At 32.9% G+C, this 72,089-nt stretch overlaps 3 protein-coding genes across 3 annotated transcripts; 1 reads left to right on the top strand and 2 right to left on the bottom strand.

Moving 5' to 3' along the window:
* Positions 1-44,009: 44,009 nt before the first annotated feature.
* LOC134686231 (uncharacterized) lies at positions 44,010-47,377 on the bottom strand. Its single transcript, XM_063545910.1, has 3 exons — positions 46,972-47,377; positions 44,805-44,958; positions 44,010-44,087 (listed from the first exon to the last, which is right to left on the bottom strand). Exons 1-3 carry the CDS (start codon positions 47,274-47,276, stop codon positions 44,061-44,063), a joined length of 486 nt encoding a protein of 161 aa, XP_063401980.1. The 5' UTR covers positions 47,277-47,377; the 3' UTR covers positions 44,010-44,060.
* Positions 47,378-48,278: 901 nt separating this feature from the next.
* On the bottom strand, positions 48,279-50,798 carry LOC134687895 (homeobox protein cut-like 2). Its single transcript, XM_063548353.1, has 3 exons — positions 50,591-50,798; positions 50,097-50,525; positions 48,279-48,550 (listed from the first exon to the last, which is right to left on the bottom strand). The coding sequence occupies exons 1-3, from the start codon at positions 50,796-50,798 to the stop codon at positions 48,279-48,281; spliced, it is 909 nt and encodes a 302-aa protein (XP_063404423.1).
* Positions 50,799-54,978: 4,180 nt separating this feature from the next.
* On the top strand, positions 54,979-56,118 carry LOC134686230 (uncharacterized). Its single transcript, XM_063545909.1, has 2 exons — positions 54,979-55,603; positions 56,015-56,118. The coding sequence occupies exons 1-2, from the start codon at positions 55,180-55,182 to the stop codon at positions 56,116-56,118; spliced, it is 528 nt and encodes a 175-aa protein (XP_063401979.1). The 5' UTR covers positions 54,979-55,179.
* The last annotated feature ends 15,971 nt before the right edge of the window (positions 56,119-72,089 follow it).

The following is a 72,089-nucleotide window of genomic DNA, read 5'->3' as shown; positions in this document are numbered from 1 at the left end:
ACAAGCTCAGTCAACACACTGATCACGATGATTGGGCTATTCATCCTGATATATTTGATGAAATCAATAGCTTATGGGGTCCATATACAAAAGACAGATTCGCCACACACTATAATACACAGTGTGGACGATTTAACTCTAAAATATGGTATCCCGGTACGGAAACAGTTGACACATTTAGTCAAAACTGGAACACAGAAACAAATTGGTTAGTTCCACCACCATCACTCATTTCCATGGTCGTACGCAAAATAGAAAACGACAAAGCCAACAGCACGCTTGTTATACCGGAATGGAAATCAGCTCCATATTGGCCGTTGCTATTCGCATCGAACAATATCACCAAATTTATTAAAGGCACAAAGTTTTATCAAAACAGCACTCAATCATTAAAGGTTGTGGTAAAAATGGCGTATTTGGTGAACGTATTCTGAGATTTCATATGTTAGCAATCAAACTAGAATTTTAATGTGATCAATATTATTTGCAGGTTTAAGATTGAAACAAAACGTTCAGGCTGCCATAGACAACAGTGGTATATCCCCGGACAACAAACTTAGGAATTTAGCCAACAAGATGTCCAGCTTTATTGTGGAATCCAAAGCCGAAAAAAACAGTAAAAAGTACTTATATGGTTTCAAACGATGGAAAACTTTTATTAATTAAGACAATTGTCAGAAATACCTGCTAACCCAGTTCGTGCCGCGCTTTATTTGACATATCTTATTGACAAACATTGTTCTCCCAGTGTAATAGACTCCGCTGTATATTCTATCAAATGGGCCCATGAGCTAAATAGCTTCAATGATCCTACTAACAATTCGTATGTTAAATCACTGACCGAATCTGTTAAACGTTTGAACGGTAGACCAGTAGTCAAAAAGGATCCAATTAACAATACTATTCTTATTGATTTATGTCCATTGTACGAAAGTTCAGAAGATTTATTGATAGTTCTTGATTTGACCATGATTTTGATAGGTTATTCGGGGTTTTTGCGTTACGATGAACTTAGTTCTTTAAAATGTAAAGATATCACAGTTTTCGATGATTATTTAGAGATACACATTTCACGTAGTAAAACTGATCAATACCGACAGGGTAATACAATTTTGATTTCAATAGGTAGAAATTTAGCTTTTCCTTTCAAAATGTACAATACATATATTAAGTTAGCTAGTCTAGATGAGAAATCTGATTTATTTGTTTTCAGACCTATATTTAGATCTAAGGGTATAGCAAAATTGATACATAAGAATAAGAAGATGAGTTACACATCAGCTTAAGAGAATATTGTAAAAAAAATCAGAATTGTCGCCCCTAATCTTAATCTAGGTTTACATTCTCTTCGTTCAGGCGGTGCTACTGCTGCTGCCCAGTCTGATGTGAACGAAAGGTGCATTAAGAGACACGGGAGGTGGAAGTCCGACACGAGTAAGGACGGGTACATAGATGATACATTTGAAAAGAGAATGTCAGTTTCACAAACACTTCGAGTAGTAAACTGAACTGTGCCCGCCCTTTCTTTGTGTTTCTAGTATTGCTGGGCTATCGGCTATAGTTAGTATTTTAGTATTTATTGATATGCCTAGAAATGGTATTTAGTAAAGTTGATACTTATTATTTCCAACGTTTCGATAGTATAGTGGGAAATTATTGTAATAACGGTACTAGTGAATACTATTGATACGGGTACTTATGTACACGTATATACATACATGTATCACGTGATACTGATATTTAGCGGAAATATTTTCCCTTGTTGGTCACTTCTAGCCAAGCATCAGACTGAAATAAATTTCATGTTCAATTGAATTGTTATTCTAATTTGTATTTAGCAGGGATTTTTATTTTACTATAAAATAATTTGATTTATTATTCATATAGTATATTTGATCATATGTGACCAGCCATGAGATTTTCAGGCTTATGGAGGTATTAGAACCAAAATGAGTTTTTTTTGCATTTTTATGAAGTACACATAGATTCAAAACACACAGAAAAAGTTTTTGGTCGAATTATCAAAATTATATGAATTATGGTCATTTTTGTGAGATGCCCTTTTTTTTTTAAATAGTACCACTACTTTGTAATATTTCTAAGGTTTTTCTAATTTAGTTCTCCTTGCAAGTTGACATATCGTTGTGTGTTTGGTTTGTTTTAGTCTTTAAAATTATCAAAATGTAACTAAAGTGAACTAAATTTATTGATAAGTGAATTTGAGTTAAACTAAGCAACCATTCGGTTTCCATAGCAACCATGGATCTACTTTTTAAATAAAATCACTCAAAATTTTTTTTGTGCTTTTTAAGTAGAATTGAAATTCGTTTGTCACTCAAATTATGTGAAGGTAGATACTGACACAGAGATTGCAAAACTAGTCATTTTGAGCATCTCAATACTTGTATTTCTGTGTATGGAACGAAAGAAATGGGTCATGTCAAAAATTAAATACACCGGGTTTGTCATTGTTGTTTACTACACAATCACCCGGTTTCGTCTATACAATGTATATATCATTTTTTTTTTTTTTAAACCAACAATATATGAAAATCAACGTTAACACGGATGTGAACATTGTCTTTCGAAAGAATTGATATATATTTTTTATTGTAAAGTAACTTGGCGTGTTTAAATTTATTTTAAACGGGCACTTTTGGACGTAGGTAATTATATTTATACACATTTTCCTAATGAAAGGCGTATCCGGTATTTCACTGATCTTCAAACTAATTTTAAAAGGCATATAAATACTGAATAGCAAACACTGATATCTAATTATTTCATAACATTATGATATTTTTTATATAGGTTTTGAGATACATCGCAATATGTGACCCCCCTTTTTTTTTTTTTTTTTACAAAAAAACAACTTAATAACGCTTAATAAACAAAATTTAAAACATCACCAAAAAGTATGCAGAAGTTAAGATTTATATTACTCAAAAGTGTGTAAAGTTTGATGCAATAATGATAAATCGTTTTTGACATATGGCGCGACATGTAAAAAAAACCACACTCTTGTTTTACTTACCAAGTCCTGTAACTCAAAAAGATTTGATTTGATTTTCACTAAAAGGTTTGCAGATCGTTTGACCATTACAAGCAATAACTTTGTTAAGTTTCATGAAAACTGGATAAGCTGTTCTCAAGTTACGGTGCGACATGTTTACGCTGGACAGAAGGATAGACAGATAGATAGACAGACGGACGGACGGACAGAATGACTAATAGATGGAGGAACGGACGGATGGAAGGAAGGACAGACGGATGTATACAAGCATACGTCCTGCTAAAATTGTGACGGGCGTGTAAAAACGCAGTGAAATAAAAAAAATGACCTCTTAATTAAAGGTAAATCAGTTTTATAAGGATATTGGCCAAGTCGATTTATTTGTATATCTTGACTTCCTAAGTCATTTTTCCTATATGACTTTTATATGTTTGAAAACAATAGATCGAAATTGATATAAAGAACTTCAAAATCGTTATTTAAGGGCCATGCAATAACTCCTTTAAGAACATATGTGATAAATTTATAGTAAATGGACAAATGGTAGAGCTCATCATTTTGAAGATAATCATCTAGCCCTTTTCGAATTTTCTATGTCACCGGCTGTTTTTAAATAATTTACATCATGCACTTGCATGCCCCCCCCCCCTTATTTATTTCTTAGCCATGACTGCCATCTTGGTTGACAAGCGGGGTCACAGTAAACTTTTTAAAACTAGATACCCTAATTATAATTAAAAAAAACACATGATTTTAGATAAGGTTTGTTAAATGCAGCCTAGTAATTTTAGATGTGAAAATGTATGTAAAAAATTGTATTGAAAGATAATGAACGACGGTCGACCGGTGCCAAGTGATAAAAAAAAAGTTTACCTGTTGGGTTAGGTGAGCTAAAACAACCAAGAATTCCAAACAAAATTACACCGTTCTTCAATTAAAAAAATGTGTAACAACTGACGATGTCAAATTTCCCAAACGAGATAATTTGGACATAGCAAGCAACTTCACTGGCGTTTTTTTTTTCCTTCAATAAAACGAGGCCAATAGGAAAAAATCGATAGATCTGTGTTCCATACTTGTATATGCTGCTTTGAATTCGAATCACTTAGTCTCGCTTGTTTAAAAATATCAATGAGAATGTTTTTAATAAACATAATCAAACTCGCTGACCTATTTCTTTCGTTCCATACTCAGAAAAATACAAGTATCGAGATGCTCAAAAAGACAAATTTTGTAATCTCCGTGTCACTATCTATCTTCCCGTACCTCTCTTTCTGTACAATGTGAACAATTTAACGAGAAATTAAACAATTTCGAGCAAAGGTTCACTGAATTCGTCATTTTGACATGCATTTTTATTTATTTCTCCGTTAAATATTAATATAAACCAGGTATAGAAAATATTGCATATCTCAAAAGAAAATGTTTGTATATGTATATATATTCTTTGATATCATAAAAAAAATAAGAAAATAAGAAGAAACCTATCTTTCTTCTGTCTAATATTGTTCTGTCATTCATCATTTTCATCATCAAAGTATGTACATGTGTACAAAATATATTTTGTCTTCTGTGTTTACATTTTCGTTTGTTGTCTAAATAATTGTTTAAAGATAAGATAAGACAAGACAAATTTTTTTATTAACCAATCATGGGCCAGTAGTCCCCCTTGATGAAAACCTGGAGCTCAAAACTAATACGGGACAGACAATTAATTTACGCATTTTATAGTCCTTCGCTACTATTTAAATTTTACGATTTATCTGCAATGCTACTATAATTTATAGATAACAACCAAAGCCAGTGGAGGATCTAGAAATTTTTATAGGTGGGGGCCCACTGACTGACCTAAGAGGGGGCCCGCTCCAGTGATTCCCTATATAAGCATTCAATTTTTTTTTCCAAAATCCGCCTCTGAAAGCCCATTCAATGATTAAGAACAAAGTTCAAAACATCAAAGCTACAAGTTGCGTAAATAAATCATTTCGCAAATCCATACACGGGAATTATAAATTCTATTTTATCCCGCATGATTAAATATTGTTCGTAAAAAATCATCTGTTTACATATTCGAAATTATATTCAAGTTCTTAAAGAGAAAAAAAGGCAATTTTAAATAAGTTTATGAGTTAAACAAATTGAACATTCAATAACAGGTTTTTACGTAACTTTACATCGACGTTTTCGCATTATGACGTTTACCTCTATAAGCCTGGAAATGTCATGGCGGGTCACATATTTAGTCAGTGATATACAGTCCATGTGAACCTCTCGAGACGGTCTTCCGAGCATTTGGGTTTGGACAAAGGTTTCCAAAATTTTCCACTTTAGTCAAAATGTAGTTTTTTGACTGCAGTTTAAATGGAGTTTGAACCGAGGTAATTCGTTTTTGTTGGATTTTTCTGGCCGGTGGGATCTTTGAGGACAGAGCCCATATTTTTTAACACAATTTACTAGTTTTTCTAAAGAATTCCGTATGATAGTTTATTTATAGTGCATTGATACTTATGCTTCATGTATATTGTGTATATATATCATATTTATATTAATAAAATATGGGGTCCACCAGTATTACTGGGCTATCGGCTATATATATTATTTTTGGTATTTATTGATATGCCTAAAAATAGTATTTAGTAAAGTTGATACTATGCAGTGATACATAAATAACAAATTTTCACCTACTGAGTCAGTTATTGTATAGGTGATGTGAATTTAATTTAATTAGCAAGTTAGCTTATACTTGTACCATATTTTATTTAGCTAACTTGCTAATTAAATACCAATTGTAGTTTTCAATCAACTTGTATGTTTGGGTTATTTATAATGGGTTTCCAAGCTGCAATGTATTTTAGAAAGTTTTTTGTTTATTTTTTTCATGTTGTTTGTTAAACTTGATTTGATGTGTCTATCAAAGTAGATCTATCTTAGTGGAAGATTTAAGCAAGCAAAATCAAGGGAATTGTGCAAATGATGATACAAACATGAAAAATAGCACGAAGCATCACTGTTTTATACTTTTAAAATAAAAACTGCTAGCATTAAGAAAATATATTTTTTTTCAAGATGGCCACCTCCTTTTCTAAAATGGCTAGGTTTTTTTCAGAATGAAATACTTATTTTTCTGAAAACGTTTTCTTTGACCTTCTTTGTTGTTTGTAATGTTATACTGCTGTATCAGATTTAGGGTGAATGTTGCCGCCTGTTAAAACGTTCACACCCGATGCATATATTATATGTGTGACAGGGTATTTTCTGGGGAAATACAACGCAAACATATAATAACAAATAATAAATGTTTACACAAGACAGTACATGTATTATACGGGCAAAGGGGAATTACTTTTATTCATAGTTATTCCTTTAAATATCTACATACTCGAATAAGTCATTTAAACACACAAATTTAACTCTTTAGTTAACTTTCCAATACAATATTTATACGTATCTCATAATAATAAATAATTATATACATCTCAAAATCTATTAGTGAGTTGTCCATTTTATAAATAAGATTTGTTTAAGTAAACAAATGCTGACCAACATAAATATATTACATAAACTACACTTCACATTATTACAAATAGACAACACAGAACACTATGCTTATAATGTATGTGGTATACATAGGACAGTGTAATAGTTGGAAAAAGGAACATCCTTTCACATTAAAGTATTAAAATGACAAACTATTAATGTGTTAATTAGAAATAGGGTTGATCAACTGAACTGAATATAAGAATATTGAAAATCCAAGAAGTATAATATAAATATCATGAATATCAGAGTTGAATATATCAATATCAAGCAAGTAATTTCCACTGCATTCCAATAAGACTCCAATATAAATATACCAGAAACAATGAAAACCTACAGTGAAGACTTTGGCCTAAAAATATACCAATCAAAAGGTTCGAATTTTCTCTTCAAAATAACATGAAAGGAAAGAGCTTTATTCTTATTTCTCTGAACATATGAGATCATATAATTCAATAAACTCAACATTGAAAGATATGGCAATCTTGAGCTTCATTTTACAAATAATAAAATTCATGCGCTTCGATCGTCGATAACAATAAGATGTATTAACTTAACTTTTTCTATAAAACTTATAGTCCAGCAGAGAGGTGCAATTGTGCACTTCGTGTAAAAAGCATCACATTTTCCTTAAACATACGTATATCTTTACGCTTCAATTTAAGATATGAAGGCACGCCGGAAATATAGTTTACTTCCGGTAAAATCCAAAATGGCGGATGCATGTTGAAATTTCAACTTTTTTAATTCTCTTTATTATATTTTAGTTTAAACTTCAAGAACTGATGTATGAATTTGATCGGATTTGCATAAGATGATTTTCAGAGTTGTTTATGAAGTTGAAGCAGCATTTTTGTGACGTTTGATCCACTTTAAAGCGAAATTTCGGGTTAAAATTCAAAATATGTATCGATTTTTAATTGGCCAAAAGTGAGAAGAAGGAAAGTATAGAATCATGTATTTAAAATTCATTTATGGTGAATATAATCGTTTCATTACTATTATTGAATGCAGATAGACTTACACTTAATAAATCATGAGTCTAATAATAATTCAGAGACACGCTCTTAAAGAGTTAAATTATTGAGACATCAGATGATCAATGACCAGGAAGATCTTCCTCAAATGTTGAAAAAGGTTCAGTGGACTTTATTTTAGTTCTTTAATATGTTTTGGGAGTTAAGTGTGAGGTTCAGTATCACAGAACTAGTACACAATTGTATATAGGGACCAGCTGGGGATCATATCCGGTGCGGGAATTGCTCTCTCCATTGGTCGCCAATTTGTGGCCTTCGGCAGGTGTCTGCTCTTTGGTCGGGTTGTTGTCTCTTTGGCATATTCCTTTATTCCATTCTCAATTTTAAATGTATAATTTGTCAGTATGAACTGCTGCAATGCCGTTCATCGACAAAGTGTATTTATATTTGGTGCTTGATATGCGACTTTGGAGGAAAATCTCGTAAAATATAAGGAACTTCCATGTTTACCGTCTTAGACCAATCTGAATACACAATATGATGGCAGTGGTCTTCCGCGTGCTTTATACAAAAACAATGCCACCTGCTATCTCAAGTTCAATTCAGCAGAACTAAAGAGACATATAAAGACACCAAAACGTTAGATAATTTGTAGGAAAAAAACATGCAATCTGAGCTGACTCAGCAAACCATATAAAAAAGCAACTAAAGGATATGTATGTTTATTTTGTGGTTTTAATATACCAGATGAAAACCTCCACAAAGTAACAACAAGTAATGTTGATATCCCTACTCTCGTCAATGTGTACGAAAGCTTTAGGATATAACATTGAGGATATTAGAAAAGCTCAATGCTGGGAACCTTATCATGCTTATTGTACAAGAAAAGAAATATCATGTCAAATGTCTTGTTTATCTTTATCGAAAGGCATCAAGAGTTTCTAGTGAAGATCAGACTAAATAGGAAGAGACGCACGAACAAGCCTTGAAATACATTAGTGAAATTCGTCAAATTCATTTAAGATTCCATAACCGATGAAGATTTAGCACCAAAATTCAAGATGTCGGGTTTATTCGAGGCGAATAAGAAATCTAGGTGTTGACATTGAAGACAGAGTTCATAATACAATAACGAAGACTAAACTTTTTATATTTACAATTATGGGTTGTTTGCCTGTGAGAGAGCTTTCACATGGTTAACTTGGATGGAGAGTTGTCTCAATGGCACTCAAATTACATCAACTTCTCATATTTAATGCTTGTTCATTTACCTGATTTTCGAGAATAAAGAGAGAGAGAGAGAATTAACTTGCTTTCAATGATGATATAAGTCCTACCTCCAGAAAGCATGTGACGATGACTTTGACTCAAACTAAATGCAGATTTATAAAGCAGTAAATATCATTCGCAGCGACAAGTTTATTGTTGCATTTTGGTTTTGCGGTAGTTTTCCAGGGTATTGCCCGGAAAATTCGGTTCCAAGATCTCTATTAACTCTTGTTAGTATGTTGTTGTATTGACCAGACATCATAACTGACTCTTATTCTTATGATACACTAACGATTGCTCAGATCAAAATATTAAACCGCTACAAACGAATCTGTAACTCTCCCAGGCATCTGATGGAAGCCCCTTGCAAATGCACCTAGGGATAATGGTTAACTGTCAGACGATAAAACATGGAAATTAATAAAGGAATACATTTTTCATTTACTAAGTAAGTGAGTGTTCTCGTATGATCTTACCTATCTGCTTTGCTAGCAATATCAAGAAGATCAAAAGTTTGTAATTCATAAGTAAAAAAAAACGTTTTCTGTAATAATTATTGGCCATGCACATGAACACAACAAATATGTTGCTAAGTCAGATGGAGGCACTGTTGAATTAACAGAAAACCAATTAGCCATGTGAAGCTTGACCAGAAATGGCAAGAGTTGTTAAAAAGTTTAAGAGGCGCGAAAGATACCAGAGGGACAGTCATAGATCGATTTTGTTCGATGAAGAGAACATTCTCACAATTGGCAGAAACTAAATCTTCAAATGTCGGTTATCAATGAGGTAGCCTCTTTGGTAGAATAGTTATGAAATCTATATTAATCATTTTTAGCCATGTCGTTGTCAGTTTATTTTCAATTTATGAGTTTGACTGTCCCTCTGGTATCTTCGTCCCTCTTTTGAAGACACTATAAAGATTGACGGTGCAAGGAGACGTGTTCAATGGCAAACATGCTTACCACGATACTGGTAGAGCTTTTCACGTGTAACAAAACAGAGCTCTTTCATTTCCTGTCGCATTAACTGATGGAGGAACTCAATTTCGGGAAATTAATTGTTGCTACAGTAGATACCGATGTAGTAGTACTTGTTGTGTCCTGCTTTAATGTGATAAATGCAGCTGATATATGGATTGCTTTAGAACTGAAAAACACTTCAAATACAATTCAATTCATCAGCTGGCTTACTTTTTAGGACAAAAAAAAGCTTATGCATTGCCTCTTTTTATGCCTGTTTTCCATGCATTCACTGGATTCGACACATACATCGACCGTTGATTGAGGGGGGAAACAGCATAGTATACATGATGGCATTGCATGGTGTCACAAGGGCATTAATCGTTATGAGCTCCAGAGACCACGCATTATCATCAAATATAAAAAATGAACACGAATGCGGCCACTTTCATTTAAGACGAAAACTGTCGAAAATACAACTAAAATGCTAAAATTGTGAAGATTTCAGTACTTTAGCATGACTCAACGATGCCAGTACCCTATAGATGTGCAATTCATTGTCAAACACAGCCCAGATTTATTTAGCAGAAGCATTCTACTGTCCCATAAATAATTAAAAGTCTACAGTTTAACAATTTTGTATTTTGGGGCCAAAAAGGGGTCTTAATGAACCAACTCCTTTTATGGGTTTAACACAAAATAAACGAACAAATACACAATTATAACGTTAAGTTCAATATAATTATGAATTTTGCCGTGTAATTTGAAATAACGGTGTACATGTAACGTTCCATGCCACAGCCAAGTAGTCAGCACTTGTGTGTTGACTTGAGTTATCATTGATATGTTAATTATAATAAATTCACAGTTAACAAAACTTTGAACTTTTGAAATACTAAGGCTTTTCTACCTCACGAATAGATTACTTTAGCTGTATTTGACCAAACTTTTAGGAAATTTTGGTCATCAATGCTCTTCAACTTCGAACTCTAATTGGCCTTTTTAAACATTTTCTGATTCGAGCGAAACTGCTGAGTCTTTGGTAGACGAAACGCGCGTCTGGCGTTTATATGTAATCCTGTTATCTACAATGTATGATGATTTTATCTGTGAATGGGTGTCCTCTTCGCGGTTCGAGTTTGTGATGTTAAATTTAATATTATTGAATAATCTATAATTATCTTCGGATGCATATCAAATTATCAGACGAATAAAAAAAATGTCGTTAATAGCAGACTTAGGTTTAATTGCATTGGAATGTAATTAATTATATAATACATTACATTGCAAAAATTATCAATTACATAGTTTTGGAAATGTTATAAATTGAATTAAAATGTAATAAATTAAATTAAAATGTACTAAATTAAATTAAAATGTAATAAATTAAATTAAAATGTAATAAATTAAATTAAAATGTAATAAATTAAATACAAATTACTTTACTAAATTAATTAATTAAATAACACATTACATTTCATCATTTCTTTTTTAAAACAATATACATGTATAACATGTACACTTTCAACATATTTTTAGCATTGTATTTGATCATCATTAGTATTTTAAAAGTTTTTTCATTTAGTCTGCATCTCTCTGGTCTAAACTCTTTGGTTAGACAAAATCTGATGTGGCAGGTATTTCTAGATCATAAGGTGTTTTGACAGTAGATGGAATGTGTTCCTATTAACTTGCCAGTACATTGAGGGGTATTTTAACAACTCAGAAATGATGCCATTAAATTAAAACATAATATGAATAAATAATTTATAAATTAATTAAAAATTTGACTATGATTTTTGCTTTACAATTATTCAATAGTATGCTTGTCACTGCATTGAAAATAAATTTTGGTTCAAACAATGTATCTATAATACTAAATTTCCATGTAATTACTTTCTATCTACAAATAGAGTGAACCATGAAACCTTGTGAAGGGAAATTAAGCAATTTGATCTTCTTCGTCATGAATTGATCATTGATTGCTTAATGTCCAGTGACAGATATTTCATGCATGTACATTATCTACTAGACTACCTATGGGTACATGCAAGGGACAGGTCCATCCATTTTAAAAGGGGAGGGTCCAACTATATGTTCTTATTCAAAGCATTGGTCATCCAAAAAATTAAGCATTTTCCACCACTCTCATTTTTGATCTGCCACTATAAACTATCTATGTGTTTTAAAATCAATCAAATAAAAAAGAAGATGTGGTATGATTGCCAATGAGACAATTATCCACAAAAGACCAAAATGACACAAACATTAACAATTATAGGTCACCGTACGGCCTTCAACAATGAGCACAGCCCATACCGCATATAGCCACCTAGCAAGAGCCCCGATAAGACAATGTAGAACAATTCAAGCGAAAAAACTAACGGCCTTATTTATGTGAACCAAAAAAAATATGTGACACATAAACAAACGACAACCACTGAATTACAGGCTCCCGACTTGGGACAGGCACATACATAAATAGTGTGGCGGGGTTAAACATGTTAGCGGGATCCCAACCCCCCTCCTTACCTGGGACAGTGGTATTACAGTACAACGTAAGAACAAAAAAATAAAAATCAGTTGAAAAAGGCTAAACTCATCAGATAGACAAAAAATAAAAGTGGACGTGGCCGGGTACTTATACATTCCGACACAAAAAGACACAATAAACAGATCTGAGAGTACTCGCAGTTATCTGACAGTACAGTTAAACACAGCTTTATATCAATAAACATACTTACACCAGCAACGACAATCTTTTCATTCTGGAGTCAATATCTAACAATGATACTAGTGACGCATTTAGCACATATTAACAACTTCCCGTCCAATCAAATTGCCTGAGTTTGTCTTTTAAGTTTCATAGTACATAATTTTCCCGTGTACTTAGTAACTACTAGAACACACCCGTGACATCGCGGGTCCGTGACTGAATTAAAGTATATAACTATGCGCAAGCCTTACTTTAGTATTAGTATTGTCATCTGATAAAATCATGCCGATTTTAAGAAACACAGTTTTCTCTGCTTTCAATTTTTTCTGTTTGAACCCGTCGAACTGGAACTTATCAATTATTGGTCATGATAAATACTAATTATTTGGAAAACAAAAGGAGTATTTTTTAATCACCAGCATTGTCCTATATTAGTTATAAGTTGAATTCTTTGATTCGCTGTTTTACGTCACACGCCCGCTAACAAATTGAAAACTGTACCTATACGCCTTATTTTAGTCCAGATTTTTAGTATTCGTACCCTGTGATTATGACCCGTGTATATAGCATATTAATCCTACATACACTGTTTGGTGGTGCCCCTGTCAGATGCGGAACGTACAGGTAAGCTAATAAGTAACAGGTGGTTATACTATTGGTATCGAACTCGACCCGGAACTTCTAATTATTGGCAATATTAATTACGTGGAAAACAAAAGGGCCTGGAGTGGTGTAATTTTTAATCTACACCTTTGTACTATATAAGTTGTATATAAAGTTGAATTCTTTGATTCGTCGTTTTCACGTGATGACGGCTGACAAATTGGACCTCGTAATTTTAGTATTATAGATACTTGAGTGACCACGATAGAGATGCTTGAGTGACCACGATAGCCAGATTATATTGTATTGTAATTAAGGAATTGTTTGTAAAACATTAACAGCCGAGGGCATTTTGGAAGGAATTTCTGTATAGAGTTGTGCATACATGTATATGTCAATATATATCTCTGTCCAATGTTGAAAAAGAGGAGATAAGGCCACACCAATTTAATTTCTTGTTCTACGGATTTTTGGACTCCAAAAATTGGGGCGAGCGAGCGATTTGAAAATTTTAATAAAAAAATATTTAATTTGCAAATTTTTGAGGCGAAGCTTAAAAAGTAAAGGCGAGCGATTATAATTTTGTTTTTGTAAACATAAAATAGTAGGTTTTGACTATATTAAAACTTGATTTATCACTTGTACCTTGACATTTCTTTAATTTATCAAGTTTTTTTTCCCTGTTCAAAAAGAAATAATTGAATAATTAAATCTGGTCTATGTATGTGTGACTGACAATGAGACAATTCTCCATCCAAGTCATAATCAGGTTCAGAACAACCCCTTAATGTTATGAATTTCCCTTTTATGAGGGGTCAAAATAAGTTATAATATATTTTTTTTGTAAAAACACTTTAAGTACAAAAGGGCTAATATTTTCCCAAAGAACTATAATATTTGGTATTAAATTGTCAAAACATGTCCAAGAATTTTGTAATATTCCTGGACTTTACATCCCTCCTTTAGAAAGTTGTTTAAAATATAATGTATTTCTCCTCTTTTTGAGTAAAAAATTCTAAGTTGTCAAAGGTTTTGTATAGTAGCACTGTACAAATCCTTAGTTTTTCTATTTTCTTTTCTACAACAGTAAACATGGTAAAATGACCCCTTCAAGGCCCTTGTCTGAGGAAGGGTTTGTCCCAACCTGATAATAACAAACATGGGTCAAAGTACGGCCTTTTACACAGAGCTTTGATCAAGGCCAACCATCAAGCTATAAGGGACAACAACTTAGTATTGTACACAATTCGAACAGGAAAACCAACGATCTAAATTATATTTCCAAACGGGAAAATACCAATGAACCACATCAACAAACGATAACTGCTGAACGACAGGTCCGTGAATCAACAATGACAGGTGCACAAACCTGCAGCGGGTATGACCGTAACCATACATTATAATTGCAGTTGAAGGCAAATCCTTCAGAAGTTCTTTGTACCTATTTTAACAACGAACATTTATTTAAAGGGAACCCCCAAGGGTGACTGGGGTATAGAAATATGGTCACTTGGTCTTCTCCCGACCGGCAGTAAAACGCTTGCCGAAGTGGGGCGGGCGTCCGTTTGGATGTGCGGGATGTATCAAGTTCGCAGTCACGTCCGGTCAGAAGGGGGACGTTAAATCCGATGCCTCGTGTAAAGAGAGTGCCACGCTCTTTGCACGTTAAGAACCCTTGCAGCAACTCTTTGAGGGGTCCGTAGCTGGCCTGTTGCAAGGCAAAATTTCTGTTCCTATCCAATATACCCTCATTTTCCAGTGGCAGTCCAAATTTCCCCGACCATCATCCCAGATGGCCTCTATTGTATTAACCTACCTATTGTATTTATTGTTAACTTGTTCTCGTCCTGAATATGCATGAAATATTTGCCACTGGACGTTAAGCAACCAACAATCAATCAATATTTAAAGGGAATATAAGTTAGGGGGAAAGAAACTAACGTTTTGTTCTGTACTGGTATTCTATTTATATCGGAGCACTCCCGCTTGGAATAAATTGGTTTCATGCTGAAACAAATATTCTCGCAGATATTTACAGTGTTGTGGGGTGCTGATAGCTTTAAAATCGTTATATAAAGGCTAGACTGTGATTTTAAAAAACAAATGTTTACATCTTTATACAATATTTACATAAAAACGGTGCGGGAAATGGACATGATTTCATTTCCGGATACGGGAAGCGGGAATATAATAAAAATAAAAAAAATCTGTTTTGAAAAAAATAGGTGCGGGCGGGTCCGTCGAACAAGGAATCAAATTGGTGTGGCCTAATTGACATTTCATTTTTTTTTTAAATTAGTTTTACCTGTAACCACAACTTTTCCTAAACATATTGAGTAAATCAAATAAAACTTTACCTATGCAGTACATCAAAAATCAATTTATCACATAGTGTATAAAATATATTTCTGTATAGATAGATATAGGAAGATGTGGTATGATTGGCAATGAGACAACTCTCCATACAAATAATGTCTCACATTTCATCTTTTGAGGGGATATTTCGGAATATGTTTTCGATATCGTTTTATTTTTTGAAGAATTAAAAGGACACACAAAATGTCAAAAGATGTCACTATGCTGAAATTAAGTTATGAATTTTAATTTCTAAAAGATGAATACAGTGTAATCTTATACTTGCAATGAACAATTCATATGCACAATGAAGCTTAGAATCATGAGTTGTGATAAATATATGAAATGAAATACTATAACAGCGTAAAAGTGCAAATATCTTGCTTAATAACAAAACAATACACCTGTACTACATATGTACTTTATCTTCTTATATTTGTGTATTTATGGAAAAACACCACATAACCGATAACACAATTACAAGATACTACATTTAACGTAAATCTACTACAACTCAAGAGACATGACTTTGCCATTATTGTGGACAATTTTAATGCGTTTCACACTCTTTGGAACGTGTAACACTAGTTCATCATCAGGCGAGTCGCGTTTTTCAGCAGTGTTTTCAGGAGCTATATGTACTTTCATATTGGCACAGTGTTACTCGTTTTCCTTATTTTATTCCAAGTTTCACTGCGCGGTAATGGTGGTTGCAAAGATTTGCTTATCCTCTCATTCATTTCTACACTCTGCCTTTTGTAAGTGTCGACAGCATTGCTTTTGTGGCCACTTCTTGATGTTACGGCGGCATTGTCAAAACCATTGTCATACAAATTTGTTACACAAATAACCTTCCCAGAGTGGTTTGAGATGTTAGTCAGAGTGGTCTATACTTGCTAAATCAAACATTGTTTTTTATGTATGTTGGAAGTTTGTTTACACCAACTTTTGCAGAGATTTTTGGTTTTCCTGAGGTGTTTAATCCTAGTTTTCCAATAGGTCTTCTGTAGAATGGGCCCGTTTTCGGGATAAGAGAGATATGTAGAAAACAAATTTACAATATCCCGCGGATTATGTTTGTCTTCCCACTGTTTTACTTTTTTCGGTTCTATCTTTCTATGAAAAAATCCACCCTCATTATTTTTACTGATACGGCCATAAAATGTAAGGCATTTTTTTTTTTAACAGAATCCGTTACTACTTCAAATTGTGTCGCCTCAAGGTCACGGTGCTCATCCATGCCACGAAACCAAACAGTTTACAGTTAAAGTAAAATACGCCATAGCTTAAGCCCTCTGCAAAATCTAAACTTACTACTCCTTTACACCATAAAGTGTCTTCATCCTGTGGTGAAACGGCATCTGCTCTTTTTTATGTGAAAACCTGTATGAAACAAAAGTGTTTATGCCCGCGTCACACTGTCCCGATTTTTATACACGATGGACACCCGAATGCGAAAATTGTAAGTTCGTACGAAGTTGATCCCGATCTCGTTAAAATACCAAAAAATGACCAAAGCAAGTACGATGAATAGCGAAGTCTATACGATGGTGCCGAAATTATATACGATAGCAAAAGATGGACATACGAAAGTTTACCGAAGACGGGTATTTAAGCTTCATATCTCAGCCGAAGCCTACACGGTGGATCACGAAGGCTACACGATGGATTACGATGATGGCGCGATGGCCATACGATGTCTAAAAGATGTCGTGTACAGCTTACGATACATTTAAATTATATGCGGAAGGCATCATGCGTTTGAAATTGTTTGATCAGTATTGAATATATATTATATTGAACATTTCATTTCTGGTTTAATCAAAGGACGGAAGACCGTGGGCTTAAAGGGTAAAACTTTTTTACGTTCAAGGCCAAAGATCAAGATTATGCAGATGGACTTGTTTTTTCTCCTTGAAATAGCAGAATACACAGGAAATTTGTTGCTCATTTTTTTACCTGCTGGTTCTAAAGACAATATTAAAGGTATCTCCAGTTACTGAATGTTTTGCTTGATTTCTAAAAAAAAAGTTTATGTATCAAATATGCATATTCAATTAACCATTTTCTGCATGTGTCATAAACAAATATATTGTCCCCAATATGTTACATACGAGGGGATGCCACGCTCTGCATTGCCTTATTTGAACTGTAAAATGTGTGCACTAGTCTGAATAATCACCCATAATTATGCCCATGTTTACTGGTCTATCTTAAAGGTAAGGTAATCGTTGATCCCTTTTATTCAGAAAAGCTCTTTCCAGGAGAATATCATAATAATATAGACAAAAGGAAGGATGTGGGGAAAGCAACAACTGCGGCAAAATATGACATATAGAAAACAAAATGGTTATGGAGTAAACATTCGTGTGACAACAACTCAGACGAAACATAAAAAATCAGAATAATGAAGAACAGTTGATTCCCTATATACGTGTACCTGCAGGCGCGTTTATGATTTTCATTATGTTACTCGATATGAAAAATTGATAAAACTTTTTTTTATTTTAAATGTAAAAGTAAATCTTGAGCGTGTAATAGCTGCTCTTCTTGTTCCATTTGAATTAATAGAAACAACGCTGTCGCCTTTCTTGCAATTGTTCTCATAGAATTATATGATATGAGCTCCATGTTTAGTGATCGTCTTTCTTAACTGTCGTAATAGACTGATCAGTGCATATCGCGCATGGCACTTTAGATGTATTTTAGCGCGAAAATTAGCTTACATTTAGCTGGATTTATTGTCGTCGTAGTTCCATCTTGTCGCCTTCGTACTTTTATTCGATGGCAACACGACGGGATTACGAGGTCTTCACGAAGTCGTGTTGCCATCGTAAGACCTTCGGGTAGCTTCGTGATTCATTCGTGTAGACATCGTTGTCAAAACTGCCGATGGAAAAGATGAAAACACGAATGAAATACGATGTTCAAAAGATGCATTCCCGGTAACATTACGATTGTGAGGATGGTGATACGAACTTAATACGAACCCTCAACATCGGACGCATCTTCGGGGATTTTTTAACATGTTAAAAAAATTAGAACCCTTCCCGAAGTTGTCCCCGAAGGCTAGAAAAAATAGCCGATGGTTAAAGATGGCACTACAAATAGCCCGATCTGGATACGATCAGTCCCCGATTTTGAAAATTTCCATAATCGTGTTGCCATCGGCGTAAAAATCAGGACAGTGTGACGCGGGCATTACAGAGAAGTCGTATAGACGTAAATGAACCAGCAACGACACAAACAAAATTTAAAAAGTCAACTGGGACAGGAAAGGGGTAGGGTGGAGTGTGGGGGGCGGTGTAAAGCAAAATATTGTCCTGTGAAATATTGTACCACAAGACAATATTTCATAACTATGTATCATGAAATATTGTCCTCGTTTATGGAAAAATGTCCAGAGAGGGACACATTTGTATTTTTTGTACTGCTGTCTGATTTCCACTTTAGATAATGGCTTTGTCAATTTCTCTACTAATTTTGAATGTAACTGTGATCTGCCACCTTTCTATCTCTCTAATCAAATCTTTTCTTTCACATAGCTTTATTTTTACTTTGCTTTGCTCCAACACAAAGGTCAAATGCATAATGTATTGTTCAAATATTTTATAATTTCTGTCTTCAATTGTCTGTATTGTTCTAAAATTTCTTCATTTTTTATTAGATGTTTTTAAAAAAACACATTATTAATATCAGATTGAAAACAAAAGCATATAAGTATATTAAACAAAACCAAACAAAAAAAGGATCACTTGCAGTCACAAAAACATTACAGATACATCTATTTAAAAAAATAATTTTACTCAAAATGATCAATATGACCAAGATTATGGAGTACGATAAGATCAGAGATATATTAAATAGAAGAGAATTTATCTCATCTAAGATATATAATGAATCGAACAAGTTCCAGCAGATTGAGAATCACTCCAATTTTATTTTAACAATGCCATTATGATAAGATTAAACAGGACTTGAAGAAGAAAAAGAAATTAAAAAAGAGCAGTTCCGAGCAAAGGATGAGGAAAATGCCTAAGATAAAGAAAGAAAATATATCTGAAATTCATAGCTTTCATTTAAAAATTGAATTACACTGCGGGGGCGTGGTGTGCACATCTACATTGTATGTGGATTTCATTGAACAGTACTGAACATAAACTGTTTGAATTTATAGTACTTAAAATGTAAAAATGATTATTTGTTCCTTTACGCAAAAAACCTGATGTTTTTTAGGGGGCAAAAAGTAGTTCATTTCAGGTAGCATCAGTCGACAGTTCCAGCTTTCACATATTTTATACTATTTATTCTGTATATATTCTTTTTCAAAGAAATCTAAAAGATATTATGTTTATAAAATCTGTTGGTTGAAAATGAAGAAATAGAGGCAGAGACTAGTGGAGGGAGAGAGTATATCCAAAGTACAGCATAATGTTAGAATCTGTTCAGGAAAAAAATAATTAATTTCATTATATATTAATAACAGATTTAACTATCTATTTGCTTTAATTTAAGGTATGAAAGGTATACGGTTGGTGATGATAAAAACTGACTTATGCACATTCTAATTGATTTCATTACTGACTTTGGATACGGACAATCAACCATGATTATTCAATACAAATATACAGATGAAAATGATCTTTTTCATTTGAAAAATTGAAAAAGGATAATATGGGAAAAAAATCAAGCTAACATATTAAAATCGTTTTTATTGACTTTATAAACTATTATTTTGAGACATATCTTTTTTTATGTTTTGTAGACAGCAGAAAAACAGATCTCTCCATTGGCTCAAGCAATTGACAAGGTTAAATATATTAAAGCACTGTGGCCAGCATGATGACAAATATGTCTGACAAACATAAAAAACTTGTAAATGCGGTCTTAAAATATAAAGCATGTTTATGATGTCTGTTTTAGTCCTTGTCCTAATAAGAGTGCATATATTTTTTTACTTATGCTATAATTCATTCTTATTAATTTTTGTAAAGGGCACCAGCAGTTATCCAATAAAGGAACTATTTGAAAAGATTTCAAGAGTATATATAGTTTTTTGTTATCTAAAAATTTGGCCCAAATATTACTACAAATTTTAAAGTTATCATACATATTCTTACATTACTGAAAAACTTATATAAGGAATAAGGATCTTAAGAAAATGTTTTAAAAAATGACATCGAACAAGTGTCCATGGCAACAAATCACAAACTAATTTGCATTTTTGTTAAATGTCGTGATTTTCCGTTTTTTATCTTTTAAGTAGATTTTAGACTAAAAAAGTATGTGCGCACCCCAGAAACAACTGTATATATGGTGAGACATTTTTATGAACATGTGTACATTAGTGAAGGCCTAAGAAATTTGACATACAAACCTATGATATACATCTATAGGTTTGTCTGTATTGAAAACAATAACTAGAAAAAAATTACCAAATATTTTACAATATTTCTTTTACAAAACTATTATATTTGCGTATTGAAAACATATGGGAAATAATCCAATTACATTTACTTAAACCTAGTCTGTTTTACCTTTGCACCGAACCATGTACGGATTTTTATGTACTGATTAATGATGGACGTTTGCGACAATGTTACCTATTTTCCACATGTCGGTTTGGCCTTTTCGTTTCGAACCAGTCGGTTTGACCAATTCGTTTCGGTTCCACTAAAAGCATGGCTACTCCGACCAGAAAATCAAACACTGAACAACTTTTAATCTTTCGAGCCTACACCAAAACCAGATGTAATTGGAATATGGTGTTAAAAGAAGGTGAAGAAGCAGCGTGAAATACTGCTGCAAGCTGCTATGGAGTTGTACGGGTGCACATAAGGTCAAGAAATTGAAAGAACAATGGCGGACCAAGTTAAAAAGCTTCCGAATGATGAGATGACAAATTATAATCCGGAGTTAAAGAGGCTAGTTGAGGAGGGTAGAGCTATGGACAACCGATATTCCCGAAAGTCCGATCCAGCGTCAAAAAGGACAAACTTGAAAAGGATATGTTAACTGAAGTGTGTTCTTTAATTGAATTTATCCTCACATTTTTCAAATTTCAATTCAAATTGCGTGAAAATATAATAACCGTATTTGGAGTGTTTAATTTCTTGCAAATTAAGCCACAATTCAAAATTTAATTATTTACACCAGAATGTCGTAAAATGTAATTGGATACCCTGCATTTGTCATGATTTCCCGCCAACAATGATATCATTGCAATATGAAAGAGTTGAAATAAAAATCAAGCCGAAAGGGAAAGGTAGGGGAATTAAAACGAGAAGGCAAACAGTTCCCAGGATTATAACATGTTCGATACAAACACAAATATTATAAACAGCAACAAAGTCAAACACTGAGTACATGTAATCTGATCATGACAGTGTTAAACTGAACAGCAGTATACTACTTTTGCCTATATATAGCATGTGCCAGAGCATAAATTATGGTGCTAGACAAACATGTTTACCGACTCAAAATTGTCTTTTAAGTTTAGAAACAGACATCACCATAGACATGGTGTCGTCTGATATGGCAGGTGTCCCCTCATCACCAGACATGACAAATATCCCAAACATGACTCATTCAGATCATTGTCCTAGTGACAATAGCAATATGACACATATATTCATGCTCAGTTCTCCATAAAGACATTTCGGTTTTTGATGACTCAGAACAACATTGTCGCATTGTCAAAGGTGATATCAAAGGCTTCAAAACTTGTGAACTTTTAATAACAGATGCTGAATTCACTAGCAATTTAAATAAGAAGTCATATTTTACTAATAGTTACGATGATCTCAATTGTAAATTGATTAATGTCGTTTACGGATTAGAGGTGCAGCCTTTGCGGATTGATATACGTCGGTGAAACGTAAGGAATGCTAAACAAGCGTATGTAGGGTCATAGATCAGACATTAACCTCAATGCTAACGACATTCTTTAGCAGCATTTCAATAAGCCCGAACATTTCATTGTTTCTACGGTAGTACGCATTATCGAAAAAATATACCACGGTTCTAACAATCCAGATCTTGCAACACCTCTCCGTAGACCATAAGAGGACTACTGGATTAGACAATTTGGAACTACGACACTATATGGTTGCAATGCAACAAATTGATGGTATAGGTCTTCTATCTAGTCCTCCGTGTAGCTCGGTGAATGTGTTGAATATTTTCAACTCTACTCCTCGCAGTCATGGTTATCGTCATTAATCATTGCCTACTCTGCATGATGTCTCTTTAAATGACTTGCTGCCATTTATTCAGAAGCCGTTAGGTATTCATCACATTCGCACAAAACTTTACTTATAACCCCTTTCAAAACTTCATTATCGGTTCAACTTTGTGTTTTAAAACAAATTTTACAAACCCTCATTCAAACCAATACAAACTTACAGCTATAATTTCGGATATTGCAAGTCACAGACTTTTCAAGCAAGTCTGCATAGGAAAGAATGAAAAAAAGAAACGATCTTTCCTTTGGCAATAAAGGTCTCGAAGACGCCAAACTAGGCAATATGGCCACGTTATTACCGGTGACCTCAACGTTGTTAATAAACTTCCCAAAGAAATGGGTTACCGAAAAATCTAAAATATCCATCAATTGGAAATACAACTTAAAAATGATGATGGATTCAGTCGAGGATTATGTCAGGAATGAGCTAAGCGCGAGATGGAAGACGAAGACAGTCTTTCCTGAATGGGTCTATCAATACCCCAGCTACGTCAATTTTTTAAGACCCTAATGTTGCAAAACAGTTATCCTACCTTCAGTGTGTAAAACTCATTACATTAACTGCTTGATAAACGGATTAGGTAAACGACACTTACCAAAGAGGAAATCCTGGATAATCCTAGGTCTGTTCAAAAAAGGAGGGACGAAAGACACCAAAGGGACAGTCAAACTCATAAATCTAAAACAAACTGACAACGCCATGGCTAAAAATGAAAAAAAGACAAACAGAAAAACAATAGTACACATGACACAACATAGAAAACTAAAGAATAAACAACACGAACCCCACCAAAAACTAGGAATGATCTCAGGTGCTCCGGAAGGCTAAGCAGATCCTGCTCCACATGTGGCACCCGTCGTGTTGCTTATTTGATTACAAATCCGATAAATAGTCTTAATTCGATAGGTCACATTCATGAAAAGGGAAGGGGATTGTAGTTACGACGTAAGGAACATATCCGATGTCATTTGTGAAACGGTTAATTTATAACGGTCAACCAACTCGTGATGGCGTCCGTAAAATTTACGAAGGGTTGATTTCAACTTCACCATTTGGAACTCTTGGTTTAATAGCTTCAATGTTCCTTTGTAATTTCAACCAAAGATGATGGACTAGATCTTCCTTCACTGTATTAGATATTTAAAAAGTTTCCTTACAAACAACAGTATATTGCTGGGTCTTCCAAGTGCTCGACGAAACCTCTCTCTAAATTAATAGCAGGTATTTTATCAGCAATCAAAGACGGGCTTCAGGGTTATTGCGAAACTGCCTATTCTAGAGGTGGCGTGATTCAGATGTGATTAAAAATTCCAAAGATCTTTCAGAGTACATACAATCCTAACTCTTTTTCATCTTGTAATAGTATTAAAACATTTGACTTTTCTAAACTTTATACAAGTATTCCATATTCCAAACTAATAGACATATTGAAAGAGTTGGTATTGCTTTGATTCATAAAAAAGAATGGTCAACGAAGATACAAGTATATTGTCTTAGGAAGGAATAAATCCTACTTTGTAAAGGACCAATCTGATTCAAAACAAAAAATTCTTTAAAACTGACATTATCAAGATACTTGATTTCTTGATTAACAACATATTTGTTTCGTTCGGAGGACGTGTTTTACAATAGACTTTCGGCATTCCAATGGGAACTAATTGTGCCCCACTCCTTGTCGACTTGTTTCTTTAATATTAGGAGGCTGACATCATACAGGAACTTCTTAGGAAGAAAGTTAAAAAGTAAGCAATATCCTTTAACTCTACTTTCCGCTATATAGATGATGTACTTGCACTAAATAATTCAAAATCTGGTGACTATGTCGAATGCATCTATCCCATTGAACTAAAGATAAAGGAGACAACAGATCAATTAAGTCGCCCTCATATCTTGACTTCCATCTATAAATTGACAATGAGGTCGATTGAAAACAACACTTTACGAAAAAAGATGATTTCAGCTTTCCAAATGTGAACTTTCCATTTCTAAGTAGTAACATTCTAGTAACACCTGCATACGGTGTATATATCTCCCAATTGATACAATATTCCCGTGCTTGCATTTCCTTTCTTGATTTTCTTGATAGTGGGTATTCAAACAAGAGCTCCAAATGGTGAAGTTGAAATCATCTCTTCGTTAATTTTACAGACGCCATCACGAGTTGATTGACTGTTATGGAATAACCGTTTCACAAATGGTATCGGATATGTTCCTTACATCGTAAAAACAGTCCCTTTCATAAATGTGACAACCGAATCAGACTATTTACCGGATTTGTTATCACATGAGCAACACGACGGGTGCCACATTAAATCTCAAAAATAAAAAAGATATGGCGAATTAGAATATTGTAAAAAGAAAAAAAACAAAAATACCGAACTCCGAGGAAAATTCAATCGGAAAGTCCTTAATCACATGGCATAATCAAATGACAAAACACATCAAACATTACATATATGTTTCAATATTGTGTTTGCCTAACACCAATCTCGCGTCATTCTGAATTTAACCTTTATTTCAAAATGAAATGTAACATGCATCACGACACGAACCTCGACAATGACGTGCACAGGGTAAATGAAAGAAAAGCTTGATAGAAATCTTGTTTTCATGAACTTAGCAAAAACGTTATTATAATTTTAGTAATTTTATATGGCTGTACGAATAAGTGTTGACAGTGTTCAAATTTTAAGAATGAAGCGTGTAACATAAAATAATTTATTTTGGTAAATATTTTTTTGTCGTTCCTAAAATATTGTCTCTAGGAGTGGTTGTTGAATAGAATGTATTCGTCTAAATGCCAGTGAGAGCTTTCCTCTAGTAAGGCGTCAGTTTGGCTGTGCAGGAACATCCGGTCAGAATTGGTTGTTAAATCCGATGACTCGTAGAGAGTGTCCCTAAACCTGAATCACTTCCCTTCCATCATTTTTTTCACACAACTTATTACTGATATTTGAAATTAATGCCTTTTAGCTATTATATACACAATTAAGTAGACTAGAATATTATACAAAATTCGATTACACTTGTTTATATTCTAAATAATTTTTGTTATAATCCATACGTCAGAAAACCCATATTGTATAAAATCTAAATAATTGACGGAGTGTTTCAGTTAAAAATCCGCGACGATTAGTCAAGTTCTTTGAATATACTATTTGAGGGAAGTTAGCTTTTGTATCTGCAATATATAAAACGTTTGATGTGACAGAGACATAAATTGAATAAAATGTCTATGGATGAGGTGTATATCAAGTTTTTGAATGAATTTGTGTCATTTGATAGTTGTGAATATGAAGAATTGCAGACAGTTTACCATCGTTCATGCTACGAAAGTAATACTAGTAAACAGAATTGTTTCCCTTTAAGAGTGAGGAAGGCCCTAATTTACACTCATTTAATCGCGACATACAATCATCGCACTGTTGTCCCTCAGTTTCGGATGTTTGTAAGTTGTTGTAACAAATTAAAACACTAATGTCGATATTCCCTGATTACATGTAGTTATTAAAGGTACCAGAATTTCGGTATGAACACAATTACATAAGAGGAATTGCGTAATTTGGTCGGCAATTGTTGAGTAAGTTGATTATGTTACTAAATACAGTCTTACTCCTTCAAATTTAGGATTGATTTTACAAATGTATAAGTTTGGTTCAAGTCACCTTGGTGGAAAATTTAATGGCAAGGGATTGTGTGCTTCGTAATGTGAAGTACGATGCTATCTAACAAGTATTGCAAACCATAAAATTAGGCGAATTTAAGATGGTGAATTCAAACCGTATAATGGTTCCAGGGTTTTAAATTGTGGGGTCTTCATCAAGAAGGTGATGATAACATTGATTTGAATACAGAAACAATAGATGGAAAAACAACTTTCATTCAATGAGATGGGCAGTTTTTCAAGTGAAAAATGAAAAAATATGTGTGCTCAAAAGTATGTGTTTGCCTTGAGCAGATTCTTCCATGTACAGACCTGTGTCCATGCCGGGCAGTTGAAATGTGTAAACATATAAATAAACGTCTTGTAGTATTATTTTGTATACTAAATTTTGTTGCTCTTGTTGAACACAAAGTGCCTGAGTGTTATAATAAACTTGTCTTGTAGTGGGTGATGGTTAGGAAGGTGATTGAGATAAGGATTGTTTTTATAGCTATTTGTACTCATACACACTGTCCCAGGTAGGGGGGTTTGTACCTCTAACGGCGGTTTACTATTTTTGCCTTTATTTAACACGGCACATTCTGTAAAAGATAGCCTCAAGTCATGAGCCTGTAATGCAGTGGTTGACCATATCAATGAAAATATGTCAACATTAATAGATCGACAAGAATAACAGCATCCCATTTTGAACACGTGGTAAATAAATCTTAAAAAAAACAATGATAATGATGATAGAAGATTTCGGTGCTAACCGTTAAGGGTTGAATAAGGAAATAATCACTATAAAATAGTTTGTTGAATCCTAGTTGAACGATAAGTGTACAGAAGTCACTAAGGGAAATAGTGTGGTAATCCATTAAAGTATGTCACATCAGATCAGCTTTAAACGAATGTCGAAATGAATTTAACTGTGTTTTTTTATACAGTAAAGAGGTAAAGAATGACATTCTAGTAAGCTTTTACAGTTGAAAATAAACCCTTTTTTAATGTCAAGGTCTAATAAATATTTGCAATAAACCATGGATAGACTTTGTAATAAGAACCGCATATGCATACAATATTCAAATCGACAGAACATTTTTCACAGCAAATTAATGAACACGGACGTACTGCTTCGAAAATTGACGTCATATTTACCAACAGGAAGAATCCTTTACAATATGTATGTAATTTCTATATACCCAGTGCCATTTTACATGCTATGGATGAACTAGACCATACACCAACGTTGGTTGGGGAATATAAATTACAAGTCTAATGACTGACAGACGCAAGGCGTTCATATGGCTGTATGTAATAAGCAGTGTGCATCCATATTCGTTCAACAAATCGCATTTATAAAGTCAATAACCCCTACAAAGGAAGCAGAAAAAATGTCATCAAGCAGCAAATTACATTGTTGGAAAAATACCAAACATGTCCAAAAGAATCAACACTTGAGACATAAAATAAGATATCAATCAATTTAGATAGAAAAAAAAAGTAGTAACGTTATTGAAAATGAATGGGAAACCAGTGAAAAGGATATAGATGCAAGTCAAGCAAAGCCGTTTGCCAGTGATGCTATGTTAAAAGCATACCAAACAAAAAAAAACGTATTTCTATGCTTGGCCAGTATCTAGAGTCCTAGACGTACCAAGCAAAAGGAAAAATTCATCTCTATTCTAACATTGATTGGTGCAAATAATATTGTGTATATTTATTAAACTTGTCCATTTAAAGCAAGGAACAAGCGACATATGTATTATCCAAATACAGAAAAAGAATTTACCTGTTCTTAAAACTGTTGCTGGTTCAACTTTGTTGATCTAGCTTTATATCCATTCCAAATTTATGAGAAATGTAAGCGAACAATTCAATTACCACCTTTCATATGAGGAGAAATTGAGAAGTGTACTTGGGAGTATTCGAAAGGGAAAATATGTAACTATAAATAATGTCCAGTTAATGTTGAACGACCTGCATATGCTTTAAGGACAGCAAAATAATGCACATGAATTTATTGCTATGGGAATTGACGTCATATTTACCAACAGGACGAATCCTTTACAATATTTAGGTAACTCCTATTGATTATATATATCCAGTACTAAACTTATATATGTAACGAAACAAACATATATTAAAATGGACGATACTATTTTCTTGAATTGAATGTATCTAAAGCAAGCTCAATTTGTATGCATTTGTTTTGTCCATTCGAGTTACTTTGATAAAGAAAAAATGGTCACGTTGATCACATCGGCAGGAAAAACCCTCGCCATCGTTCGACGTCCCTTTGTTCATGGTTGGAAAATATACATCTGATTACTAAAGGTATTTTCCTGACCGACAAAAGTAAGACTTTTGTTTGGGTTGGTGGGATAATCAAATACGCATCCACGTTCAGTTTAAATGAGGACGTTTAATTATATACCTCGTGAAAACACTTGCAACAACTCTTTGAGGGATCCACTTATAACAAAACACATTTCATAAACTTGTCTGGTCAACCCACCGCTACAATACTTTTTAGTGATACAAAGAATGTCGGTTTTGTTTTACTGAATTATAATCATAATTGTATGCAGCCGTCGGGAAGAAAGTGACCCCCCAAAAAGTTGTATGTAAAAATCAACAACAGATTAGACGAACTTGACGAACTTAAGGTTAGACACAACAACCAGGAAGTCACAACATTAGAGTTTGGTGATGCAGCCTTCCACCTTCTTCACATGAATAGATTGTTACACTTTAATAGACTTGTATACAATGATTGTTTAATGTTGGACTTGATTTAGCGCTGTGGTATAATTTGGGTTATATTCTGCTTGCTTGAATCTATAGTTGAACTTATGTTATAAAAGAAATAAAAATAATTCACTTATATTTGCTTTAATTTCTTTCATAAAATTGAGAATGGAAATGGGGAATGTGTCAAAGAGACAACAACCCGACCAAATAAAAAACAACAGCAGAAGGTCACCAACAGGTCTTTAATGTAGCGAGAAATTCCCGCACCCGGAGGCGTCCTTCAGCTGGCCCCTAAACAAATATATACTAGTTCAGTGATAATGAACGCCATACTAATTTCCAAATTGTACACAAGAAACTAATATAAAAATAATACAAGACTAACAAAGGCCAGAGGCTCCTGACTTGGGACAGGCGCAAAAATGCGGCGGGGTTAAACATGTTTGTGAGATCTCAACCCTCCCCCTATACATCTAACCAATGTAGAAAAATAAACGCATAACAATACGCACATTAAAATTCAGTTCTAGAGAAGTCCGAGTCTGATGTCAGAAGATGTAACCAAAGAAACTAAACAAAATGACAATAATACATAAATAACAACAGACTACTAGCAGTTAACTGACATGCCAGCCCCAGACTTCAATTAAACTGACTGAAAGATTATGATTTCATCATATGAACATACCTTGTATTGAAGTCTTATGGAAGCGTTTTCATCACAAGTGACATTCCCGTAGCTTGATTATTTTTTAATTTCAAATCTATAGTACCACAGATCCATGTTATGACAAGTGTTTTTTTTTCTCTAGACCGGCGACAACAATTGTAACTGACGGAGTATTTAATAAAGAACAACATATGAACACGGAAGGTTTGAAGCTTTGATGAGTATCAGCTATAACGTTTATTTAAATGTTAATAAACGGTCATTTTTACTATAATAAAAATCTGTTTTTATTACTGAGACAAGGTGCTCACCATGCAGCTAATTTGTATGAAAATTTAGAAGTGATAAAAAATAAGTATTATGTTCGTCACTAAACAAAGGGTTGCTTGAATGTTCCTGGTGCATATTATAAATAAATCGTCAGGACTAGAACGAGTACTAATTACCATTTTAAATACACTAGTAAGGTCCTGTAATAGAGGGCGTTCGATTAATCGTTTTGGGATTTTAAACTGCCACTGGAAACACGATGGACTAATGATAATTAATTTAATTTGTCTTGAAAACAATAATTAAGCATTGACGTCCCATTCAGACAGGATATGACTGCAAACTTGTACATCCCACATAACCAAACCGACGCCCCACTTGAGACTTCTTCAGACTAGAGATTTGTTGACGGTTGGCAATAAGTCCAGTGATATTTCCAATCACTCAGTCCATTGATGTCACTATGTGAAACTATACAACACATGATCAAACGAATAATACAATAATGAGAAAATAATAATACTTAATTCAAAGACACTATCGAACATCAACTGTTCTCCATTAGAATGAACAATTTAATTGAGATAAAATGGCGTCGTAAGCTATGCTAATGTTTTCCTAAATCTTGAAATTTATACAAATTAAATACGAAACTTCATTTGTAGAAACTAAAATTTGGGATGAATTCAAATCTTGAAAGACTTGCAAATTAGTTGAAGAAAAACAATAGTTTGCTTATCTGTCACTTGATGAAATAAATATATCAGATTAGAGGGAGTAGTCGTCTAACGGATATGACTCATCTAGTAATAATCTATTATAATTTTGTCGAGTTTTCATCATGTTATGTTTGTCTATGTATTTTCCTTAAGTTAATCTAAATTGGTTTTTGTTTGTTTTGCAAATGAAGAATTACAGTATAAATGTTAGATTGTAATAAACTCTATTCGTTGATCCCTTTAGGTGCCAACGTTCTTTAATTCCTAATTCCTAATAATTTCCATATATTTCACTCCTTTCTGGGCCATACAGTTTTGTGGTCAAAGGCTTAACGCCAAAGTCATGGTCACTACATTAGCCATTCATACATTTGTGAAATGGCTGTTCTGTATCGCCGTCATTCTGTTTGCTGCAATATTTATACCGAAGAAAAGTCGGTTGGTTTTCTCATATGAATGGTTTACACTAGTCATGTTTGGGGCCGTGAGACAAGGCTCGGTGTTGGGGACCGTACTTTGGTCTATATTAAAGGTTAATGTTTTACAAAAAGTGACTTGAATGGATTTGTCATTGGCACTCATACCACATCTCTGTGTATCTACGCACTGTTATACTTTTACAACTAACATTACAAGTTTATGATGCATGTCGTATTAGTCTAGAGACTGTTGAAAGTGTACAATGTATGTGTTTAATATTGCTTGCAAGTCAGATATCGTTTGTTCCTTCACCTCCTACAGCTGATTAACAAAATCTTTTCTAGTGGTATTCTTTATATCACCAGATGTTATATAGAAGCTTCAGTTTAATATAAAAAGTATACAATTTATGTAATGGACGAAAAAAAATATACTCCAACATATAAGAGCTTCATTAGTAGGTAGCCGGTGGGAAACTACATCATCACTGCTCTTTATTTTGATTCTTCGTGAGCCTTTCCATGCTGCGTTAATGATAAACAAGAGCATGTTTCATATGTTGTAGTCTTTCGCACTCCCTGTTCCCTTTCTTGTTGTGTTGTTTTCATCAATGTCCACTTCGTTACTTGACATCATTTCAGCAGACGGAGATAAGTTACAATAATTGTTTAAGGTTAGGCTAGATAATTATGAAGAAAACAGTGAATTGCTCCGATATCAAATTCATCGACTCGCGATTTGTTGTGGTTTTCTATATTTCAATTAAATGTTTTTACGATTTAGCAGAAATAAAAGAGAAGAATACAAACATTATCATAGAACAATAACACAATGAGTTGATGTAAAAGTACAGGGCCACATTATATGTAACAAAGAAACCCAAAATGGCTTATGGAGAAAGAAAATAAGAAACGATGAAGGACAAGAAAGAACTAATTTCTTATAGCACCTGTTAATTTGACATTAAAACAAGACAATATACAACATGCAAAATGGCAATCTCAAAACATAAAAAAATGGCAATTATTTGAATATCAAAAATAAATTTTATTCAAAACCTATAACACAACTATCAAATTATAAAGTAAACATGTGTAAAACACAAAATCAAACAAAGTTCACAATAAGTCTATAACAATATCACAGTCGCAGTTACATTATACAACACGCTACATCACAGTCACTTGCATTCTGGGAACCACCCAGGCTTGGGCTTAAGTTGCAATCTTGGTACATCAAACATGTAGGCCACTTTATCTTTGGGCACAGTGCTGGCACCTTCTAAATTAGGGAAATTGATCTGGTGCTTAGCTGCATACTTCTCGTTGACGTTGTACAGCTTCTCATGTTTCTACATTCACTCTGGGTTTTTCCTGTCGTGGCAAAATATCTCCTGGATCCCGGTAGTTCATGTTAGGTAGCTGTTCAGGTTAAACCTTACAAAATATCAAATTGTTTTCCATTTTCCGCGGTCAGTTGATGGAATTTTTTTTAGATGTCTGGTTAATTCACATCTTCTGCCGAATATAGAGTGAGAAATGATGCACTGGTATACTGGAACTACTGCAAAGTGTTTTGCCTTCCAGTGCTTGATGTAGGTGGACAGTAATAAGTATACAGGGGTTTCACACCCCTCTATCTCACATCTCATCCCCTCTTGTGGCCAGTATTATCTTTTCTTTATATATATTCTTATATACTTTGACTATTTTCGGTTACATTTGAAATATCTAAATCCTGCACTGAAGCATGAGGGTCTTCCATTATTTCTGTGAGGACGCCGGAACACCCCATCCGAATTACTATGAAGGCTTCCTTTTCTGTGCTCTAAGGCATAATCAAAAGTTTCTAGAATAGGTACCATTCTAAGATTCCTTCTGGATCTTTGAAATTGTTAAACGATATCAAGGAGGCATGGTCAGTTCGAACTTAAAAAGGTCATCCCCATAAATAATGGCGGAAACGTTTAACAAAAGAAACAATTGCCCAAATATTTTGTTACGTTGTACAGTATTTTCTCTGTGCATTATTTAAAGTTTTACTGGCGTAGGCAATGACTTATTCTTCGCCATTTTGAATTTCTAGATAGACATGATAAAACAACAAGCATCTGGTGTCAAGAACAAAATTACCTTCCATATTTGGATAAGCTAAGATTGGAGCAGAAATGAATTTCTGCTTTAATTATTTTCAAATGAATGACTACTATTTTACTGAAAACAAAAAAAAATATCGTTTTTCTTTGTCAATTCTGTTAGAAGGAAAGTTATTTCTGAAAAACATTCCATTAACTTTCTATTATATCCCACTAGCCTCTGGAAACTTCGGACTTCTTTTAAATTTGTAGCCAATGTTTAACTGCCTGTATTTTAGCAGGGTCACAAGAAATGCCATCCCGGAAACTAGATGAACTAAAAATAAAACTTGATGCTGAAACAGGGAACACTTTTATGAGTTTCAGATTTGCCTGCCTAATTTCACATTCTGCAAATCCTTTTCAAATGTAGCAAGGTAAATAATAACAACATCAAAATAACATAGACAGTATTCCCATTGATACCTCTTAACACCGATTTCATCAACTTTTCGAAAGTAGCTGGAGCATTACAAATGCCAAACTTCAGACTTTAAACTCAACAAGACCTTTATGGGACAAAAAATATGTTTTTGCTTACTTTTTGGCTCGACTTCGCATCGCCAATAACCTGACGTTGAATCTACGGTTGTGAACCAATTATTACCTCCCAACGTATCCAAGGAAGTGTCTATTATTGGCAAAGGAAACTAATCTTTTTTTGTAACTGAATTTATGAATGTTTAGTCTAAACAAAAGCGCCATGCAAGCTTTCCCCGAGGGATCAAAGGGTCGCTATGTTTAGCAATCAAAATTATGAGCGAGGACCAATGACTATTACTGGGTCGAATTAGGTCTTCATTTTTCATTTTCTGAATTTCCGTTTCAAGTATTTCTTTCTGAAACATTGGAACCCTTCGCGGTGGTATTTTAATCGGCTTAGCATCGCCCGTGTCTATTGTCTGATCTAAATCTGTACGCCCCCAGTTTTCCATCACTTATTCCTTAACTTCATTTTTCTGTGCCTCAGTTAATTTTTTAGATGTCTTATCAATTAAGTGTGGCAAATGCTTAGGTAGACCAACTTGTGATTCTATTTTATTTATAGAATTACTTCCGGTCATTGTTTAACATAAGTCAACTTTCTCTAAAACGTGTGTTTTTACGTCTACGTTTAATTGGTTTCTTAAGCTTGGGTCACACATTCACGATTTGTGCTGCCATGACAGGACAATTCCCGACTCAAATTTGTCAAAAGTCCGACCAAGATCCAGTGAATCGTGGGGAAAATTCAAACTTTCATTTAGATTTGTAAAATAAATTATTTCATCACGACGACAATCAGAAATTGTTCAGGAAGCGTCCAGATTTAGCCGTTTTCAGCCGAATTTGTCCCGATTATCTCGTTCTCAATCCGATTCTGGCCCGAGAGCATCCCGATGTTGCCGATTGCGATCCGAGTGACCAAACAATGAACCGGCTCAAACGGAAACTATCCGTTAAAAACTGTTCCACGTGACAGTCCCGTCCTATAGAAAAGTCGTGCGACGCCAGATAATCACTTCAGCCTCAGTACTTTTACAAACTGCTGTAAAAAGATTGTTGCCATTTAAAATATATAATTTCGTTTTAATAAGGATCAAGTAAATTCACTACGCTTGCTAAGAAGACGCCTGCGCCTGCTATGAGGAAAACCACAAGACAACCAAGGAAAAGGGAAGACTATTCCTATTTCTCCCATGCATACAACTGCTGAAAAGTATGAAGGTGATGGTGACCCAGTTGCAGAAGTCCAGCAAGTCCACAGTAGTGAGACCGACCGCATTGCCATTCCTGCAGTGATCATCACTGGTGGGACTACTGGTCCTACTTCTACAACAACTACTACATCTACCGCCTCCTACTACTGCTACTGCATCTGCTTCTCTACAAAAGAAACCTCGGTCCAGTAGCTTCCTTTCTGAAGAGGATGAGGTATAGATCTTCGAATGGCTCCAGGAGGACTTCTTTTAGCTAACGTTGTATATTTGTGCGTCTGAAACTGCTCCATCTGGCCCAACATCAAGCCAGATAAATTTATAATCTGCATCCAGGACTATGAAGAAAAAGCCCTGGTAGTTATAATAAGTAGATCCAGTATTTGGTGGGCACTTGCACGCAACGTGTTTTCAGTCTAACGCACCGTACACATGGCAGACTTCAAGGATAAACATTGACGTGGTGTTTCTGGGAACCCTGAAGTCCCACTTATTTCTACTGTAAATGTCGCCGGATGCCAGATGTCAGATGGTACAGGCACACTTCAGTCATGGATCTAGGACTTTTTCCACCAGGTATCTTGTTTGGTAAAATGGGAGTGATTCGAGCCAGCACTTCATCGTACAAGTCAATGGACAGCATCATTAAACCCAAGACCAGCCCTTATTCGTTTCCCTTATCATTTAAACCTTTCGGGTCATTAAATCATTTGTGTGAACCGAACAGCCGAGTTTTTCAGGCTCTTTCGCACGTCGCGTAATGGAAGTAGTAGGTAGACCACTGGTGTATCCCTGTGGTACACAAGTAGCAGGTCTAGGTGGATTATAAATAGTCATGTGTTGTGGTAAATCACGTTGACTTAGGTCCCGTGAATACGCATATTGTGGTGGTGCATTACGATTGTAATTAAACAGCGGATCAAATCTCGGTAGTGGAGACTATCGAGCTCGATAATAACCGTAAGTGTGGCCTATATCATACATGCCCGTATCGATTTGTCTACGTGGCTGTCTAGCAACAGAACTTATATATATATAGTTTGTGGCAATACATCGTAGCCGCAAGTTAACAATTTTTTTTTCTGTGACGTATTAAATTTATATTCAGATCCAGTTTGTTACATCTCGTGATCAATTTTATTTGGCAATCGTCAATGGCAGTCAGCAGGGTTAAAGAACATCAGTTGTTCGACCTGTTAGTCAAATGCGTTTTGTTTAAATATACTTTTTCACTTTTTTGGTCTTTTGGAAAATGTTGTTTGTGCTGTTTTTAGACCCTTCTACAACGAAATTTGTTTGACATGCACACGTATAAAAATTGCGGTTTTTATCCAACGCAATCATAGGTTTGAACGTAGTTTTCAATTTAGACTATATATATATATACACAACTCGTCTAAACATCAACCCAACAATGTTAGATCTGTTAATTTGCTTTCGCAAGTTTTTGGTTCTTCCCTCGCCGGGATTCGAACCCATGCTACTGTGATATCGTGACACCAAATCGCCTGCACTGCAGCCGTCCCGCTAGACCACACGACCACTATATATATATATATATATATATATATAAATATGTGTGTGTTCTCGGAGCTACATTCTCACTAATAAATCGAAAATAACTTTCATTTTCGGCTCTCGGTAAAGATCTAGGACTACAGGTAGGTGTCTTTAATAAAGGTTAATGAAATACTGAGGAGGTCTCTATACGATTCCCTTGGCAGATATAAATCAGCTCTTTCACGCTTTACTGCAATAGGAGCATGAGGAGACATAGTCTCGGATTTCCGGCTAGTCTCATCATCATGTGTTTACTTTCAAAAATCTAACTTTGGAGTCTTTATTATGATAGTCACACCGTGGCTCGTATCTCAATATCGGATCCTCGTTTTGTATGAGAACGACCATTAAGATCAGGGAGGCTATTTGCTTACCTTTTCGGATCTGCAGAAGGTATCTCTATCGTTAGCGGGCTTAATGAATCAATTGGACTTCATATTTTCCGCTCGCAATCTTTTAAAATAAAATCCTGACAAATGATAATCACGAGGTGGACAAAAGCTAACGTGTCTCCTATCATCGGTTCGTAATCTACGTAATTCGGGGATCTCAAAACAATGAGCATCTACATTTCCTTCAGATAGATAACCTGCATAATCTCTGTCAGCCATTGTCCAATTTATTTTATTTAAATTTACAACAAAATACAAATGTATAAGTTTAAATTTCTCCAAATTTAATTTATTCTTTTGATTTTAAACTTTCAAAATAAAAACACCTACTAATTTGATTCACATTTCTCCCCACATAGGCCACCAAAAATGTAATAGGAGGGTCGGATGTATATGGGTCAAGGTTCCCTTGTGAGTACTTATATGAACCTTAAATCGCCAACAAAATCCTAAACCAACAAACTGTGACCTTAACCAGTGTAAATGTACTTTTATTCAATTCTCGAACCAAAAATGCGGTAAACGACGGTTTTCTTTAATATTGATCTCAATGGCAAATATATACCACTCACTCCTGTGTCAGCATTTCAGGTTATCGTTCGTTCCTCAAGGAAATTGTGTTATGGTATAGAATACGCAAGAGGTATTAAGTTCAGATACTTTATCAATGTTTATATACAGGAAGGAGACAGATTAGTATAAGCAATTACTGCTTGTTTCTGGATCCTTATTGTGAATATGTGTTTATAATTTATACTTGTATTTATCATAATAAAAAAATATTGTTTACACTAATGTTTATATAGAAATAACATAAATCCACATGTAACGATTTACAAGTGCAAACAAGATCCAAAATCAATATAATTAAATCAAAAAGGACAATTTAACTTCAAGAAATCGATCCTATATTTACAACTAAAATGGAGCACCAAACAACAAAATATGCAAAAATAAACTTGTGTCTTTCCTTTAAATTGAATTTATAAAAAAAAAATGTGTATCTATCTATCTGTATATATCTTCTGCCAATTAAGGCACACCTCCTGGAACCCGGAGTACGGTATATAATAAATGTTATACTGAATATCCTTCACCAATATTTACAGTAGATCCGTAAGAATTATTTACACTGATAAAAGTTCTTTATCCACACATAAAATACTTGTGTATGATTTAAAATCTAAAATTTATAATGTAAAATTGAATTTTAGATATTTATATATCATTGTATATTGCATCGTGTATGTAATGTCGTGAAAGCTCTTTAAAGGGCCCTTTAATTGGAAATAAAATATTCTTATTCTTATTCTATATTGCATAGAGGTGATTTGACAACAATATTGAAATTACTTATTTCTAATGCTGCATTTTCTATTTTTCTTCTTCGGCATAATGTTCAGTAATTCATATCGCTTATGGTGCAATCTGTATAATATGTTCACACAGTGGTTCTAAATGAATGTTATTAGTGAGCGCTAAATGTGCCGAGGTGACACAGTAGGCATAAGTATTCACTACGACAGTGAAAAGATCAATTTCTACAGCCAGATTATATTTAGCAAAAACAAGCTACAAGTGTTGGTAATATTTTGCAAGAATATCTCTACGTATATATTCAAGCCGGGTACAGCTTAGTAGAAAATGAGCCATTATCTCTTCACTACATTTGCATAGCATACAGACAGCATCTATTTTGTTTTGATTAAAGGCGGCTCTATTTGTTTGGAGAATTATGTGCCAGTTGCAATATTTAATCGAACTAGTATCTGTGCAATATCTCTGATGTAAGCATTTACAGTTCTTGCCATAGCATGACATTGTCCTATCTTATAACTCATTTCCAGATATGATAGTGTTTGAAATAACTTGGATTCATCGATAATACTTTTTTCCCAATAGCTATTAACCTTTGTTGATATTGATTTTTTCCACAAAAATTTGGATAATGGAGTAATAAGGAAACTAAGAATCATCAATGTCATATTTCAGGCGAAGCTTTTTTATCTCAATGAACCAGCTATTGCTTTTTTAAATATTAGCGATGTAATATCGGTCCACCCTTCTTACGGAAAGTCCAGTGCACCGCGACGCGTGGATGCATATGGCTTACACGCCTGGTAAACCATCTAATCTCAACCAAATGTTGAGACGGAAAAAAATATTCTGGCACGTCCTGTTGGTCGACTTTTCGTCAATTAACTGTAAATCAATGAATTTTTTTTGGTAAAATAGGAGAATGTCATGTCATAGATAAATGATAATTGTAACTGATATGGCTCTTCTATATTCGAGTCCCCAAGGGTGACTGGGGTATAGAAATATGGTCACTTGGTCTTCTCCCGACCGGCAGTAAAACGCTTGCCGAAGTGGGGCGTCCGTTTGGCTGTGCGGGATGTATCAAGTTCGCAGTCACGTCCGGTCAGATGGGGACGTTAAATCCGATGCCTCGTGTAAAGATAGTGCCACGCTCTTTGCACGTTAAGAACCCTTGCAACAACTCTTTTGAGGGGTCCGTAGGTAGCCTGTTGCAAGGCAAAATTTCTGTCCCTATCCAATATACCCTTCTTTTCCGGTGGCAGTCCAAATTTCTCCGACCATCATCCCAGATGGCCTCTATTATATCAACCTACCTATTGTATTCATTGTGAACTTGTTCTCGTCCTGAATATGCATGAAATATTTGCCACTGGACGTTAAGCAACCAACAATCAATCTATGTTCGAAATATGTGAAATTGAAGTCACAATCACTATTCTCCTACGGATTATTATGTTTACTTTCTTTGAAGCCGATAGAACTGCTTTGATATTAATGTCTTAGCAAGAAAATGTCATTTATTTGTGTTTTTTTTTTATACTTTACGATAACCACGTCTGTAAATTGCAAAAATATTTGTTTGTCAAGCCTTCTTTTAACAGAAAAATGAAAAATCTACATGGTTGAGATATAAAAGTATTGGTTGAGTCTTTCTGTCACAATGTTGAGACTTTCTGTTTACTTTGTGTCATAAATATATTATATACAATAAATATATTGTCAAAAACATGGGCGCTGAGGTTTCAAAGTTCAAATTGACTACGGCTAGTAATCCAACGCTTGCATTATTACTATATAAAGATAAAAACTGTTAAAATTGCTATGCTAGAGTGTATTTCCACTAATTTAAAAAAAAAAATGTAATTTCTATTGTAAAAATAAAGTTATTTCCCAGAATGAACTAAGACACTATATCAGTTCGTGGTAATATTCGAGTTGACCTTTTTTTTAAGGTAAACCTAATTTATGTTTTCTGTCTGGTTGGTTAAAATCTAAATACATTTTAATTTTAGTTTCTTGTGTACAATTTGGAAATAAGTATGGCGTTCATTATCACTGAACTAGTATATATTTGTTTAGGGGCCAGCTGAAGGACGCCTCTGGGTGCGGGAATTTCTCGCTACATTGAAGACCTGTTGGTGACCTTCTGTTGATGTTTTTTTTTTATGGTCGGGTTGTTGTCTCTTTGACACATTCCCCATTTCCATTCTCAATTTTAACAGATAAAATTTTAAGAATTGCCGAAAGAAAAATGCATGCCTTACAAGTATAAGATTAATTTATAATATTTATTTATTAATATGATTTGGATGAATTTGATTCCTAACAGACCTCCTAAGAGACATTATTTAATGCCGAAAATGCGTACTTCTATAAAGGTTCGACATGATTTCATCTTCCACTAAAAAAATCGTCCTTTTTAGTTGAAGAAATTGTACTATTAAAGAGTGTGTCCATGCAATCATTTGACCAAATACTTCCGTGTTGTTTATGTAGACCGACGTAGATGAATTTCTATTTATATTCAGTGGATAATTGGAGGATGAATGCATTTTTACAAGATTGCCTTGTTCAATGCATCTTCTTTTTATGTCAACTATTGTAAATGGGTTGTTTTCTTATCCGAAGCAAGCTTACAGCCTTTTTGCGCTTTCCTTTGAAGATACCTATATCAACAAAATAATTGTGAAGACATATGAATGAAAATGGTTAGGATTGTTATCCTGACAACATGAAAAACTCATGGACCTTACTTTAATATTTAACATTTGTGAAACCTTTTGATAACATTGGCTGTATATTTATGTGTGTCTTTGCCAAGTCAGGAGCTTGTTATTCAGTGGTTGCCGTTTGTTTCTGTGTTACATATTTGTTTTTCGTTCATTTATTTTGGGGCATATATTAGGCCGTTCATTTTCTCGTTTGAATTGTTTTACATAGGCTTTCGGGGCCTTTTATAGCGGACAGTAGAGGTTTCCAGATTTGCTACCGTACCAACCGTAGTACGGAGTGGGAGCCGTCATTTAACTTTTGAAAATTATTGATGTATACACTTTATATCAACAAATGTTTTAGGAATCATATGCAGAACTGTTTTGAGAATTTTTAGCTGTAATTTGGGACTTATTTCATGTGTTTTTTTCTTGTATTCGTAGGAAACAATAGTTTGTGCACTCGATTATGCTTTCAAGCAACCGTTGCAAGTAACCGTCGGTACGAAAGGTTTATAGTTAAGAGTAATTTCCCCGTGAAACTACATAGATACAAAGAAGCTAAATTACAAAACAAATTTAAAACTTTATAAATGTTGTTTGTAATAACTTTATGTATCATTATAAAATGTTAAAGTTTTGTATTATTTTGGTTAGTTTTTAGAAAACATGATCAAATAAAATGTATTTGAACAAAATAAATTGACCTTAATAACAAAAGAAAAATGACGAAATTAATATAAAACCAAATCTTTGTTCAGGTAGTACGCGGGAAGTCTATAGCACTTGTCAAGGGAAATAGAGAATAAAGATAAAAAAAAAAAAAAAACACTTGTCAAGGGATATAGTTTGAAGATTAAAAAAAGTCCAGGGAGACATACTTTCTATAAATTAATATTCTGTTACAAGAAACCGAAGGTGTCAAAACGTTTCATTTGTAATTACTGTACTGATTACATATGTCATTATACTTAAATAACATTGCCTTGTGATAATTTTGTGTAATATGTAATATATCTGTTGTATATATATATATATGTCCTGAAGAATTGAATAAAGATAAAATAAAAATAGACGTCCGGAATGAAGATATAAAAAATACAAGGTCGTTTACATCTTCAATTGGAACAATTATTGCATAGAGATATGGCTGATATCGTATTTACTTGGCATCCTTCCTTTTTGGACAATTATCTTTACCGTTGGGTGAAGTTTTTCTTTATAAAAAATACCCTCATAAAATCAATATGCTCTTTAAATTTTAGAAACATGCCCTTTTTTTAAAACACAACTGTGAATATATCTTTTTCGCAGTAAGCCGAGAGAGAAAACTCAGAAAAACTGGAGTTAAACTATTTTAAGTAATATCGTATTCATGATACTATTACATATAAACCTGAATTAATTACATAGAAACATTCACCAACCGATTAAGAGTATCCTTAATTTTATTTGAGTCCATAAATCAGTTGTAAATGGTGCAAAAGACATTTTATAGCAACATAGAATTTTCCGTAGAACATTACGAAGAGTTAGAAAGACATATTCATATTGCATTAGACTAAGTGTAAATATTGCGTCAAATTATTACCGTTATCAGTGAACAAAATACGCTGTGTTGTATGAAGTTTTTCTGGCAATGCTGTACGACAGAAGATTAAAGGATGGATATTGGTTTAACATTACCCCTCGTAGATTATATTATACTACTCGCAGGCACGTGCAATACACAATTTTACTCGCGACAATATTTGCAAATATTAATGTAATAACAATATCTAGTGACATAATAATAATAAGCGAACACGATGAAGTAACATCGTGATGATAAATATTTCGACTCAAAAAATGGTTTTCGTTAGTGTCAAAAAATTTATATTCATTTTAAGTAATTAATAAGTGACAAAATATAAGGAAAAAGATAGATCGATAGTTTTATAATGTGTGTTGCGTTTTATGAAAAAATGATTCTCCAATGATCTAAAAGATAGCTTAATTAATAAAAATTTATTTTAATGAGAAATCAACACAATTTTGAACTTAATTTTGCCATTAGCACGTGTACTAGTTTAGTGACGCATCCAGAACTTTTCATAAAAGGGGGGGGGGGGCTCCATTCATGCTTCAGTGATTCCCTATATAATCAACCAAATTTTTGCCACGAAAGATATTATTAATGAGTAATTTCTAATTATTCCAATTTATATTTAAGTTTATTCCAATTTATATTTAAGTATTAGAAAACATTCTTTATTCTAATCCCTTTCTTAATATACAGAAAACAAAAACATAGCCATGATACAGAAACGCAAATCTCAATCTATATTCAGAAAATAAAGGTCAAGGCAACTCAGTTCCAGTAAGGACTGTTTGATTCATTCTCTTGTGAACAAAATAGATTTTATCGTATAAAATCCCAGACTTAACTAATCGATCAGATCGGTAATCGAACACTAATCGATCATATTTGATCAGTAATCGATTGATGACTTGAAGTCATCGATCAGTAATCGATCAAACTCTCTCGCGAGTTTGATCGATTAGTGATCGATTTAAGAACGATTACTGATGGATTAGTGATTGATTAGTGATTGGTTAATTATAATTCAATGATTGGTAATATATTGGAAGTGTTTTGCTATAGTGACAATCATTTAATATGTTTTTTTTTCTCAATAAATTGAGTACAAGTAACATTATGACACTGAATAAAACAATATGATTCAGACAACGAACGGACTCACAGACCAGAAAACATAATGCCCCTCTACGACTTCAACTTCATCAAAACCTACCTTGACCAAAATTTTAACCTGAAACTTGACGAACAGACACACAGAACAGAAAACATTATGCCCCTATAATATCGTAGGTGGGCATAAAATATGCACACATTCAAAATCTGAAATTTGAATCAAACTGTGTATTTTTCAATGACAGGCACAAACATTACAGATATCAGCTCATTTGCTCATTATAAGTGATTGATAATTTAAAATGATAATTTAAAAGTATGAATCTGCAAAATATTTTATTTCAAATATTTTTCTATAAACAAGGCTATTTATAAAGTTCTGAATGTCTTCTTTTTTCTTCAAACCGCATGTTCTATTTCCTCAACCTGAAAGAAATAATGTAAAGGATAAAAGCAACAGCAACTTTATGTCAGCCCACCTGAATTACAATTGTATGGATATGATTTAAAATTTAAAGAAAAATAATCTGTTTTGCTTCATTTTAATTCATCAAATGATGAGACAGATATTTTGTATCCTAATATAGTTATAATATGCTATAGTGACAAAGGGTTGTGGACAAAGAGATGTGTGTTGAAGACCTCAATCGGAGATAAGGCATAAGAACTGGTATAATTACTTTTGTTCTTTTCCTATGCATATTTTTTTTTTAATCTTTTTTATGGAATATAACTCATGTTTTTAATTTACCACATTCAGCCAATTGTCAATTATAATTTATGCAACTACATTGTAGCTCAATTGATTTTTAAAATACTTTATTCTAAGGAAAGAAATCCAATAATTTAAGAATGGGATTGATTTATTAACTATTGAAGTTTAATCTTAAATTATATTGGTGGAAATAGTCTACCAATAAACCAGAATCTAAATGATATCGATATCACCATAAATATGGCCTTCGACAATGAATAATAACAACACGGTTTAGTCAGATCTTTTTAGGATAGCATGTTTCAAGCACTAAAATTATAAAACGAGACAAATATAAAGTTGAGATTGAGACTACTTAACATTAACTACTTAGACCTTTGGTCACCCTGGTCTATTCAAATTGAGGTTCTTTTCTTAGATAAACCCACCTGATAAGGAATATCTAATTCCTCTAAATCCTTTGTCACCTTTTCAAGGATTAGTCTTCCAACCCAAATCACATATTGACAAGGCTGATCGAGCCCTCCTCCTCGGCTCCACCTACTTGGCTTGCTTGGTTCATCCTTGTCAACTGTTGGTTTACTAAAATTTAAATATTCATTGTAATACAGCCACGACTCCTTGTAACATTTTCCTATATATATAAGATAAATTATGTTGTTGTTTTGAATCAATAGATTAGTTCAGATTTTTCAGAAGTAAATTGATAGCAAGAGTTATGAGTTTGTTTATCTCAAACTTTGGTGATGCTTCATTTTGAAGAGAAAAAAAGAACTTATAACAGAAGGACATTGAATGGTCTATGAACGTCTGTTACAGCAATAATTTTGACTCATAGTTTTGTTTTAATGATATACTTTTGCATCACATGCACAATTGTTGATACATATACCTTGTCATATTTGCACACTCCAGTAGGTATTCAATGCCACATGAATTTCCTTCTCTTAAACTGAGATGGGATTATTCCATTGAAATCATATGTCCCTTAGAAACAAGAATTTTCAACAGAAAGTTAATGAGCAATGGCACTTGAAATGCCTTAATATGGTATAGCAGATTGGGCATATTTCATGACAAAGACAATACTGACACAAGACCAAAGATATTGATTGATATTTCTATATGTTGCTTCTGGCCAATTTCATGATTTCATTGTCTGTGTGTTGTGATGGGGAAAAAGGGGGGTACATTCTGTTCAGGATTCCTCAAGTTATTTGTATGTATATTTGCTTGTGTTATTTCATCACACTTTATCCATAATAATTCATAGTTAAAATCAAAAATGTTTCATGAAAGTTCATGTTCATCATGTTCATAGTTCATGAAAATAAACTGAAACACTGTACAACAAAACAGTATCATGTACTAAGAATTCTTTGCCAGTAGTAAAACAGGAAAACTGTAACCCTGCAATCAGCTAACTATTGTACAGATAAAAGATACACAAATATTGTTTTGCTTTATTTCATTTGTACTTGTACAAACAAAGTCTCCTATTACCCCTTTTCCATGTTAAGCAAGCGGTAGTATTGATATTTCTTTTTGTGTACCAGTTCATTTTGGGGTCCTCTTCGTGGTTCTCATTTAAAGTATGTTGAATTTTTTGGTAGACATTAGAGACAATAATTTTAATTTTAACAACTAAAGTTGGAAATTTCAGGATAAAAAAAATATATGTACATTGCTGAAAATATAATATTCAGTTATGCTCACTTCAAAAAAAAAGAAAAGCAAGGTTGACTTTGGTCCTGTTTCTACAGCTCATAAAAATAGATTTTATATTTTTCGACATATATTGTATATGTTCATGCTTGACCAAAAACTATTTCTGTGAACTACTAATTGTCAAGTTCTAACTAAAGTTTTTTTTATAGTATGAATGAAATAAATGGAAGCCACTCAAGATCATTTATTGAAGGATTTTGTATATTCAAATTTTGTTGAAAAATATTGACACACTATAAACACAAGGAGTTGTATAAATGCCATTGAGACAACCATTAACCAAATTCTAATTTAATTAATAGTGAATTTAAGCACTTGTCGGCAATTCAAACCTTCTGCCTTCAACAATGAGAAATCTCCATCCCTTATAGTCGGCTTTAAAAGGCCCCAACATAAAAAATGAAAACAATTCAATTGAGAAAACTAACAGCCTAGTAATTAATAAAACAAATAGGACAGACATGAACCAACAACAACCACCGAAATAAAGAATGTGGCAGGCTTGAACATGATTTAAAGAAATCTGTCTTTCCTAAAATAAATTCCAAGCAGGTTGGCTCAGCAAATTAAAACATTAGTATGGATAGAATATATTAGACCACAGATATGTATGCTGTTATATTACTAATTTTAACTTGCTTTCGAAACAAAGAGTTGAATGATATGAAAAAAGATGACTTAAGAATATATAGTCTCACTGTCTTGGGGGAGATTGGCAGGTTTAAATCCTGATACAATAAGTGAAAAAATCAGAAATGAAAACTGTTTTTGCTCATTTAATTACTTGTCCTGAAATATGCATAAAACAAATGCCACTGAACATAAAACAAATAATGTAAATCCAACATCACTCATAGAATAACTTACCACCATAATTCATATACAGTTCCAGTTTCATTAGAAAATATGTCCACATTATAAAATAATTCTTGAAGTCCTTTTGGTACACGTCCATAGACTGGACCACTTGGTCCTGGAAGCACATGTGCTACAATAAAGGCTTTATTGTCAAGCGGATTGTGTGGCTCAGCACTAACCTCAAGATATTCCATGCACACCTTTTCAGAACTTGCATGTCTGCCTTTAACAACAGAATTTATCAAAACTCTGAATTGTAATTTTTTGTACAGGTCATAGAATTGATCTCTTGACAAATTTAAGGTGGCCATCATGAATCCAATACTAAATTACGAAAAGAATCATGCTGTTCAGACTTATTCCTGTGATTCAAACATAAAACCAAACACCCTGCTGTTTATTAATAGCCAGTAATAGCCATGGAAGAATGTAACAGCAATTAGGTTACTTAACCTCCATGGGAAGAAGTAAAAGTATTAAAGACTGAGATAAGGATCAAATAACCTAGTAACCACTTGGGAGATTTAAGGCAGAGTTTGAACAACACAAATACAACATCAATCTTTTATTAACACATTTTAATATTTAAAAAAAAAACATTTTTAGAGAGAGAAAAAAAATATTGACGGTTAACTATCTCTATGGAACAGTCACCATATAAATGTAACGCATGCATACATGTGTAATTTGGTTTTATCAAATTTGATGCTACATGTTCAATTGATCAAATGTTGTGTTACTGAGATAACAGTTACAGGAAGTTTGTTAATCTTTAATGAAAATATCAAAATCAATATCTGGGGATTTATAGGTGGACAAGCTGGTAACATTCTAGACAATTTTCTTATAATTTAGTTATTGAAAAAAAACTATCTTCCTTTTGATTTTAAAAAATCCAAATGATTCAACCAGACATGGTTAAGGAACAATAATTTTATCTTTGAGATCTTGCCTTATAATAACTGGAAACAAATAACTTTACCCATAGCAGGATAGCCCCACTCAGGGGGGGGGGGGTCTTTTCAAAATAAAAAAAAAGAATTATTTTGTAGCGGAAATACAATTAGAAAATCAGATACCATTAGAACACACAAATACACTGTTAGTTATTATTTAACCCATTGTAGGATAAAAAGTGAATATAATCTATCCCCAGAATTAGAGCCAACAATGGTTGTAATATATTATAGTTCTGACCAAAATTGGAAAAAGAATATTTCATTACCCCCACCCCCATTTTTAAAATAAAAATGAATAATTTTGAAGCCCAAATACAGTTAGAAAATTAAGTCCCATTAAAACGTACAAGTTCACTGTTAGTAATTATTTACAAAGATATCAAGATCATCTGGAATGTTCTGTGAAGAATGTTCTTTTCCTGCTGGAAAATTTCTGGCTCGTTGATTGTTGAACCAAGTCCTTATTTGGTGAATTTCCAAATTAAGGACTTCAGCTATCAGTTGCTGTTTCTTTGTTGCTGGTCTGTCATCTTTTCTATATAATTTGACCAACACAGCCATTTGAACTGCAGAAAATTTGATAGCCTTAGATCCCTTCTTTCTTGGCGGAGTAGGTTTGGCACTGTATGCTGAAATAAAGGTTAAAAAGGTTAAGTTTTTTTTTATGATAATAATGATATAATAATTGTAAAATTTTGTGCCTTGCAATATTTTCTACCAATTTCATTATTATTTTTTTTTTATCAAAACCATGAAATGAAGCTAAGTTACTGTTATACAATGAATTTCATTTAAGAAACCTAAAATATAAGTTACACCAAAGCATAAAATAAAATAAACTTATACAACAAATTGAATTAATTACAAGTTATGGTTATGATGCCATGTGTATGGAAAGCATATTTATCTAATATTCTCTTGTTAATTATTTGCCATTAATACATTTTGGTCTCTTAATTATTAAAGTGTGTTATCTTTAATTTCTGTGAAGGGTTTATCTTATAAAATTTCAGCCTGTTGTCAATAGTTTAAAAAAAAACAGTCTAGGTAAAATTTATTTTTATTTAGGGACAACATCAAAAATTCAATGGAGGATAAACAACTGAGTTCACATAGTTTTTTTCATTGAACCTCCCCCCCCCTTTTCAACTTTATCAGGGAAAATTATTAAAATATGATTTTAATAAACAAAAATTTTAACTCCACCCCCAATTAATTGTTTTAAGTTTTTTTTTTTTTTTTTTATCCTATATTGATCTCTTGATGTTGTCACTTCATTAGTAATGTACCGGGTACTTCATTAAATCTACATTTTTAAAAGAAGACCATACTTTGACCTATAATGGTTTACTTTGATAAATTGTGACTTGGATGGAGAGTTGTCTCATTGGCACTCATACCACATGCACCACATCTTCTTATGTCTAATTCATCAGTATAAAAATATACAGGTCTAATTTGGAATCATAATTTTTGTGCCCCACATATTATTTGTTTTATCAGTCTGTGGGTCCGTCTGTTTGTCTATCCGTCCATCTTCAGGTTAAAGTTTTTAGTCGAGGTAGTTTTTCATGAAGTTAAACGAATCAACTTTATACTAAGAACAAATGTTCCCTATGATATGATCTTTTTAATTTTAATGCCAAATTATGTAAAAAAAATTGGAAAACAATTTAATTTTAGATTTTCAAAAGAAGGTCTGTTAACGTATTATGTTTATTGTAAATTCCTTGGTGTAAAAAGTATACTTTATGAAATTATAAATATTGTTTTTTATTAATGATGTTTTGAAAATATTTAATGAGACTGCAGATAATTATACCCCATGCAAAAAAAAAAGTGAACCGTGGAATGGTTTTTGATCATGTGCCTCTGTCCATCAGTCCTGTTCTTGTTTTTCTAATCTTACTTAAATATGATAAAACTAAATAATGTAAAAAATCAGGGGCGGATCCAGCCTTCTAAAAAAAGGGGGTCCTTAACCCAGGACCAATAAGGGGGGGGGGGTCCAACTTCATGTCCCCATTCAAATACATTGATCGTCCAAAAAAGGGGGGTTCCAACCCCCTGAACCCCACCTTCTGGATCCGCGCCTGAAAGTGCCAACAACAACATGGCTCAGAAGGTAAATTATCTCAAAATCTTCTCTATAAAAATAAAGATGTGTTAACATACCCCTTTGCTGTATCATACTTCTTTGGGTTTCCTTCTGAGCAGCTGATGATGTTAACCAGGTTTGCATTTTGTCATATAACTCCCGGCCTCGAAGACTCAGTTCTTTTGAAGATTTCAGTCTTGAGGCCTTTGCATATAGTTCACTAATGGTGGACTGGCTACACTTTAAAATATTCTTGGCTGCCATCCTCTGTGATATGCTAAATTTCTTTAACTTTTTCCGAAATAATTTTGAAACTGTCTCAATGTCAATAAGATTTGAGTCAACTGACTCTGAATCTGATTCCTTGTTGTGTTCTTCATTGTCATTGGGGGCTCCCTGGTCTCCTTCATCCTCTTCCACAGAACCCTGGTCTCCCTCCTCTTCAAAAGAATCCCGGTCTCCCTCTTCTTCCACTGAACCCTGGTTTCCCTCCTCCACTTCCACATCTAGTCTTAGATCATTATCACTTTCACTTTCAGAACAGTCTGTATCTTTTTATTTTCCTCTTCACTTGACAGTTTCTGTGCTTTCTTCTTTTGTCTTTTAGGTATTTGGAGATTAGGCATGTCATCATCTGACGAGTCCCAATCATACACATGGACATCTCTTGACCCACAAGGTTCTTCTGTACTGTTTTCACTGTTCGAAGTTTCACTGTCACTTAGCAAATCAAACTCATTTGAGCATTCAAAAACGTTTAATATCTCCTGCTCAGACATTTTAATTATATTCCCAAATTTTGTGTTTAAAAAAGGTCCAATATATATTTCAGCAACGTAAATTTCCAAAGTACTAGTACCTGCAGTAGTATGTGTACATTACCAGGACATTAACAGGTTGCTTAATACTGACTGATTCCTTTCATGTTATATCCCATAGGGATACAACCACATGAGCACAAGAAACAGGAAATCACACACTACTTAAATTTCCTATTATACAGATTTATGTTACTTTTGCTGTTTAAATAAATTAAAGATAGGGAATGATTTGATTAGTGTAATTTTTGGTAAATAAATATTTCAAAATAGAATATTAATTTGATGTCAAACTGAAAGTATTGTATTCAAATATATATTTTATGTGTTGTTTTTTTTAAATTATATTTCAAATCTGAATAACTAGGGTACTAGTATATTTTTACATTTATTATCAGAAAAATAAAAAAATAAGGGTCTTTTGAAACATATAAATTTTGAATCAAAATAAAAAAAATTGAAAGAGACATGCACAAAAAAAACTAGATCAAAAAGGCCCTAGAATATTATAAATTTTTGGCATGCATTAGTGTAAAGTCATGAAACATCTATCTTTTTACTGTTAATACTTTTATTCCGGAAATATATAATTTCAAGATTTAGACAGAAAGTATCCAGATTAATGTTTTAAAAAACAACATATTTATGGTTTTTATATTTTACTTTTATTTTATCTGTCCTTTTTTGGCAGTTTTAAATAATTAAAATAATATATAAAGCTAAAGGATTGTTTTTAATAATTGTGCATATATTCCATTGATATATGGTTTTATTGTTGACAGTCAACATGAATTTATTTATATAAATCGTTTCACAAGGTAAAATGAATTTTTCATTTCATTTGAATAAATATCATGTATCTGAGGAGAAAACAAGACACATACCATGAATCTACTAAAAAGAAAAAGAAAAAGAAAAGGAGGGTTGATTTTCATGTCCTGGAAGTAAATAACTTAAAAATTACATATTAAATGTTCTTGTGGTCAGTGGTTGGATTACCATGGTTACACATAAAAGTTTCATGTCCAGTCATTAGACTTTGTTATCTTAATCAGCAGGGGGGGTAATAAGAGGTTGTAATATGTTGGAAAGATTAATTAACATCAATAAAGTGTTGCAATCTAAATAAATATAACTGTAAATATCTTTTAAACTATCCATTTCTAATTGGATATAATTGGTTAATTAGACTATCTAACTGATCAAGTGTATTTGACCTCAAGCACATGTCAGTAAAAGTTACTAGTTGTAAATCGTGGATTATCAATAAGAATTAGGAATAATTTTCATCTCCGGAATGGGAAATTTATTATGTTGACCATTTGTTAGATTGAATATAACACAACAGATTAATAAATATAATACTGGATACTATGGTGATACATTTCAACTAGCAAAATGGTGACTATGTGTAAAAGATTTAATTCATTGATATTTATAGCTGTCATTCTTCATGTTGGACTTATCCTGACATCCAAGCATGAAATGCTGAAATCTGCCATACAATCTTCACAATTTAAAAGGGACGTTAAATTTGATAAAAACTCAGTAACTTGCCTTAAGTGTAAAGTTTCAATCTCCACTGAATCTTTAAACCACTTCAGTAATGTTTTGCGTCATTTTAATTCTGAAAGTCATAAATTCAAAACGCAGTGGTGTGTTAAGGATGATTCTGTAAAAAATATCTTGAGTGTTGTTTCACTGATGCAGAAATCAACTTTATTGACTTTTTTTGGAGGAACAATGAAAGATAAGAAAACACAGTCACAGGTTCCTAACACACCAACTTCAGTTTCAAATACCAAATTGCAGTGTGAGATAGACCGGGAATCTGAAAATACTATGAAAGAATTGCAGCTGAAAGAGAAGCTGCTCAAACAAAATACAGAAATGACCAAATGGAAAGCAAATGAACTTTGTTATGTATTTCAAAATGAATATCAAGAAAATAAGAAAGATGAAGGGAATGATATGCAAAACATGCGATTTTATATGGAAACATTAGCTTCAAATATAGAAAAACACATAACATGCAAAGGAGATTTAATGTTGAATGAAATAGTGACAAAGAAAACAGTCTTATCACAAATTGAGAAATTTAAATATCAACAGATATCATACACTGTAAATGCAATAGAAATTTCTGATGATATGAAAAACATTAATCTAAAATTTCTTCAGGATTTTATTGGTGACAAATTAGCTATTTTTTCATGTATTCTTGATAAAAAAAGATTTTTCCAGGAGCGTTTTACAACCACTGAATTAATAAAATCACTTGAGGAAAAAGGACCAGATCCAAATTCTCCAGATACAGATGTCTACATAAAATTTTCTGTTTTGCTCCAGAAAGAAAACTGTCTTTCTGATTTCCTTGGAGATATATTACAAAATATGAACAGAAGGAGACCAATTTGGAGTGAATCTACAGTGAACTTGTATAGTCTTCTCTTAAATTATGGTGGACCAGTAGCTGTTGATCTTATGAGGAGAAATCTTGGAGGACCAAGCCTTTCGAGAGTTTATTTACAGGCAAGACAGACCATACCTATTGAAACATCGTTGACTGAAACATCCTTTAGAAATGCAGCCGAATTTTACAAAAAAGTGTGTAAGGATGTTGATATTAAGTCAATTATCTTTACTATTGCTGTTGATGCAACACCAGTTCTGCCATTAATAAGAGCTAAAGGTAACAAACTCTTAGGTTTCGCAACGAACAAGGACATTATTGTTCAATCAGCAGAAGATGTTATACAAGTGTTTAAAGATGATTCCTTACTTAGAGCACAACAAACTTATGTTTTCGTATTAGTGCCTTTACGTTCTGACATTCCATACTGTATATTAGCTGCACCCCCAGTGGTAAAAGGTGAAAATCAAGGCACAGCTTTAAATTGGTTGATCAAATCCAAGGAATGGGGACAACAATACAATTTCAATATTTATGGTTTAGGAGCAGATGGTGATTCCAAAATAAGGTCATCTTAAAAATCATGGTTGTAATGACTTCACAATTGACCGACAGGACTTTACATTTGCCTTACCCCAGAATCAGTTGGATAGTATAGATTGTCCTTTTCCAGATCCTAGACATCTTCTTAAGAAATGGAGAAATCAGTTATTGAATATTCGTCGACTTTTGATCATGGGTTATCATCTCGTCCAGCTAGAACATTTAATGGAACTTGCTGACATAGAAGAGTTAAAACATACTTTAGGTCTATGGAAAACAGATATACGTGTGAACGACAAACAGAATGTCAATGCTGCAATAAGACTTTTCAATCCAAATGTTCAATCTCATTTGAAAGAATATGGAGGTGACAAATATGCTGGAACAATAGTGTATCTTCATTTAGGTCAAATTTTAAATGAGATCTACTTTAATAAGGAACTTTCTATACGCAAAAGAATAAAGTTTTCCTGGACACTTGTACAATTCTGTCGACTTTGGAAAACGTGCATTGTTCTTTCAAAATATAAAACAGACAAGACTTTTATAAGTGATCAAACATACAATGATGTAATTAAAGCCGGTCATTCATTTATCTTAATGACAAAACTGCATTTTCTTCATCATAAAAACCAACCATTTGAGCCATGGACGTGGGGCTCAAATTCTTGTGAGGATATTTTTTCTAAAAGTAGATGTTTTATTAGAACAAAAAACAATTTTTGTTATGCAGAATTTCTAGACATTTGTAGACGTATTCAGAAAGTTACAGAAACAGAGTGTGATTTTAACAAACCGTCTAAAAAACAAGTAGTTTTAACAAATCTCACAACGGACATAAATATTCTTATAGAGGAAGAAATGAGACAGGGTGATATTTATGCCAAAGAACTCCTTGAAAAAACTGAAATGCATACCTTATTACAAAAAGCAGGTATAATTGATGAAAACAACAAAATTGATATCAGCACATGGAGTAATAAACAACAAATATATCACAGTGATATTGATGAATTAGAAGATCTTTCTCAAGATGAGTTATCAAGTTTAAATGATGAAGAAATACTTTTTACAGTGGTTGCAAATGATGTAGAATTATTGCATAGTGCAGATCTTCTGGACATGGCTTGTGACGACATCATGGATCACGATAAAGACGAAGAATTGAATCTAAATGATGAACAGTCGAGTAATTCTGAAATGCATGCACCCTAAGCTGATGGACCAGTAGCTTTGTCTACATCTCTGACAGAAACCAGCCAGACAACAAGGCAAAATGAGCAGTTGGTACAAGAAAAGGAAACTAGAAAGAATACACATATCTTTTATAAAGGAAACTGGTATCATATAAGTCAATTTGTGTCCTGGGAACAGGGTAAATTTTACATGCCAAAACAGTCACGTTTGAATAGGTTTTATTCAAATTATGCCATATTTGATAAATTTTTACCACCTGAGAGTCTTTTAAATCAAGATAAACATTTGACCAGAGGAGATTTTATAGCTACTTGGAATAATGGATTTTTTTGCTTTGGAAAATTAATGAGAATAGTTAAGCAATCTGTTAAAGGAAAATGTGCACATCCTCAATTTATATGGAAAAAAAGCAATGAAGGTGCTGCCACAACAGATTTTGCCATTCAAATTCTCAGTTCAACTAACAAACAGCAAGAAACAGTACCAGACAGTCTTATCATAACAAAAACATTTAAATGGGTTTCATCAGCTGAATTCGTCTTAAAACTCATTCTACAACCTAAAGATGGATACTTCATAATGGACAGCTCATGTAGACAACAACTAATTGATGGTATGTATATGCTTTATCTCCTTATTTTACTCTGAAATAATTCAAATTTAATAATACACAAAAAACATCTAAAATATAATTACCTGAAAATCTCCATATTTCCTTTTGGGAGTTGTTACAAATCATTAGTACATCTCAGGACTATTTTACCATAGATTTACATACAGCATTTATGTAGATTCCAAACAAACCAAAATCCGAATACCGATATGATGCAAATTAAGAAACCTTGTTAAATCATGTACATACCAGAGTACATGTATACAAATCAAACAAAACACATTTTATTATTTCCTTCTTACATGTATAATGATGGTCATAACTAATACTTTAAATGTGTATTTAATTCAATCATGTGAATTATAGATCTTAATTGGGTCAATTTAACCAGATCTTTATTTATAAATTTAGCTATTACATACCTACAAGAGAATGACAAAAACGAAGAAAAAGGCAAAGGGAAGACAAAAAAAGGAAGTTTGATGAGAAAAAATCTGGACCTCCAGAAAAAATGACTGGTAAGTTTCACATTAATTTTAAATAACAATAACACAGATTTAAAAAAAAAGGCAAATGCGTTGTTTTTAATCTTCTGTGTTAAATTTTGTTTTGTTTTATTAAAATAGAAAATTCTTATTTCTTTTAAAAAAGAATGTGCTGAAAATTTCTTTATAATTTATGGCAAGTATGGAATTATCAAGACAATGTGTAGTTGAAATCTTTACTTTGCAAGTATGTAATTATCAAGAAAATTGCTTATACACATGTAACCCTTACTTTGTTTTTTCAACTTTTGCAGTACAGATACTGAAATCACTTTTGAAAGAAAATGGTGTGAGGTTTACCAGCAAAGACAAGAAAGCCGATCTTGTGAAGTTGGTCAAGGAGAAGATAAGCTCATCAAACCAATCAAGATGTAAATTTTTTACTGTTTTTTATTTAATTATTTTCTTTCATAGACAAATGAATCTTCTGTGGCATTAAAAATGCTTAGATGTGGTCTTGAAGTAGCATGCAAACCTTTTGGGTGAACATGCATGTTAAAATCTCACTCCGCCGTCAGTTGATTTTAGTCTAAAGCATATGCAATACTCATTTCTTCAAAAGAAACATATAATTTCCTGCTGGACCTTAAACATTGATCAATCCATTCATATGTATACGATTGCTTTCATTTACATATTTGTCAATATACATATTTATTAAGTTCTAGTCCTGAAATCTGAAAAATCGCTTTCCTTTGCTCGATATTTAAAAACCAAACATCCATCCAAAAGGATAGTAGTGTTTCCGATCAAATATTCAAAATATGAAAACATAGATTAAATCAAAAGGCATGAATTAATGGCTGCATAAACTTATTCACTCATGTTGTAAATAATGCATACATTTGTATCTCTTTATTCAGATTTAAGTTTTTGATAACAAACTTTATTTTTTTCATAGAAATACCCTCCCAATGTGAAAGTGAAATGAAGCAGAGACACAAAAAGAGACATAGGGGAATCAGCTCAACATGTGAAAAAGAAGAAAATAAAGACAATTATGATTAAAAGAACAATATTCTTCACTTTTTACAGCATACCATTTGACTCAAGCAAGCACTATCTTTATACAATCTATCTTCATTTTCTTGAAATATTGTTGATATTATTTGGTGTTCATTTTCACATTCACTATATGTTAACTGTTTTTTATATACTTCTGAGTATTTTATGGGAATATATTTTAAGAAACCACCTGTTATGGTTAGCACGTCCACAAGCTGAATGTTATAACATAGTTTAAAAACACTTACAAATATGTTTTTTATATCTTCTTATGTTGACATTAAAAAAAAGTTATGTAATTATTTTTTTGTTGTGCTTTAAATGTACCACGAATGTGGCAGAAAGAGGTAATTTTATATCTTTCTTGAATAACTATTTCTAAATAATAATACAATCACTAATCTTTCAATAATCAATCACTAATCAATCACTAATCCATCAGTAATCGTTCTTAAATCGATCACTAATCTAATCGATCACTAATCGATCAAACTCCCGAGAGAGTTTGATCGATTACTGATCGATGACTTCAAGTCATCAATCGATTACTGATCAAATATGATCGATAAGTGTTCGATTACCGATCTGATCGATTAGTTAAGTCTGGAAAATCACGTGCAAGGTTTTCTAGAAGCAGTGAAATCGTAATAAAATGAAAGATTAAGGTTTTTATCACTGATATGCAATTTTGGTTCTCTTTTTTCATCATGATACATACAATAATCTCATGCATTAAATGAAACCTCCCAAACAGCACCAACGGTTGTGTTACGTACCAACCGTACCTGATACGTAGCAAATCTGGAAACCTCTATTAGAGGTTTCTCAACATCTTACGAACGAACGAAAATCGCCCTAACTTGACGTAACATGCCGTAACGAGAAAGGAAGGAGCAGTAATTTATCTTATAGTATTGGATTATCGGCTGTGCTCTTCTTCCCTTTGAAATGTCTTTTATATGTAAAACATGCATGCTTGATTTTTTAAAAACATTTTGAATCAAATACATACTATATTTATTGAAAATTTCTTTGCCCCAACCACTAAAATCCAAATGATCTCTTCTTATTGATATATTGTTATAAATTGGTAGACTTAACAAGAAAAATTAAGGAAAATATTGAAATACATATTTAACCTTAAATATTGTGAGTTTTGTTTTGTTTTATGTGTGTATGTTTCCTTTATATGTTTCCTTTATAGTATATACATATTTTTTTTTATTGTTTATTGTTTCAGTTAAGCTTCTATGGAATACTGTGCATATTTCCTCTGTTTTTCTTATATCTCATTTTTCTTTTTAGTTAGAGGTGTAATATATAAAAATATGTATTTTGATAACTATGTGACTACCAATTTTGTTAAGGCTGTAGCACTCATACTTTCAACAAAAACACACAAAACTCTATTTCTAACGATAGATAGAGTGCACCTTTAAATTTCTTAAACTGATTCCCAATAAATAAAAAAAGCTATGTTACGACGTATCTATCCAAGATACTCACCGAAACGAAAAAATGAAACTCATAGTAACACAAACCAATTGGACCCATAGAAGGGACGTGTGGATATACGACATATATTAAAGTTTTGTTATCTCAATCACTTATCAATCCTTTACCAAACGCTAATTTCGCAAAGAAATGAATGGAATATTTGCCACTGAACGTTAAACACCAAACAATCAATCAACCAATTGCAAAGTAGACGTATAAAATTTTTTAATCAGAGACATCATAACAAAAATGTTCTTTTTGCATGGATAAGGATAAATCTAACGCATATATGCGACATGTCAACAAACGGAACTCAACGTAAGAAAACGAAACGGTCAACAACAGAAAATGAATTGGAACACGGATGTTTAATGACAACAATAAAATGCAAGGTTGAAAAAAAGGATATCAAGTTGTTTACTGTTGTCTTTTAAAAACACTGCAGTATCGGAAGACATTTGTTATGGATTTTATTATCACAAAATTACTGCTCCATAACGATACGTTCGTAGAGTTTCGTCCGTTCGTAAGATGTTGAGAAACCTCTAATACGGGATGGGCTTCGGTCAATTGCTGAAGGTAAACCATAGTGTTAATTCTTGTGTCATTTTGGTCTCTTGTGGAGAGTTGTTTCATAGGCAATTATACCACATCTTCTTTTTTATATTTGATCATGATAGCGGTAATGAGATTATGCGTGTTCAATGTAAATACAATGTACACATGTTATCAACTACAGGGAAACTTTTGAAATTAGAGGTTGATCTGTTCATAAACCTTTTCATTGTTGTCCCATCTAAAGCTACTGGTTTTTTTATTAGTTACTGTTTCTTGTACATAAAATGTAGAATGTAACCGGGGAAGGTAAAAAAGAGACAACAACCCGATAAAAATCAGAAAACGGTCCAACCCCATCAATAGGACTTCAACACAGCGCGAAAATTCCAAATCCTGAGATGGACCCTAAACATTAATGTTTACAGAATTGTCGTCATACAAAACTCCAAAACATATAAATGAATCAAAATAATAAAAAAAAATGTGTTCATAGTACGCAGATGCTCCATTCCAACTAGCATCTATAATGGAACGTGAAATTGTGATCCCAATTTGAATTGGGCATTACAATTAGAAAAATAATATCGTAGAGAATTATGTTTTCAAAGTTTTAAGAAGATCGGACTTCAACTTCATCAAAAACTACATTGACCATCGGTTCTGCAGATAAAGTGTAGGGCTGATGTCAATCCCATCACTACAAGTGTAAAGTATATGTGTCGAAAAGTTAGCCATTGAGATGTCATTTAAAGCGATGTAGGAATAAATTCTAGCGCTTGAGATATCAATTACAACATTATTGACTTTATATCTTCTTTGAAAAACTGCATTTCAAACGGTAGACTAGTAATCTCTTTAGCGCTAGAACTTTAATACTTAAAAAAAAACAAACACAACTATTTTCTATTTAGCATTTTAGACTCTATTACAACCAACGGTTTCTGTAGAAGCTGCTGTCATAACTCATAACTACAAACAAGATTAAAATGATAGGTGAAATGTCAAACTATATATGTGGTAGAGTGGATTTTCTGCCATTTACCCTGGATGCATTGTTTATATTATATGTACTAATTCTAAATATCTCTTGCAGATGATTTATTGAAGTAGGTGCCCATTATAATGGTTTATTCCAAGGATGGATCTTCACAGTGGAAGCTGAAATGACTTAAATTTTGTATTGAATATTACTTGCTGATATTTTATGAATTGATTTATAAATATAAATTTGACTTTAGATTATTCAGTTTGTGAATATTGAATATGACCTGAAAACATGTTCGTTCATTGTATATCTGATTGGTATTATTTGTTTAGTTTACGGCTGTATGTAATTGCTAGTTGAAGTTTCATTCGACAGAAGATCTCACCATAGTTCCAGAATATCACAACAGGACACACTTTATAACATATTTAGAAATTATATTAGTAAAGAAAAAGTACAAATTGTAACTTTATATAAAAAAAGAAAATGTGGTATGATTAATTGCCAATGAGACAACTATCTACAAAAGACCAGAATGTCAGGGACATTAACAACTAAAGATCACCGTACGGCCTTCAACAATGAGCAAAGCCCATACCGCATAGTCGGCTAAAAAAGGCCCCATAAATACAATGTAAAACAATTCAAACGAGAAAACGAACAGCAAATAAAACAGCAGAAAAACAAATATGTAACAAATTAACAAACGACAACCACTGAATAACAGGCTCCTGACTTGGGACAGGCACATACATAAATAATGTTGCGGGGTTTAACATGTTAGCGGGATCCCAACCCTCACCTTAACCTGGGACAGTCGTATAACAGTACGAACTATAAAAATCAGTTGAAAAAGGCTTAACCCATCAGATGTACAAAAATACAAGTGGACGTGGCCGGGTACTTATACATCCCGACACAAAAAGACACAATGAACAGATCGAGAGTACTCGCAGTTATCTGACAGCTAGTTCAAAGCCACTAACAACTTATACAAAAATCATGCACCTAAGACTAAACAATCAATCCGTACACATCATTTATGTTTATAAGGTTTTAGATAAATACTATTTTTCTGATATATACGTTAGTTTATCAATGAAATCACTGTCCTTTTGTCAATGGCTGCAGCTGACTGCACTGGCCACATTTACCTGATGGAGAAAAGTCATTCCGATGTAATTTTTAATCATATTGGTCCGTGTTATACACGAGACATATCTTAATTCAATTATCTATGGCATGATATTCTCCTATTTTACAAAACACGCATTAATGTTCAGTAAATTGACAAAGGTTCGACCTTCCCTGTGTTTTTTTGGATAATTTGAACCAGAAATGCTCAACAGGAAGTGCCAGAAAACTTTTTTCCGACTCAACCAAATGGTTGAGCTTAGATGGTTTACCAGGTGTAGCTAATCTATTCATAAATTAACATCGCAAAGTTACTAAATAAATCTAGAATCAAAACACACTACGTTGAACGATTGAAAAGTTTCCCAAATAAAATTCTACATTTTTTAGTTTAACCTTAACCAGTCTACTTAAAAAGGGGACACTATGTAATCAAAACTTTTAATCACTGACAAAATATCGGCTATATATAGAGAGAGGAAATAGAAGTAGACCCTACTCAAGTCACTTGCCAACTTTCAATCGGCATTGACCATTAAAAAATAATTATTCAATTTTTTTTTTATTTTAACCCGATATTAGCCGAATGAAAATTACGGTTTCGGACATTATTTGGAATCAGTTCCAATACGAATGACATAACAACATTTACAGATTTCCAAAATGGAATATCGGAACTAAAATGTATCTACTTAAATCACAATTAACACTTTTTAACACAATTTGTTAGTTTGAATCAATTTTTCAAATGAATAGTTAGTTATCTTTGATTTTTTTTCTTTTTGGGGGAGGTCTACAGTCTTTTTTTAACCTTCACTAGAAATCAGTAAAAGTTACAATTTATTTAACAGATTTTGCCAACATTCTTAATTAAGCTGGACGAAGAGTTTTAACTTATTTATCTATGCTGGGGACCATTTGGAATTGAACAAGCATATTAATATATGAAATATGTTCATCGATCAATTCATGCAGTTTAAATTTTACATCTTCAAATTAAAACATACTTGTTTTTTAAAAATACTTATAACATTAACATTATTTTTTATACTTTATGTCCATGTTAAAGCTTGCTAACTCATCATTTGCTGGGATGCTAATATATATTGTGAAGAAAGTTTTAAGAAAAAGGCTGTATGATTTAATTCTAGTTTAACCTCAATACACAAATATGGCATTTTCTTGTTCTAGTATTCGGAGGTTGCTATTTGTGTTGTCTGTTCAGGTAAATCTGTTTAATTTCTACTAGAACACACCCGCGATATCGCGGGAACTATGCGTATGCCTTATTTTAGTATTAATATTGTCATCTAATAAAGTCATGCCGATTATAAGATGCACAGTTTTCTCTGCTTTCAAAATCTTTCTGTTTGAACCCGTCGACCTTGAACCTATCAATTATTGGTAATATTAATAATTTAGAAAACAAAAGGGCCTGGAATTGAGATTTTTTACTCAACAGTGTACAGCAAATTCTAAATACACCGTTTGGTGGTGCGCGTGTGAGATGCGGAAAGTACAGATAAGGTAACAGGTAACAGGTAGATTACACTTAGGTATCGGTGACGGACTCGATCTGGAACTTTTTGATAATTGGCAATATTAATTACGTGGAAAACTAATGGGTCTGGAGTGGTGTAATTTTTAATCAAATATAAAGTTGAATTCTTTACTCGTCGTTTTTTTCGTGATGACGGCTGACAAATTGGATCTCGTTATAAAAGTATTGTAGATTAATCATAATAAAAGAAATGAATACGTTCATGCTTATAAATAGTCAGTCTCGTCTTTAAACCGCTAATCCCTAATGATGATTTCTGGTTGGCCTCAAGTTAATGCATGAGTGTAATTTTGAAGAATTTATGAATGTATCACCCCTCCTTAAAGCAAATACAGAGGTTTTACTCTCCCCACAATTTTTTGACGCCGCATGAATGCAATAGAGTTAGACAACGGGCTTGCAAGGCCGCATGAATGCAATAGAGTTAGACAACGGGCTTGCTAGAAAGATAACGTTACGGCGTTTTCAAAAACCATTCCAAACATTGGTGAGCTTGATCTAAAAATTAGACGAGTATGAGTACGATACTAGATTGAAAGGATTGATCAGTGCCAGGTCCAGCTTTGCTTAAAATATTCGTGGTGCCTTGATCAACAGGAAGAAAGACAAATATCTAGTTCAACAAAAAGTAAACCAGTATCTACTAAAAGTTGGATGTTGAATGCTAAAAAAGTCTTGAGGATCTGTACTTGAGTCCCTTTTAAATTGAACACATGAATATAGCATATATAAACATATGTCATGGACGATTTAAACTTGCAATATAGTAAAACATGTTTAATGATGAGAACAAAATCGACTATGGACTAGTACTTGATCACACATACTGACCAAATCTATGTCTTCTAACATACTACAAAGAAGTCATCTGAAAATTGTGACCATTGAAGTTTGTTTAATTCGAAGTATGATCTGTTTTAACTCCAAGAAATCCTTTAGTTATCAAAAAATAAAAAAAATATAAGATGAAGCAATTTCTACGAATTGATCAATGGTATATAAGCAACAAACTGATTGTTTTGAAATTTTGGACTCGAAAACATATGAGAATGGAAGAACAGGAAGCAATATTCAAATAAAAAACAATAAATGAATAAAATATTTTTGAAATCGAACTTGTACTTATATAAACTGATTTTTTATTTTCTGTGCTATAACGTCACTTTCAAGCACCACTTTTTGACTATTTCGTGGCGGACAGTTTCTGTTGTTGGAGGAAGCCGGAAGTTCTTCATTTAACAGTGGTGCCATAGTTTAGATATGTCGTATGTGTTTATATATTATTATTTCATAAACATATTGGCTTATTGTAACTACAATAACATTTGACAAAATAGGAATGTTTTGTGTATGTATAGAGTCAAGTTAAATTTACCAGGATACATATAAAAAAGAAGATGTGGTATGATTGCCAATGAGACAACTGTCCACAAGAAACCAAAGTGACACAGACATTAACATTTATAGGTCACCATACGGCCTTCAACATGAGCAATATGCTTTAATAGCTGTACTAAAAAACGTTTGGGAATTTTTGGTCTTAGTGCTCTTCCACTTCGTACCGAGTAAATCAAACCACTACAAACACGAGGGGTGAACTCAGGCTTTTAAGGTTACACACGAGAAAAATATAAAAAAAAAAAGATGTAAAATACGTATTAACAGTATATATGTGTGAAGTTTTACGATTGACATCAAGTGAGAAAGACCGATGTGCATCTATTCGATGAACCTTTGAACGAAGTGTCAATTTGTTATACTTGAAGGTGATTGCCTTTGGATTTTCTAAATTTCATTTTGTTGTTGCGTTTGCAAAGTACCGATTATGATAGTTGTTTTTCATTTGTTTGAGCTTTTGATTTTACCATTTGTTTATAGACCTGATTTTAATTATTTTTTAAGTTCGATATTTTAGTTATATTTATATTCAAGATATATTCAATAAACTCATCATAGATACCAGGACTAAATTTAGTATATACGCCAGACGCGCGTTTCGTCTACAAAAGACTCACCAGTGACGCTCGAATCCATAAAAGTTAAAAAGGCCAAATAAAGTACGAAGTTGAAGACCATTGAGGACCAAAATTCCTAAAAGTTTTGCCAAATACAGTTAAGATAATCTATGCCAAATGTGTTGTTTAAATATAAATCATGGCGATGCTTTTTTGTTGTGAATTATTTCCCTTTTATTATACTTAATATTTTACTGTTAAACCTATATGTATTTGTTTTGATCATTGTTAAGGGACATAACATAATACTGATACCTGTAGTGGTAGTATGTGATAAGCATCTTTTCAGATAAAAAAAAAAACCAGTGTTAAATATACACTGTTAGAGTAACACACATGGTCATTGAAGGTGCTCTTTCAAATAGTATGGTTTCACCATGATCAATGGTAAATGCTTTATATTGCAACTTTATAAAAGTAGAAAGAAAAGAAAAGATAATTTTGACAATTTCTATTTTCGACTACCAAACACAAACAGTTTGTACAAGTTAAGAACATATGAATTTACCGAATGATAGTTTCACACATTTTCTCTAGTTGGAACTTTGTCTGAAACTGAATAGCTGTACATTTAAAATTTTGAGTTGGCATAAAATAAAATATACTCATAAGAATTTCACTCATACTGATGTTGCCAATATTGCCGACTGTTGGTGCACTTAGTATTCGAACACTCTCAAGACCATTCTTAAAACACAGACATGATTTATTTTTACACTTGGTTAATATTTCTTCATTTTATTTTAACTTGTTGTTTTGTGCTTCTTGTCAGTATTTTCGAATAGAGAAGTGACATAATTACAAGATGTTTCTCTTTCAATATTAAAAACGGATTCTTCAACCAAACTAAATAATTAAAATTCATGGTATTTTTCTATGTTGTGATTTTATGCTATTGTTTCAGAAAAAGGGAGAGAGTTTGGATCCATTAAAACGTTTAATCCCGCTGTGAATGTTTGCACCTGTCCTAAGTCAGGAATCTGATGTACAGTAGTTGTCGTTTGTTTATGTAATATATACGTGTTTCTCGTTTCTCGTTTTGTTTATATAGATTAGACCGTTGGTTTTCCCGTTTGAATGGTTTTACACTAGTAATTTTGGGGCCCTTTATAGCTTGTTGTTCGGTGTGAGCCAAGGCTCCGTGTTGAAGGCCGTACTTTAACCTATAATGGTTTACTTTTTAAATTGTGATTTGGATGGAGAGTTGTCTCATTGGCACTCACACCACATCTTCCTATATCTATTTAGCCATTCTTCACTATATGAATATGTCAATCCAGTGTATAAAAGCATTTCTCAAAATCTATGGAAATTTATCCTTTTCCGAACCCATTGTTAAAAAGAATTTGATCAACGTGTGGTTGCCGTTGATCTCAAAAGACCATTGGATGATTTTCATGGTCGTAACCTTTTTAGCTAACTGGATGAATCAAAATATGCTGACAGTTGTTAATGAAATTGACAACTTCGTGAATGGGAAAGGCACTCGAAGGGGATTTTCGTATATAAAAAATTTAGAGAAACAGAAACTCTCGGATTATTGGATTTATAAAATGTTGATAGTTAAATTATAAATTTTAAAGTCTTCGCCGAGGCTCGGACATTAAAATTGATAATTTAACTATCTCGAATTGATAAATCCGATAGTCCACTGTTATCAATGTAAGCATAAAGATTTACAAACGAACGTTATATGTGGGGCAGGACCCCGGTTACCCTCCCGGAGCACCAGTGATCACCCCAGATTTTGGTGTGGTTCATATTGCTTTTTCGTTAGGCAAACATGACTGTTGTTACCATTCACGTGATGTGTTTGATTTTTCCATTGGATTTTCGTTTTGAATTTTTCTCGGAGTTCAGTATTATGTACTTTTATTTGTCTGTTAGTCTTTTTCTTGTTAGTCATTGCGTTGTTAGTTTATTTTCGATCTATGAGTTTGAATGTCCGTCTTGTTATTTTTGCCCCCTTTGTGGTAGTACGTTTACATACTAATGTCTTTTCGAATTACGGTTCTCCAATATATTGCATTGCGAACTTGTGTCACTTTGATGATTTGCAGAGGTTGCTATTTAGAGACCGTGACAAATCCCGTATAATAAAAATGTAATAATAAGACATTAGTATGTAAACGTAAATGGTTAAAATAATATTTTTTTATTTTGTATCAATACTAATAATTGATACAAAATAAAAAAATATTATTTTAACCATAACAAACTTGCCTAAAGGTTGCTGTTTTTAAAGAATATATACAAACAGAGAATGACATTTTATTAGTAATGAGAAGTCATTGGCCTTCTCTGTTCCAAGTTCTATAACTATTCTGCATTAAACTTCATTTTAGAATGTCAACCTGAAACAAACAAATGCACATGGTGAATAATTATTAAAAAAATGCAAATTAGGAAAAAAGAATTGTGTTCCTACATTTTCGATGCCACTGCTGATGGAGATTTATTTCCCCGAGGGTATCACCAGCCCAGTAGTCTTCTGTGTTGACGTGAATATAAACTCATCATAGATACCAGGACTAAATTTAGTATTAACGCCAGACGCGCGTTTCGTCTACAAAAGACTCATCAGTGACGCTCGAATCCAAAAAAAGTTAAAAAGGCCAAATAAATTTTTAAAAAAAAGTTGAAAAGCATTGAGGACCAAAATTTCTTAAAGTTTTCATTGATATGATTATAGATTAACTGTTAACAAAACTTTGAAATTTTGAAAAAAAAAAAGGATTTTCTACCATAGAAATAGATTACCTTAGCTGCATCAAACTTTTAGGAATTTTTGGTTCTCAATGCTCTTCAACTTCGTACTTTATTTGGCCTTTTAACATTTTTTGATTCGAGCCTCACTGATGAGTCATTTGTAGACGAAACACGCGTCTGGCGTAAATATAAAGTTTTAATCCTGGTATCTATGATGAGTTTATTTGCAACCACTGGGTCGATGCCACTGCTGGTGGAGATTTATTTCCCCGAGGGTATCACCAGCCCATAGTTTGCACTTCTGTGTTGACTTGAGTTATCATTGATATGTTCATAATTAAAAATTAACTAAACTTTAAAATTTAAAAAAAATAAGGATTTTCTAACACATGAATAGATAACCTTAGCTGCATTTGGCAAATCTTTTAGGAATTTTGGTCCTCAATGCTCTTTAACTTCGTACTTTATTTGGCCTTTTTAACATTTTTGATTCGAGCGTCACTGATGAGTCTTTTGTAGACGAAACGTGCGTATGGCGTAAATATATAAAATTTTAATCCGGGTATCTATGATGAGTTTATTTAAAAGGTATAACTGTTAATCTATCTTATCTATTGTAATCCCTTTGATCATGTATCTAGCTTTTGGTATTGCTTGTTTAAACAGATAATATTACAGACAAATATCTTGCTAAATTTAAACTAATTATCCCCCTCTTCTCAAATTCCTTTTAACATACGAGAATGATTTCTTACAAGTTCTTCTAAATATGTCTGACGATTTTTATGAAAAGTTGTGTCCATTTAGTTTCTATCACAACATAGAATAAATGATTAAAAGATATTTAATTAATGTAAAATACAAATAATATTCTTCATACAAATATTTTTTGTTTAGATAATGTAAGACACATTTTGTAGGTTGTATCAGACTCGGACTTCTCGTGAATTGAATTTTAAATGTGCGTAATGTTATGCATTTACTTTTCTACATTGGCTAGAGGTATAGGGGAGGGTGAAGATCTCATAAACATGTTTAACCCCGCCGCATTTTTGCGCCTGTTCGAAGTCAGGAGCCTCTGACCTTTATTAGTCTTGTATTATTTTAATTTTAGTAAATTGTGTACAATTTGGAATTTAGTATGGCGTTTATTACCACTGAACTAGTTTAGGGGTCAGCTGAAGGACGCCTCCGGGTGCGGGAATTTCTCGCTACATTGAAGACCTGTTGGTGACCTTCTGCTGTTGTTATTTTCTATGGTCGGGTTGTTGTCTTTTTGACACATTCCCCATTTCCATTCTCAATTTTATTTAATCAAACCTACATGTACATGAATAATATAAAAAAAAAAGATAAATAATCGCACAAGAAATTATGAGTTTAATTTCAAAACTTACAGACGTTGCTCTCACAAATGTACCGATAACTGTTACTTGAACATATTTGATCGAAAGGTTGTGGTCTACCATAAGTACAGTCAACTGCTCCGCAGTTAAATCGTCGTCCTCTCGAGCCATAACCTGGATACCAATCAAGAGATACAGCTTTACTCTGGTCGTGTGTCCAACGAAAATCTCCTTCTTTTTTCATGTCTGTCAATCCAATCCAGTAACTAATGCCTGAGAAATTAAGATAACGAATTAATAATGGTTTTTGTATTTGATCTACATATTATCAAAAAAGCGTTTGAGTAGATTAGTTTTAATATGCTTTCTTGATGTCAAACAAGACTTAGTACTGTCTAGAAACTTCCCTCGGAGTTAATCATTACTGTTATTTTACATATAACATGTATAACTCAGTATGTAAATGTCTTGTCTTGTTTATTAAAAGATACTGATGGCCTTAACGTTTACTAAATCCATATATTAAACTGCTAACTAAATTTCACGCAGTTGACAAGCATGAAAACTGACAGAAAGAATGGGCATGTTTTATTATTCCTGAGGTTTTTTTTTTACTTTTTTAAAAATTATAATTTTATTCAAAATTTTTCTGCAAGTAGAGAGTGGTCGGGAGAACTGTTTTTGCATCGTATAACAACTTAATGATGAAATTTTTATTAAGCCGATTGACATTTGTTAAAAAAATAAATCGGGGGAAGGGTGTTTATGTCCACCAATTATCGTACCGTTCCTTTGATCTATATTTATTCTATTCATATTAAATAAATATTTTGATATAAAACGTAAAGGAAATTGTGTCACTACATATCTTGTTACACTAAATTACAATGTAATACCAACAATGTAATCAAATGTTAACCAAAACGTGTATGTGTGTTTATACTGAGTTCGCACTCACCAATGTTAATACTTGAAAGAATAAGAGTCTTTCCCCCATTGCTGTCTAGTTTGATAAGGTATCCACCAAATTGTTTACAGTAGTCCTGCATATAAAATTTAAAAAAAAAGTTCTGATGCTGCACAGAATAAAGCATTTACATGTTCATCAAGAAATTAAAACACATTTAAGGTTAGGATATGTCATCAATATAACACAATTTACGAAATACATTAGAAACTCTGCTTAACACACAATTGCAAGTATGGCATAAAATTACGTCACGTTTTGTTATTCCTTTTATGTAAATGGTTTTCGAATTTGACCTTTAACGCTGTTTAGACAAATTATTACCAATAAACAAATACAATGCTGTATATTGATAGTAGTATATACATTTATTGTTTTTACCTGTTCTAAAACAGAAGGAATGATTTGAACTTTACCTCTAGTCTCTAGTACAATTGCAATAAATGAATCCGTGTCATGAACTTTTTCATTTCTATGACTTTTTTTCAAATGACATGTCATTTAATAGTAGGCGAATTAAAAAAAAGAACAGTGGATGAACAACTTGTCTGATCTCAGGGCGTTAAAAAACGTCATGATTTTAATATTGTTCTTAATTCTTGAGATCTCATTTACGTTGATTGTTTGCTGTTTCTCTGGCGTATTCTCAACATAATTGTTTCTCATGTAGATGCAAAAAGTATTATACTGCCATTTGCAAATTATTTTTTTAATTTACTAATGGTGAATTTAGACCTACAATTTGTATATTAAACGTAATAAAAACGTACAGAAATTTTATTTTCCACTTACCTGTGCTTTCCACCAGTTTGTTTTGTCAGTACTAAAATAGTAACAATGTCCACCATATTTGATCCATTTTTTCACTGTAATAATGAGTACAACCACAATGTCAAAATTTATTTTCGATAATGAGAACTTAAAAAAACACAATCATTATAGTGATAATTACAATACAAAATGATAATGATAACAGTTATCTGAATTATATTGTAACAATCCGTTCGACGACGACGATGCATGCTAACACGGATTGGGAAAATGATGCAATCAATAATATTTGAAATATGATATTATGTATACGTTTGCTATTCGCATGGTCCTGTATAAAACAAACAAATAGAATAAATATATAAATAATCGGTTCAAAGTAATTACTCAGCATCAAAAAGTGATAATAAAAAAATATTCGCATGTGGAATCATTCAATCTACTGTTTTAATCAGTATGATAAAATGCACATTTAATACATATACAAATCATATCCCAAAATATATGTAATTACATGTACAAGTTTAAAATAATTTTAGAAAACTAAACATACTTTGTCAAAAAGCTCTAAGTACTTCGTTGACTTACACGATGCCACCTTAAACCTTGATATCTACGAATTTCCTTCTATAAGTAGATTTAAATCACCAAAGTAACGTACAGGGAAACAAAGTGATATATAAAAGTGTCATTATAACAAATATTTTCCAGACATTATCATAAATTACTGGTTGTGAGACGCAATTATTTTAATGCAAATAGATTATGCTGCCTTTATAAATATGCAACATTATTCATATTTTTTTATGCAATAACTAGGGGGAATGATATGTTTTGTATGTGTGTCCGTTTGAACTCATCCATCCATCCATCTGTTCGTTTGTCTGTCTTGTGTCAGGTATAAGTTTTTGGTAAACGTAATTTTTTATGAAGTTGGAAGTCCAATCAACTTGAAACTTAGTAAGTATGTTCCCCTTTCATATGATCATTCTAATATTTTGCAATATTAGTGTTGAATACAATCTCGCGGTCCACTGAACATGAAAAATGATAGTGCCCGCTTCAGTTAAACTTTATGGTCAAGGTATTTTTTTATGAACTGAGAGTTTTGACCTCAATTCCACGTTCCACTTATAATAGAAAACGAAAGTGCGAGTGGGGCATCCATGTACTATGGACGCAGTATTCTTAGTAATGAATTTTTTTAATCACTATTCAAATCATAGACGTCACTAAAAACAAGGGATTTTATTTAAACAATTGACTTTTTAATGTTCATTCTGTACTTAGAAGGCGATTATACATTTCCATTCCGGAAAAAAAAACTAATACGATGAAAAGAAAGCTCATGACTGTATAATCGGCTAAGTTATAGTAATGTGTATCAAAAACG

This window comes from Mytilus trossulus, chromosome 10 (assembly GCF_036588685.1).
Source record: "Mytilus trossulus isolate FHL-02 chromosome 10, PNRI_Mtr1.1.1.hap1, whole genome shotgun sequence".
Classification (NCBI taxonomy): domain Eukaryota; kingdom Metazoa; phylum Mollusca; class Bivalvia; order Mytilida; family Mytilidae; genus Mytilus; species Mytilus trossulus.
Note: the sequence above shows the minus strand (reverse complement) of the source record. Positions and strands in the feature narration are given on the sequence as shown.

Excerpts from the sequence above, each read along its gene's own strand:
- LOC134686231 (XM_063545910.1), bottom strand. The coding sequence starts at position 47,276 with ATGATGGCCACCTTAAATTTGTCAAGAGATCAATTCTATGACCTGTAC. Across the intron at positions 44,959-46,971 it reads ACTGTATATGAATTATGGTG|TAAACCAACAGTTGACAAGG; the intron begins GTAAGTTATTCT and ends TTTAAATTTTAG. Across the intron at positions 44,088-44,804 it reads AATTAGATATTCCTTATCAG|GTTGAGGAAATAGAACATGC; the intron begins GTGGGTTTATCT and ends TATTTCTTTCAG.
- LOC134687895 (XM_063548353.1), bottom strand. The coding sequence starts at position 50,798 with ATGTCTGAGCAGGAGATATTAAACGTTTTTGAATGCTCAAATGAGTTT. Across the intron at positions 50,526-50,590 it reads GAAAGCACAGAAACTGTCAA|ATGTGGAAGTGGAGGAGGGA; the intron begins GTGAAGAGGAAA and ends ATCTAAGACTAG. Across the intron at positions 48,551-50,096 it reads AAGTATGATACAGCAAAGGG|CATACAGTGCCAAACCTACT; the intron begins GTATGTTAACAC and ends CCTTTATTTCAG.
- LOC134686230 (XM_063545909.1), top strand. The coding sequence starts at position 55,180 with ATGCCAAAACAGTCACGTTTGAATAGGTTTTATTCAAATTATGCCATA. Across the intron at positions 55,604-56,014 it reads TAGACAACAACTAATTGATG|CTATTACATACCTACAAGAG; the intron begins GTATGTATATGC and ends TTATAAATTTAG.